We start from the raw sequence: 72,089 nt of genomic DNA on the forward strand, positions 1-72,089 counted from the left end.
TATAAACATTCAATGTAAAATGGACAGCCTCTTCAAAAAATGCTGTTGGTCCATCTGGCACTCAACATGCAGAACAATGAAAATAAACCCTTTCTTATCTCCTTGTACAAAGCTCAAGTGCAAGTGGAGCAAAGCTCTCCACATTAAACCAGGTACACTGAAACTATTAGATGAGAAAGTAGAGAAAACCTTAGAACACATAGGCACAGGTAAAAGTTTCCTAAACAGAACACCAATGGCTTGTGCTCTAAGGTCAAATATTGTCGAATGGGATTTAGATTGCAAAGTTTCTGTAAGGCCAAGGACACTGTCTAGAAAACAAAATGGCAGCCTACAGATTAGGGAAAGATTTTTACCATCCCCACATCTGATAGAGGCCTTATATCCAAGGTATACAAAGAACTCAAGAAGTTAGAAACCAGAGTATCAAACAACTCTATTAAAAATGGGGTACAGAGCTAAACAAAAAGTTCTCAATTGAGTAATATTGAATGTCAAGAAGCATCTAAGTAATTGTTCAACATCACTTGCCATCATGGAAATGCAAATCCAAACAACCCTGAGATTCCACCACACACCAAACAGAATGACTATGATCAAAAATTCAGATGACAGCAGATGCTGGAGAGGATGGGGAAAAAGAGGAACACTTCTCCACTTTTCGTGGGGTTGTAAACTGGGACAACCACTCTGAAAATCAGTCTGGTGATTCCCTTGAAAACTGGACATAGTACTACCTGAAGACCCAGTTATTCCACTTCTGGGCATTTACCCCAGAGATGCTCCAACATACAACAAAGACACATGCACCACAATGTCTATAGCAGCCCTATTTATAGTAGCCAGAAGTTGAAAAGAACTCAGATGTCCTTCACTAGATAAATGGATACAAAAAGTGTGGTATATTTATACAATGGAATACTACTCAGCTATCAGAACCAATGACTTTATGAAATTCTTAAGAAAATGGGTGCATCTAGATAATATCATCATGAGTGAGGTTACCCTATCACAAAAGATCATTTATAATATGCTGTCACTGATAATTGGATACTAAGCACAGAAAGCTCTGAACACCCTCATAAACAACTCACAGACTATATGAAGTCCAAAAGAAAAAAAAAGAAAATGATAAACCATTATGTTTAATCTTTACACACCAAGAAATCTGTGACTATTTTCAGGTTACATCTTGTTTTACATATAATTTATGCTCATTGTAACTAATAAGATTTTAATATATACTATCAAACCTTTAAAAAAATCAAGTACTGACAAATATGTATTCAAATACTTTTAAGCAAAAATGCTTAAAATCTGTACATTTATCTTTGTTTTTTTAAATAAGCTTGTACAATTTATATTAAAAAGGAAACTGTAATAATAATAATAATAATAATAATAATAATAAAATGATAAATCAATTTTATTATAGGTCTGTATATTTTTCAGAGTTCCAAAGATAATTTTCCAATACTACATTAAGACTATCAGGCCACTAGTGTCTTTAATAACTTTTAGGGGCTCATCCATGTGCTTCAATATGTACAATCTGTTTAGATGCAAACTACAAAAATTCCAAAGTCCTACTTTGTATTTGCATGATCATATTTACATAGCAGAATAGATTAGCACTAGTGAAGTAAAGACCTGACAAGATGTCCAGGATTTGATGAAGATTTCAGTAAGAAGGCATCACTATTCCAAGATGGGCTATATACGTTTTGTAAAGTAGAAGAAGCAGCATCAGGAAGTAATTATAAAGCGTATAAGAAATACAATGTGTTATGAATATTTCAGTAAATGCTTGGTTCCTGATAAATAAGTAGAACAGTAAATACAAAGAGAATGAGTCTCCATGAAATCTGAAACGGTTTTGCATGAGCTTGTCTCATGTTTCTGTCACAGATATCAAGCAATGCAGATTGGTGAAAAGTGATGTTAACAGACTGTACTACATGGCTTAGCCTGTTTGTTCTACCTCTGTGTAGACATATTTAAGCATTTGATTGCATTGCTTGTGGAGTGCCTATTGTATGCCAGGAAGATCTGGGCCCTAGTTCCTTTCTTGATGTCTCTATAGTTTCTCAGACACACTTTTATATTCCCAATTTGGTGATTATGTACTATGATCTCAAAATGTTTAGTTTAACCACGATGTTGTAGCTGGTCTTTGGTGACAGTTTCATAATCCTAATTTAAAAATATTGCCACAAATTAACTGACTCCACAGTGACCATTCACCTGAGATCAATAGACATAAAATTCACAAGAGTAAATCTCACATATATCTAAAATTGAAGTAACCTTGCCAAATTCCTCCTTCTTCATTTAAATACCACGGGGGAAAGCCCCATTAATATTTGTAATTGCTATAGTCTTTCCTATAATATTTTTTACAACTCAAGGAATTACCTTTATGACAAGTACGAAGGTTTCATTTTCCAAAATGAAGTGTGAAATCAATATCAATCACAAACCACTGTTAATGTTATAAAAGCAAGAACAAGGAACTTTTTCACAGTACTTCAGAAACAGGCATTTTATTCTAACAGTTGGTGAACTGTTGCATACTCAAACAATCTACAGTTTAAAAAATCTATTTTTTGCTTGAAATATGTGAGAAATGCAAGCCTGAAAAGGTGCTTGTCATGAAGTTATGTACAAATGAAAATATGAGCTAAGAATAACAGCACCATCTGAACCATAATTATAGAGCAGTGTTATAATCTAAATCTTCAGGAACTTTCTAGAAATAATTATTTTTTAAAAGCTGTAAAAAACTTAATATTTCAAAGTATTAAAACTTGTTCTAAGGTGCTCTTTTAAAGTAGCTTTTTATAGACTTATTTAACATTAGGTTTATGAACAAGTGGGGTACAGATTAAGACTATCTGAGTTACAAATATGAATTTCAAATATTTTTACTGTTATGCTGAATGGTAATTGCAATAATATATGTATTAAAGCTTCAAATTACAGTGATTTATAGTAACACAGATGCAAATTTATCAAATATTATGCATGAGCCATTTATCATAAACTCACAAACTAATACCATCAATATTAATCAATATGAAAATTAATCATCAAATTGAATTACTGAAGAATAGAGCAAGTATATTAAAATATGTACTAAAGACTCAATTAGTTATAAGAAGTGTAAGTTTCCTTCAAAAATATGCAGATATTAGCCCAAAAAATGTACAGAATACTCAAGTTACAGTCCACATTACTCAGAAAGATCAACAAGCTGAAGGGCCCAAATGAGGATACCGCATTCCCACTTGGGAGGAAGAGGAAAGCAACCACAATGGGGCGTGGGGAGGGACCTTGGAGGGAAACAGGACTGGGTGAGGAAAAGAAGAGAACATAATCTTGTATTAAGTAGGGGAAAACGATTGAAGCCCTTTGGGCCCACCAGAAATAATGGAAACAGGTGACCCCAGAAGGTAGGAGGTTGGGAAGACCCTCCACAATGCTCCAGAGACAAGGGAGGTGAGAGACCTCAGGGCTCAAAGAGAGGGACCCTAGATGTAATGTTCTGTAGTGGAGAAAGGGAACTCGTAAAGCCCACCTTCAAAAGAATGAAAGGGCATCAAGTGAGGAATGAGGTTGTTGCTCTCTCATAGTCAACAGTCTGAGTCATAATTGTTCCCTTCTGAAAGAACTACAGCGATGGAAATGCAGAAGAGCCTAAGGAATAGAAGGTCCAGCAACAGGCCCAAAGGGATCCATCTCAAAGGTAGGTTCCAAGGCCTGGCACCATTATTGAGGCTATAGAGCTTTCACAAAAAGGAACCTGAGAGACGCAACAAGCATCTATAAGACTCAGATGCAAATACTTGTACCCAACCAATGAACAGAAGCTGCTGACTTCTGTGGTTAAATCAGTGAAAAGCTGGAGGAAACTGAAGACAAAGGCGACCCTGGAAGAGGAACAAATAACTTGGACCCCTGAGATTTCTCAGACACTGGATCATCCATCAGGTAGCATACACAAGCTGATATGAGGCCCCCAACACATATACAGCAGAGAATTCTCAGGTCTGTTTAGAGGGATGGGTATGGTAGGGGGACATCCTTGTGATGATGGAGGGGGCATGAAATGTGGAGCTGTCAGAGGGTAGACCAAAAAAAGAATTAAACTTTGAGTGTAAAAATAACAATAAAAATAAAGCATAAGATTAAAAGGAAGTTGTGGACCTGAAAGTTTTTGACAATAACCAATTTTGACTTTAAAATGCTATTTTTGAAAATTTACAGTTTTTTAAAAAATTTAAGAATATATATATATATATATATATATATATATATATATATATATATATGAAATGTCTAAAATAGAAAAGAATAGATGGGTTGCTATCTGAAAATGCCACAAAAAGAAAAAAAAAAAAAAACATGCAAGAAATGGCAGGGAAGCTCCACCCACATTATGTCAACACTGGCTTTCTAAGGCTGACCCAGAGACTGGCAGTTAAGGACTACTGAGGAAAGAATTAGTCTTTATCAGGAATAACTATCGCATTTATTTATACAGTACTAAGTGGTCAAGTGGTTGGTCCTGACATCATAGCTTACAAGTTATTACTAAATAAACTCAGCAGCCTATATTTATTTATTTGTGAATATTGTTTTTTTCTTATACATGTATGTATATATGATATATATATGCACACACACATGAATAGGATAAAAATGTATAAAAGTGTGAGACACACACACACACACACACACACATATATATATATGTATATATATATATATATACACACACATATATATATATATAATTTTATCAACACCTATAAATTTGAGAAGAGTTGAGTTAGGAGTGTTTGTAAAAGGGGAAATGGAAGGTGTGAATTGTGTAATAATATTATAATTAAATATTTTTTTAATTTTTTTAACAAAAAGGAAAAGATCATGATGCATTTTTTCAGACAAACAAATTAGAATTAATCTAAAACAGTAAATCTTTCTATATACAACCTAGTTCTTGCTGTCTTATCATTTAAATTGAAATCTCTAGCCATGTCACTAGTTTCTGAACCTTGAATAGACCAGCAGAAACTATCCATAAATTTTGTGTAAAAGGACAACTTATGATTGCCCCAACAATAGATTTAGAACATTTCATAGTTGTAAATAGACATGTATAAATTTATAATATTCACAGTTAATGTTAAAATATTTAGAGTTTTAAATAATGAGAAGGCTCATAAATTGTATTAATTTGAATAAACTGCCAGATTATCCTTACAATTATTTTTTATCCAAAAGTCATTTTTGTTCCTTACACTTTCTAAACCACATCTGAAGAGCGCATTTCAGCTGTATGTGTTGACAGCATTGTCAAGCATTTGTGGAGAACATATGAAATCTCTTTTTTATCTAAATAATTTGGTAAACTATAAGTGGGAGTTTTGTATTTTAATAAATACTAACTATGATGAAATTAATTTTAAACTAAATTTTATATTTTGTTGTGATAACAACTAATACTACAAAAATAAATTCATAATCAAAAATTAGATTCATCCTTTGTACATTTATAAAATTTACCATGTATTGCATTTGTGCATAATAACACTAATTAGTAGCACAACACATTTTAAGTTATTCAAAATGCTGCAATCTTATGTATGTATGTCTTGTCTATGTTGTACTATAACAATATATACATACATAAATTTTTATATGTAATTTTTACTAATATAATAGTATATATATGTGTGTGTGCATATATATATATATATACACTTTCCATAAAAGTGCATTAAAGTAGTTTTGTTTTTACATTGCTATGTGAATATTTAAATCTCAGCTCAAATTTTCAGCATCCATATGAATTTAACATAGCATTTTGTAGATAACTGATTGTATAGACATGGGGTTGCTGAGTAAAGATTCAGGAAAAAAAGTAATAGCAACTCTATTTTGACTAGGTAGGAATCATTAAAAAAAGAGATGAGATGTCTTTTATTAAAAATTTATAAGAAAACATATATATATTATAGCCCTTTGTGTCATTGTCCTTTAATTTAACTGCTGAACTGTAAAAGGTTTAGTGAAAAAAATGAGGAGATCCAGGGAGGTAGGCCTGGTGAGACTGCGCTGAATGTAGCGGGGTCACAGAGACTCTGGGCCAACCCACTGAAAGCGCCCACACACCCTATTAGTTCAGAGGAGCAGAAACTCTGACATAGGGGCTGATTTCCACCCAGAAGGCCCGTAAATTCTCAGGCCTTCTGCCACCAGAAACAGCAGACATACAGAGACACAGTCAAGGTACACAGGAGAGACAGGAACCAATCACTGACAACAAGACCATGTATAATCACAGACAACATGATGGCAAGATGAAAGAGAAAGAACTTACATAATGGAAACCAAGACAACCTGGAAACACCAGAACCCAGCTCTCCCATCAAAGCCAACAATGGTATGATAAATAATCCAGAAAAAGATGACTCAGACCCGAAATCATACCTCAAGATGAAGACAAAGATCATTTAGAATGGGAGGAAAACAATAAAGAAATAGAAGCTTTTAAAGAGGAAACAAGAATAACACTCAAAGAAATCGAAGAACTAGAGGAAAGCAGAACAAAAGAGATGAAGGAATTGAAGAAGGAATTTAAACAGGAAATGGTAACAATAAAGAAAACACTTAAAGAGACAACACTGGAGGTAAAAAACCTAAAAAAGAAATCAGTAGTCATAGATGCAAGCATCTTCAACAGACTACAAGAGATGAAAGAGAGAATCTCAGGGGCCGAAGTCAACAAGCCAAAAACTCCTAACCCAAAATATCCAGGAGCTATAGGACACAATGAGAAGACCAAACCTAAGAATAATAGAAATAGAAGAGGGAGAAGAATATCAACTAAGAGGCACAGTAAATATCTTCAACAAAATCATAGAAGGAAACTTTCCTACACTTTAGAATGAGATGACCATGAGCATAAAAGAAGCTTACAGAACCCCAAATAGAGTGGACGAGAAAAGAAATTCCTCCCAACACATAATAATCAAACACAAGTTCCCAAAGCAAAGAAAGAATACTAAAAGCAGTAAGGGCAAAATGTCATGTAACATATAAAGGCAGAACAAACAGAATCACACCCAACTTCTCAACAGAGACTATGAAAGCTAGAAGATCCTGCACAGATATCCTGCAGACCCTAAGAGAACACACATGTCAGCCGAAGCTGCTATACCCAGCAAAACTCTCATTCACCATAAATAGAGAGACCAAGATATTCCAGGACAAAACTAAATTTACAAAATATCTGACCACAAAACCAGCACTAGAACGAAATATAGGTTGAAAACCCAATATAAGCAGGGAAACTACATCCTAGTAAAAACAAGAAAATGCCTAAGCAGGAAAAAAAAAACACACAGGCATAATTCTACCTCTAAAAGCAAAAATAGCAGGAAACAGCAACCACTACTCCTTAATATCTGTTAACATAAATGGAGTCAATCCCCCAATAAAAAGACAAAGGCTATCAGACATAAAATATAAACAGAAAGTAGCATTTTGATGAGTACAGGAAAATAATCTCAAAGACAAAGAAAGACACTATTTCAGAGAAAAAGTTTGGGACAAAACTTTCAAGCCAACAGCCCCAGGAAGCAAGCTAGAGTGGAAATTCTAATATCGAATATAGTAAATTTTCAACCAAAAATTATGAAAATAGAAAATGAAGCACACATTCTACTCATTACAAGGAAAATTTGTCAGGAGGAACTCTCAATCTTTACCATATATGCTCCAAATACAAGAGTACCCATATTCATAAGAAAAACTCTATTAAGCTCAAAAAATACATTCCACCTCACGCAATAATAGTGGGAGACCTCAACACATGACTCTCATCAAAGGACAGATCATGGAGCAGATACTGAACAAGGATACAGTGAAACTAGCAGAGGTTATGAACAAATTGGAATTAATAGACATCTACAGAATATTTCATCCTTAAAAAAAAATACAACTTCTCAGAACCTCAAGGCACCTTATCCAAAATTGACCATATAATCATTCACAGAAAATGCCTCAATAAATATAAGAAGATTGAAATACTCCCATGCATCCTATCAAATCACCATGGTCTAAGGTTGGTCTTTATTAACAAGGTCCAAAAAAAGCCCATATACACATGGAAACTAAACAATGCTCTATTAAACAATAGCATGGTAAAAGAAGAAATAAAGAAGAAATTAAGTATTTTATAGAATTTAATGAAAATGAAAGTAAAACATACCCAAACCTATGAGATTCAATGAAAGCAGTATTGAGATGAAAACCCATAGCTCCGAGTGTTTCAAAAAAACAAAAAAAAACAAACAAACAAAAAAAAAAAAAAAAAAAAAAAAAAAACCAAAACTGGAGAGGACATTACCAAACAACTTGATATCAAAGACGAAAGTGATAGAACTTAAGGAAGCAGATACACCCAAGAGAAGTAGATGGCAAGAAATAATCAAACTTAAGGCAGAAATAGACCAAATAGAAACAAAAAGAACCATTGAAAGAATCAATAAAACCAAGAGCTGGTTATTTCAGAAAATTAACAAGATTGATAAACCTTTAGCCAGACTAACTATAGGGCAAAGAGAGGGTATCCAAACGAACAAAGTCAGAAATGAAAGTGGAGACATTAACAACGTAAACTGAGGAAATTCAAGAAATCATCAGATCCTAATACAAAAGACTATATTCAAGAAAGCTGGAAAATCTGGAGGAAATGCATGAATTCCTAGACAGATACAAGATACTAAGGTTAAACCAGGAGAGGTAAACCATCTAAATAATCCCCTAACACCTAAAGAAATAGAAGCAGTCATCAAAAGCCTCCAAACCAAAAAAATTCAGGTCCAGATGGGATCAGTGCAAAACTTTATCAGATATTTATTAATGACATAATACCAATATTCTCCAAACTATAAAACAAAATAGAATCATATGGAACTCTACCTAACTCATTTTTTGATGCTACAATAACCCTCCTTCCTAAACCACTCAAAGACCCTACAAGGAAAGAAAACATATGAACATTGATGCAAAAATACTCAACAAAATTCTTACAAACCGAATCCAAGAACACATCAAAATGATCATTCACCATGATCAAGTAGATTTGATCCCTGGGAGGCAGGGAGGGTTTAATATACAGAAATCCATCGATGTAATCCACTGTATAAACAAACTCAAATAAAAAAAAAAAACTGCATGGTCATCTCACTAGATGCTCAGAAAGCAGTTCATAAAATTCAACACACCTTCATGTTAAAAGTCTTTGAAAGAACAGGAATCAAAGGCCCATACCTAAACATAATAAAAGCAATATATAGCAAACCAACAGCCAACATCAAATTTAAAGGTGGGAAACTTGAAGCAATCCCACTAAAGTCAGAAACTTGACAAGGCTGCCCACTCTTCCCCTACCAATTCAACATAGTACTGGAAGTCCTGGCCGGAGCAATTAGACAGCAAAAGGAAATCAAAGGGATACCAATTGGAAAGGAAGGAGTGAAAACATCACTATATGCAGATGACATGATAGTGTACTTAAGCGACCCCACAAATTACACCAGAGAACTCCTACTGCTGATAAACAAGTTCACCAAAGTGGCCGGATATAAAATTAACTCACTCAAATAAGTAGCCTTTCTCTGCTCAAAGGACAAACATGTGGAGAAAGAAATTAAGGAAAAGATACCCTTCACAATAGTCACAAACAATATTAAAAACCTTGGTGTGACTCTAAGAATGTGAAGGACCTGTATGACGAGAACTTCAGATCTCTAAAGAAGAAAGTCAAGGAATATCTCAAAAAATAGAAACATCTTCCATGCTCATGAATTGGAAGGATCAAAATTGCAAAAACAGCCAACTCTCCAAAAGCAATCTATACATTATTCAATGCAATCCCCATCAAAATTCCAACCCAATTCTTCATACTGTTGAAAAGAACAATGTGCAATTTCATCTGGAATAACATAACACCTAGAATAGCAAAATTTATCCTCAACAACAAGAAAACATCTGTGGGAATATATATCTCTGACCTCAAGCTATATTATAAGGCAATTGAGCTAAAAACTGCATGTTACTTAAACAGAGATAGGCATTTGGATCAATGGAATAGAATACAAGGTCCTAAATGAGCCCTCAAATATATAGTCACTTTTGGCAAAGGAGCTGTAAACATTCAGTGGAAAAAGGACAGCCTCTTCAACAAATGGTGCTGGTCCAACTGGCATTCAGCATCCCAAAGAATGAAAATAGACCCCTTCTCATGTCCTTGTACAAAGTTCAAGTGCAAGAGGATCAAAGATCTCCACATTAAACAAGGTACACTGAAATTATTACAAGAGAATGTAGGGAATACCTTAGAACACATAGGCACAGGATAAAAGTTCCTGAATAGAACACCAATGTCTTGTGCTCTAAGATCAAATATGGACAAATAGAACTTAATAAGATATCAAAGTTTCAGTAAGTCTAAGGACACTGTCCTGAACAGAAAACAGCAGCCAAGAGATTGAGAAATGGTCTTTACCAACCCTACATGTGATAGAGGCCTAATATCCAAGGTATACAAAGAACTCAAGAAATTAGACCCCAGAGGATCAAACAACCCTATTATAAATGGGGTACAGAGCTAAACAAAAAGTTCTCTATTGAGGAATGTAGAATGACAGGGAAGCATCCAAAAAAGTGCTCAACACCCTTAGCCATCAGGGAAATGCAAATCAAAACAACCCTCATATTCCACCTCACACCAAACAGAATGGCTAAGATCAAAAATTCAGATGACAGCAGATGCTGGTGAGGATGAAGAGAAAGTGGAACACTTCTCCACTGTTTGTGGGTTTGTAAACCATTCTGGAAATCAGTTTGGCATTTCCTCAGAAAATCATACATAGTACTACCTCAAGACCCAGTTATTCTTCTTCTTAGCATATACCCCAGGGAATCTCCAAAATACAACAAAGACACATGTGCCACAATGTTCATAGCAGCCCTTTTTATAATATTCAGAAGCTGTAAAGAACCCAGATGTCCTTCAGTAAATGAATGAATACAAAAATTGTGGTACATTTACACAATTCATGTAGCACAGCTATCAGAAACCATGACTTTACAAAATTCTTAAGTAAATGGATGCATTTAGAGAATATTATCCTGAGTGAGGTCACCCTGTCACAAAGAACAAACATAAAATGCAGCCACTGATAATTGGATACTAACCTCAGAATGCTCTAAACACCCCAGAAACAACTTACAGACTATAAGAAATTGAAGAAATACAAAGGCCAAAAAGAAAAATTATGCTTAATCTTTATACACCAAGAATACTTTGATTATTTCCAGGTTACATCTTGTTTTACATGTTCTTTATGCTAATTGTAATTAGTAAGATTTTAAGGCATACTATCCATCCTTCAAAAAAATCAAGTACTGACAAAATGTATTCATATACTGTCATGCAAAAAATGTTTTTAAATTCTGTACATTTATCTTTATTTTTTAAAATAAAGCTGTTCAATTAAAAAGAAGAAAAATTGTCAAAGAAATAATGTAAATAAATTTCAAATTTAAAAAATGGTTTTAAAAAAACCATAGTATGAATCATCCATCAGCTAAGTCGTTTTTTTCTCATAAATGTTGGTAATTACTTAAAATTGACAGGAATTAAAAACAGCAAGTTTAGAAGACAACCAATTGTTACATCATGGACTCCTCTGCACATTCTTAAATTTTTCTTTCAAGTTTCCTAGTAAATAAAATCAGAATCCTTATAACGGGGGCACTGCCACATCCATGTAAAATAAATTTAGTTGTTATTGAAAATAGACACAAAGAATGGGTGAGAAAGCTAACTCAAGCAGTCCTTGAAAAGAATATATGTTGCTATCTCCTTGAAAGCTAGTAAAATGTATGTTGGAGATGAAAACATAAATCAGAACTATTACTGATTTTAAGGTTATAACATAATTATGCCATTCATTTCTTCCTTTCCATTCCTTCAATCCTTTCCATATACCATTTCTCACTCTCTTTCAAATATGATTTTTTTTATTTTATTAATTATGACTTCATGCACAAATATTTCTAAATATAACCTGCTTGGTCTCTATAATGTAATTTATATGTATGTTATCAGAAATGACCATTTGGTACTTGATAATCAACTCTGTCCTCTTTTCTGAGGAATGCTAATCCCCACCCTCACATTCTTTAGTAGCTTATAGTTATTTTTCAGGTTTGAGGCCTCAAGTTCTTTCCTATGTCTGTTTCAGCAAGTCTTTTGCTTTTGTCTTTGTGTATGTTTAGGCAGTCCTGTTGGTTAGGATTCATAAGTATAGCTTTTAATATTATGAGGAGACACAATCTCACAGCAAATTCCCTTATGTTCTGGCTCTTACAATCATTTTCCTGTCTTATCAACAATGTTTCTATATTCCAAGGGACAATTGTTTTGGATATATGTTCATTCGGATTGGACTCCTTAACTCAGCAATTTGATTAAGTTTGGTCTCCACTTGTTCCAAAAACAAGTCCTCTTAATTATGGGAGGGAATTGGACTTACATGTGTGTGAAAAGGCAATTATTTAAAGTGTTAGGGATTATACTGGTTTTCTTGCAAGTACCATGATTTTACTAGCCCTGAGAAATTGGCTAGGTTTCCAGTACCAAGTATAATTTCTCCATGTTTTGAAAGTCTAAAGTACATTATAGAGTCACTAATTACAGCTAATGCATGCATGCAATTGGTGCACCATTAGCATTAGCATTATTGTGCCATACTGGTTTGTATATGACATAGCTGGCTAAGACTGCTGGTTCAGTCTATCTATTGTGGAGTACTACTCAGCAACTAAAAACAGCCAGTTCATTAAATGCCTAGGCAAATGGATGGAACTTGAAGCTATCATCCTGAGTGAAGTAACCCATTCACAACGGAATAGTCATGGTATGTTTTCACTTATAAGCAGATACTAGCTTCTTTACCCCAAAAAATAATCTCAGAATACCCAAGAAACCATCAATAGAACTTATGGAGCCCAAAAAGAAGACCAGAATGTGGATGCCTTAGTCCTTCTTAGAAGGAAGAACAAAACAGGGGAGGAAATACAACATCAAATAGAGGAGCAGGGATTGAAAAAAAGATCTACAAAGATTGCCTCAACTGGAGAACCACCCCATATGCAGCCACCAAACCCAAGCACTATTCCTGATGCCAAGAAATGTTTACTGGCAGGAACCAGATATGTATGTTGCCTCAGATGCTCTCCCAGAGTCATACAGATGTATATTCGGATACCTGCAGCTAAACATCAGACTGATTCTCAGTCTTTTTTTTAACCATGATATAATAACCTTTAATGAATGAATATTGCAAAGAAGAAACAAATAAATATAAATAAAATTATAAAAAATGAATCAAAAATACACATTTCTACATATGACCAAAATTTAAACATCAGACTGAACACAGGAACCCCAGTGAAAGAGCTAGAGAAAGGACTGAAATAGCTGAAAGGTTTTCAATTTCATGAGAAGAACAACAACATCATCAGCCAAGGCTCTGAGGTGGAGAGAGTGATTGGGAGAGAGAGCACCTTCATGGAAGCAAGTTGAGGGGGAGGAGGCAGGGAAAATGGTATAACATTTTAAATGTTAATACAGAGAATATCCAATAAAATTGAGAAAAGAAAAAAAAAAGCTTACCTGATTCCTTCTAGTAGCATGAGATCTCCTCAGTAAAGAAACACTCACATCAGACTCAGGAGCCTCTGGCCGTTGTATGTGAAATACATAGCAGTTCAGGAGAAGAAATATGCCTTCTACCTCAAGTTGGGCAACAAAGGAATATATCTAAAGTTTAAAATACTTTAGATGTCTTTTGGGAAACCATAGCCAAGAATTTTAAAGTAGGCTTCTGACACCTGCTTTTGGAATTTTTGTTAGGTGGTCCTGAACATCTAATAAGAGGACATGTGAAGTTGGTCTTTATGGGTCTTACATATTTACCTCAGTGTGATTTTTCCCTTAGTTCCATCTATTTATCTGCCAAGTACATGGTTTCATTTTTCTTTACAGCTTACTGTTATTCCAGGCTGTATATGTGCTACATTTCATTATACCAGAATGACTATTTTTTAAATATGTATTTGCAACTAATGAAACCCGACACAAAATTCACCAGCAATTGTACTATTGATAACGTGAAGTAACAGGTACTGAGAAGCATTGTGATTTAATTGTCCTGAAATAAATCTACAAAACAGCAGGAGACAAAATTTGAGTCAATCTGGAATATTGATTGTAAATACAGACCTAGAGTTATTTGTAAAAATATATTATTTCTAAGAATTCTATGAAGAGATTTAAAGAAAATATTCATCTTTCCAACAAAGTTTTTAAGCACAGCTATAGTATTTATAATGTTTTAAAGGAATGTTTGCTTGCAAATATCATTAAAACAAAATTAATATTTCACTATGAAACTTGGAGACTCAGACACATCATGTTATATAGGAGAGCATTTTATGTTGTGTAACAAGCTTTGACATTAATAACTTTGTGTAAAGATAAATACTGTATTGTGACTTTTATGTTGGTAACACAACCATTTCTTCCTAGACTTAGTCATAGTTCCTTTACAACTTATGTGTTAGGTCTCATTACTCATCCGATTATCCCAGTTTTGAATTTCTTCCTCCTCTATAACTGCACACCACATACCCTGGATTTAAAGTTCATTGCCAATCATAACATTCCGGTGATTATTTAATCACCATAAATATTTTTATGTAAGTCCCATCATAAAGACATTTATTTAAATGAATCTAATTAGTATAATGTTTCAGATTCATTAAGGTTAATTTATTCCATTACTCTTTTTGATACATCACCATTTAGAAAATTAACACAAACACTTCAACTCAGAAATAGTTTTGCCAATTGATTGTACTTAACTAAACTCATGAAAATCTGATACATATTGTCAAAGTTAATTTTACTTGATTTGACTTTTGGCTCCTTGCATAGATTAAGGTACCATATATGGCTTTAAAGCTAAAGTGCTATTATAGAATCTTTTATTTCAATCATTTATTTTGATGTATATTAAGATAATTCAAAGTTACCAATGTGTCTGATGTGAAAAACTGAATTGGACTTCAGACTTCAAAAGATGTTTGTAGTTTTTATATCCTTTGCCAGAAGAGTGTACTGTGTCAAAATATTAGGATAAAAAAGCTACCATTACTGACTTGGTTTTTGTTTGTTTGTTTGTGTTTGTTTGTTTGTTTCTTTCTTTCTTTAAGTATTTTTATTTTATTTTATTTTGTATAGTTTTATCTTATCTTTCATGATTATTAATACTTTTAATATGTAAAATTTTAAAACACTAAACCAACCAATTTCAGGATTATTTGAATGCATTCTGTATTATCATAGATAAATAGCTTTTCCATTCACATCAATATCTGTAAAAGCCTCACTTGTTATAGTACTTATTAAGGGTTTATTGCTCTATTTTTCTTAAACTTCTGGAAACATCATAGTTTATCATCTTCAGTGTTTTTGTTGTTATAAATTGGGCTGTATAAATAATTGTTGAAATAACAAGCTTACATTGTTGAAGGGAATTTTTATGATCAATATTCAAAGTTGAAAGAACTGTCTGAGGATACTAATGTGTGCTACTTTGTTACACATTCACTAATTGTTTTCTGATAGTTTATTACATATTATAACACCTCCATAGAGTAATACCTGCATGTTGCTGTTTCATAGAGACATATCCAAAGTACAGGTCACAAGTATCAGCATCTTAAATCTTGACCACATAGTTATACAATGTTATTGTGTTCAATTTCACTTCTTCCATTGTACATAGGTCACAACCCTCATCCTGACATATATATTGAAAGTTCACTTGAGCAACTAATTCTCTTTCTAACATCTTACCTTGAACTTATCCATGATTCCAAAAGATTTACTGGTGTTTATCATAACACCTTAAGAATTTTTGTACACATCTTCATTGAAACTGGGGTCCACATTTATGCATTTTGGTTAGGTTTTTTTTGTTTGTTTGTTTGTTTGTTTTCTGTAACATTCACTAGGTAAGGACCAAGGAGCATTGCAGAAGAGGTGACAGAATGATCAATGGAAAACATGGGTTTTCTGTGAAACAGAGTCTTTTGAGAATGTCAGAAGCACACTCATAATGTCTATTCAACATGACTTCCTAAGTATGAGTTGAATAAGAAAAAATGAATATGGTCCAATTGACAGTGGGAGACTGGAAAATCTTAGCTCCAAACAAAAATGTATGAGCAACCAAGACATAATGAGAGTAGAAGAAGTATACTTCTCTAGGGACAAACATTCAAATTGTTACTAAATACTAAATGACCATCCTGAAAACATATATAAAAGTAAAATCATATAGTCTTTCTAAGATAAATTTAGCATTAAACATGTTTGCACACATAAACCATATATGTACATATACATACACATAAACACATTTACAATACATATGAGTATATAATAACAATTATGATAAAAATAAGACCATGACTTTCAAAGAGTGCACAAAAAAGTATATAAAAATACTTATGGGAGGAAGGGAAAGGAGAAATGATGTAATTATATTATCATAAGAAATATAAAAACTAACTTATTTAAAGATGAGAACTATAATAGGTATATTAAATAAAATTAAATAGATTTATTTCTTAATTAAAAGCATTTTAGTATAATTGTATAGTTTTTTTATTCCATTTATTCCTTATAAATATCCTTCCAAACTCATTCCATGTTCAGAGTCTTCTTTGTCATTGCTACTATGTATTTTAAGTGCACAAATGTATAAACAGAAGTGGCTTTTTCTTACATACATGGAGTTTTAGAGTTGATTACATAGATTTAGATAACAAAATCATAGGCTCATCTTGGAGAAGATAAACCCAGATTAGACACATTCACCCTTTAATATTCTGTGACAAATCTGATAATTTCCAATAGTCTGCAGGATATTACATTCATTGTGGCATATAACTAACTTATGTATAATTTATTTAATTTTTATTACATAAAATAATAGTAAAAACACACTGCTTAAGTATTGAATATTCTTTTTGTTTCTATTTATATTTTTTTATTCAATGAGTTATCTCATTTAGCCCTGGGCTTCACTGAACCTGGATTCTCAAATCAAGGTCTACACATACTTTGAGTGTATTTATCCTTCTGTATCTAAACACATGACTGACTTCTGACTGGTATCTTCTCTCTGCATTCATGTGTGGAAATTTTAACTTTACTTTGATCTTTAAGAATGAGAGATTGGGCAGAACAATAATAAATGTTGAAATTTAAACTCTGTGAGTATTTTGTTTTGGTTTAGTATTGGCTGTATAAATTTTCTCATTGCTTCTCTGACTTTTGAAAAATTGTGGATTTTCTAGAAGATTATGAATTACTCTACTATCCCATTTTTATTCATTTCAAAAACTTAGGTATTTTTAATCTCTCACAGACTGACCTACCTATAATAGCTAGTTAATATGATTTTTTATAAACAGTAATAGGTTAAGGGATAATACTAATTCCTTTCATTCCATTTTCTATAATATTAAGTATGCTATAATAAAATAATTTTACTATTATATTTTGAACATCTATGAGCTCCACCCTGCAGACTGTCTCATTTAAACATCCATGTACCAGTAGCTGTCCTGCAAGCTGTCGTACACTTGCCACAGTTTCCTTGACACAACAGGCAGAGAGAAGACCAATAATGCAGATCAGTGTTAGAGCACTGGGCCAGAATGTGTGCAAGTCTGGGTTCTGTGCACAGCATTCAAAAAAATGGAAAAAAAAAATAACAATGAAAAGAAAACTTGGGACTCTTATCTTTTCTCCAAAAAAGTTGTTTAAACAGTTAGAGTTTTGGCTTTACACTGATAGTCTCTATTTTTTCCACAGTCATATTTCTAAATTACCAGAGCAATAAAGCTCAACCTCCATGGACAGAAATCACACATGGATCTCAGGCATGCATGGTAAGAAGAAAAGGAAAATATGAAGTAGAATCAAAGTTTATTAAAATATAATTTTATGCCTGGTTTGGTTAGAATTGGCCTGATTTCATTTGCAGTTCACATCACCAGCTGCCAATTTACTACAATTTGGAACCTAAATTATTGATGACAAAAAATCTAATTAAATTTCTTATCAAGTTTGAGAAGCTTTGTAGTTCTTGTGCTGCTATAAATAGCAACAGAAACCGTGTGATAGTCAAGGTTATCACATATTTTCTACATTGCTTTGAAAATATTTTTGTTTATAAACTATTTCTTGCAAAATAGAAAATTTTACACAGATGAACTAAGCCTTTACTCTTTGTAAGAATTTTATAAAAGTTCATTTTCATAGCATTCTTATTTTTCGTTTTGTTGTTTTATTATTCTGCAAGGTTATACTTTGCTTGACTCTTCTTCTGATCTAAGATACCAAAAAATTATTAACAGCTTCAAAAGACCTTGATTGAAAGAAGAATTTTATATGAATGAATCAAGTTTCCTACAAAATAATGATTTTTCTTGGTTTCTTTGAACTACAGAAATGCTGTATTTCAACAGGACTAAGGAAATAGGAGAAATGTCTGGCTCAAATTAATTAAGAAAATGTGACATGGACAAAGACTCTTGAAAAAAAAAAAAGACAAGCAAAGTGAAATCAAATTCAATTCATTTTACCTGTTAAATATAACCCCTGAGAGTTAAATAGTATTATTATATTATATCGTACATCTTACAAGGTGATCAATAATACGTGAATATTCAGTGAAGTACTATAATTTTCACTTAATTAAATGAATGTAAATAAAATTATGACAGACACCAAAGTCATTTTTTTTTCTGGGACGTAGCATTCAAGAAACAATGTTAGACTAGTTAAGTCAATGTTATACTAATTAGTATTTTTCAAGTCATAAGAAATCATTGTGTTTAGGGGCTGCATGTGGGATGGATCCCCAGGTGGGGCAGTCTCTGGATGGGCTTACCTTCAGTCTCTGTTCCACATTTTGTCTCCATATTTCCATTAGACAGCTGCAATTCTGGGTCAAAAATTAAGAGATGAATTGGTGGCTCCATTCTCCAACCAGGGGCCATGCCTAAACTCTCTAGAGGTTCTTCCTCCTCTTTGTTGGTCATTTCAGCTAATCTCATTCCTGTTGGGTTGTGGAAGCCTCTAGATTTCCTTATCTTGGACTTGCTGGTAGCTACCCCAGTTCCACATCGCCTATTCCTACACACCTCTGTTCAAATTTCTGACACTCTGTATATCATCCTGGTCTCCATTAAATACCTAATCCTTCCCTACCTTTCTTCCTCCTGCTTCTCCCTTTCTCCCAAATCTCTCCTTCTTCTACCTTCTGTAAGTATTTTGTTTCCCCTTCTAAGGATGGAAGCATCCACACTTTTGTCTTTCTTCTTCTTGGGCTTCACATGGTCTGTGGATGGTACCTTGTATATTCTGAATTTTTGGGCTAATATCCACTTATAAGTGCGACACCAAACCCAGACACTATTGTGAATGCCAACAAATGCTTGCTGACAAGAACCTGATATAGCTGTCTCCTAAAAGTCTCTTCCAGAGTCTGACAAATATAGAGGCAGATGCTCACAGTCAACCATTGGATTTAGTACAGGGTTTCCAATGGAAGAGTTAGAGAAAGGAATGGGCTGAAAAGGTTTGCACCCCAATAATAAGAACAACAATATCAACCAACTAGACTGCTCCCAGAGCTCCCAGGGACTAAACAATCAACCAAAGAGTATACATGGAAGACCAGTTGCATATGTAGCAGAGGATGGCCCTGTCTGGCATTAATGAGATGCCTTTGGTCCTATAAAGGCTCACTGCCTCAATGTAGGGGGATGTCTGGGCAGTGAGGCACGAGTGGGGGATTAGGTGGAAGAATGGAGGAGCACCCTCATAGAAGTAGGGGGAGAGAGATGCGATGAGGGGTATGAGGAAAGGGAAACTGAGAAATGGGATAACATTTGAAGTGCAAATCAAAAAAAAGATCCAATTAAAAATAAATAAATAAATAAATAAATAAATAAATAAATGCTATTTTAAATAACCTTTTTAAAAGAAAAGATAATATTTTAAAATGGCAGTATTTTGCTTGAGTTCTTTAGATCCATATTTTGTAAAGTTCCTTTAATGCTGGATCCTTCAGGAAGATCAGTGTCAGGCAAAAATAAGCTATTTTGACAATCCAATTTTGTATTTATAATAAAACTGAAATAACAGCATTTCCATAGGAACAAATACTAGAACAAATCAATGAAATATGCCAGAAGCATGGTATAAAAATTTAAAATTTCAGCTCCAAAATAAATGTCCATGTGATTTATATTTTCATAGGTATTAACTTTATGTATACTTTAAAGAAATCAATATTTGAAACTGTAAAAATAAACCCACTGGCTAGTTTGATAGCCAGTATGTAAAGTGCCTGTTGATAATAGTGCAAATTAGGAGACTAAGACTGGTGACAGAACCAGTGTGCAGTATCTCATTGTGGTTGCATTCACGGATTCATTTATGATCTCAGTACCGGGAAATAAATGAACCCTGCAGCTTCCTGCCCACCTACTGGGTGAGTTCCAAAAAAACTGAAAGACCTTTTCTCAAAAAACAATCTTAATGGATCAGGAGTCATTAAAGGTTTTCCTCTGGCCTTCACATGCATGAGAACATAGATAGACATAGTCTTGCACACACACGTGGAAAAATGTATACAAAGTTGATGTAGAAATCATTTCAATCGGAGCCTGGGTTTCTACCCAGCCTTAGAGTAAAGTTCCAAGATGAAATGCACACTCACAGTCTTCATATTTAAAATAAACCTTAATCAGCAGGAGAGTTGCATAGATAACCTATGGATAGCCTCCATGCCATTAGAATCTTGTTTTGTTCTAAGCTCCACTTGGCCAGCCCACAGAACCTTATTTTTATGACTCACCTAACTCATGGCATCTTCTCTTTCTTTCCTCTACATGCTGTCCTTCTCCTTTTCCTTCATTCCGAAGCCCCGGAAAACTAAACCCTAACTATATTTCTTTTACCCAGCTATTGGCCATTGGTATCTTTATTCACCAATCAGTAATAACTTGTGTCATGGTCACAGGGGCTTTGTGGAAACTCTAGGGTTTTGGAGGTCACACATAGCATTACAATACGAACAATATTAGGTCAATAATTACTCATATTGATATATAATAAGTTAAAAATATAAGATGAAAAAAACATGGACATAAACAATACAGTTGACTCAGTTATACAAGCATATTATAAATACCATTGGATATGCCTTCTTAGTCAGGGGAAACTTCATATGGACCAACAGACGTAAGACTACAGGTAGTCCATGAAAGTTGAGCTAGACAATTAGTTTCATCTAAGAAGGACCTTAACACGAGATGTTTAATGTAATACCTAGGCACGTTTTTGTGAATAATGTTAATTGGACTCAGAAAATTACACACACACACACACACACACACACACACACACACACACACACACACACACGTTTACGTAAGTAACTATGACGTGAGGCTGTACATTGGTAGTGTTTTCATAGAGATGGCTATCCAAGGAAAAATGGAGGTAACATATAAAATTATCTACCTACAAATAGTATGTAAAAATAAGAAAAGCCAAGTAACTGAGCCATGAATAAATAATGGTAAGAAGAAAATGAAGAGGAAACAGACATTTGGGTTTTTGTTTGTTTGTTTTGGTTTTTGTGTTTTGTTTTGCTTTGTTTGATTTTGATTTCTTTTGTTTGCACTGATTTTATTTGAGGCAGAGTGTTATTGAGAGGCCCAATAAGATTTAAAACATACTGTGTCGTACAAGCCACCAAACTAGACATATTATCACAGATTTCAAAACTACTGAATTTCTAAGTATATGCTGCAGCCCCACAGAGAGTTAAAGACACATTAAAAAAAAAGTTAAACTTTTAAACTTTTAGTGAATATAGCAGCACACAGAAGTACTGCACTCTTTTCCCCAAGTCAAAATTTCATCATGGAGGGATGAGGCAGCCATAAAGTACCACCATTAGCTGATGTGTTATTGATATTTGATAGCTTCTGGGAGAAGTTTTCTTTAATGGTGAGAACCTAATAACATTGTTCAAAATCCAAGGGCATCTCTACTCGTGAGTAGTTAGCAAACACAAATTGGAATTGATAGTGGAAGAAAGGAAACTCATAAAAATAATGTATTAAAATCAATTCTTAAAGAATTTAACACAATATATTTAACCATATATACCACCTCCTCAGATTCTTCTGAGATACCTTCCTACCACTCTACTGTTCTGACATTTTTCAGGATCTGTCTTGCAATCTGCTTAAAGATAGAAGGAGAGGACCAATTCAAACAGATTTCTCTAACATGAAATGGCACATGCACATAAACACATGCACAAACCACACAGGGATATATTAAGTTCTAAATTCCTGTAACACTTTTGTAATTTAAAAAAGATCCCTATACACCAAACTTTCTTATATTCTTTTCAATAAACACAAAATGAAAGCTTAGATAATTACATTAGAAAGAACATCTAGCTGAAATAGTGTTCAGAGATAAATATTAAATCTATTATGTATCAGTGATTATGACATGAAAAGATTTAATTTTCTTTTAATGTTAATAGTCTAGATTCTACTGTAAATCAATACGTACTTCAAAAACAGGGCTTTTGAAGAAATATAATTACTCATGAAGGATTACTAATTAGCCCTGTATTTCTTTTATGAGACTGATATGAAGCAGTTAAATAAAATATGAAAAGTTTATAACATTTTGGTTAGAGAGAGACAGATAGAGACAGAGTCAGAAAGAGAGAGGGAGAGAGAGAGAGTCATAGAGAGACAGAAAAGGTGATAGAGATAATAGACATAAATCAAGTTATGTGTATAAAGAAAATAAATGAGAAAAGTAAATTTTGATTGGCTGGTGATATTTTCTTTAATGTAAATGGTATATTATAAAAGAAAAAAATAGCAAATTTTAATGCTAAATACCTGTAACCTTAACACCTGGAAGAAAGAAGAATGAAGATTAAGATTTTAGGGTCAACTTGCACAGACAGAAAGCAACTAGACAGGTATTCATGCACCCTTGCTCCAAACAAAAACAAGGATAAATTTATTCAACTTCAGTTCATTATAAAATGAATACGATTTGCTTTTACATGCTATGTTACAATGTTATGCATATTCTAATTTGATTAATGTGTTTAGAGACACTGTTGCTTACCATTGGATTTTTCATGGAATAAAGCCTTTATGAACTACATGCTTGTAATGTTTTAAAATTGAAATTAGATTTATATACATTACCAAAATAACTATAAATTAAATGATAAGTGCACAATTTACCTTAAAATTGATACTAAGGTCTATTAACATTAGTTACTTAAGCACAATGTTTGGTAATGTCTATTTTATCATTATATATACTTAGTACCATTTAAATCCAAAATTGTAAAATTAAAACTTACATAGCACATTAGCAACAATAAGTACAAAGTTAAGAACAGACATGATATGCAGTCACTGAAAATTGGATACTAACCCCAGAAAGCTCTGAACTCCCCAGAAACAACTCACAGACTATATGAAGTTCAAAAAAAAAAGAAAAAGAAAAAGACATTTTGCTTAATCTTTACACAGCAAAAAAACTTTGACTAATTCCAGGTTATATCTTGTTTTACATGTACTTTATGCTCATTGTAACTAGTAAGATATTAATGTACATCATCAAACCTTTAAAAAGTACAAGTACTGACAAAAGTGTATTCGTATACATTTATGCAAAAATGCTTAAAATCTGTACATTTATCTTTGTTTTTTAAAATAAAGTTGTTCAATTAAAAAAAAAAAAAAAACATCAGACAAGGCTGGAGAGATGGCTCAGTGGTTAAGAGCACTAACTGCTCTTCCAGAGGTTCTGAGTTCAAATCCCAGCAACCACATGGTTTATCACAACCATCTGTAATGAGATTTGATACCCTTTTCTGGTGTGTCTGATGATGGCTACAGTGTATTTATATGTAAAAAAAAAGTTAAAAATAAATAAATAACCAGGAATTAATGGTAATTTCTTTTTTAAAATTGGTTATGTTGTTTATATTGTTTATGTACCTTTTAAATGTTATTCCCCCTTCTGGTTTCTCCATGAAAACCTTTTTTCCCTGCTTCTATTATGGTGCTCCCACATCCACACACTCACTCTGGCCCTACCACCCTATTATTCCCCTACTCTGGGGCATTAAGCCTCTAAAGGACCCAGGGCTTCCCTTCCAGAAATGACCATCTTCTTCAACATTTACAGCAGCAGCCATGGGTCCCTCTATGTGTATTCTTTGGTTGGTCATCTAGTTCATGGTAAGTCTTGGTGGTCTGGTCAGGTGATAGAGCTATTCCTCCCACAGAGTTGTAAACCGTTTTAGCTTTTTCATTTCTTCTCTCAACTTCTCCATTGGGGTTCCCATGCTCAGTATGATGTTTGACTGTGAACAGCCACATCAATATTGGTCAAGCTCTGACAGAGCCTCTCAGAAGACATCAACATCAGGTTCCTGTCAGCAAGTGCTTCCTGGCATCAGTAAGTGCCTGTCTGGGTTTAGTGGCTGCACATGGGATGAACCACCAGGTATGGCATCCTTGCATGGTCCCTTCCTCAGTCTCTGCTTCACTCCTTGTCCCTGCATTTCATTTAGACAGAAGCAATTCTGGGTTAAAATTTCGTAATGAGTGGGTGGCCCTAACCCTCAACTGAGGGCTGTGTCTAACCTCTGGATGGTCTCCAGTAGCTCTCTTTCCCCTTCGTTGGGTATTTCTGCTAATGCTATCCCCACTGGGTCCTGAGAGTTTCTTGCTTTCTTGTCCTCTTAGACTTTCTGGTGGTTACCTACCTTTTCTATCCTGTTTATACAAACATGTGTCCAATATCCTGACCCTCTGTATATCATCTCAGTCTCCCCTCGTACCTGATCCTTCCCCCTTTTATACTCTCCTCCTCTTCTCTTTCTCCAAAGTTCTTTCCACCCTCAACCTCCCATGATTGTTTTGTTCCCCCCTCCAAGTTTAACTAAGGCACTACACTATATATTTATTGACCTTCATATGGTCTGTAAGTTGTACCATGGGTATTCCAAGCTTTTGTCCCAATATCCACTTATCAGTGAACACATACCATGTGTCTTCTTTTGTGTCTGTGTTACCTCACTCAGGATGGTATTTTCTCATTCCATTTATTTGCTTCAGAATTTCATGAGGTTGTTATTTTAATGGCTTAGTAGTACTACATTGTGTAAATGTACATTTTCTGTATCCATTCCTTTGTTAAGAGACATCTGGATTGTTTACAGCTTCTGACTATTAAAAATAAAACTACTATGAACATAGTAGAGCATGTGTCCTTGTTATATATTGGAGCATATTTTGGGTATATTCTCAGAAGTAGTATAGTTGGGTCCTCAGAGCACTATGCCTAAATTTCTGAGGAACTTCCAGACAGATTTCCAGAGTAGTTGTGCCAGTTTGCAATCCTTATTAGTAAGTAACCAATTCATTTTAATATTTTATGTTGATCACAAACCAATCTAAAAATGTTTTTCTTTTTTATTGGATAGTTCATGTATTTGCATTTCAAATGTTATTCTCTTTCCCTGTTTCTACGTCTTCCATAGACCCTCCCATAATTCTATGAAGATGTTTCCCCTCCCACCTACCCATTTCCACTTCAACAACCTGGCATTCCCCTACATTATAAAATGACTCTTCCTAGAATCAAGGGATTCTCCCCCTATTGATGCCAGTCAACAAGATCCTCTGCTACAAATGGGGCTGGAGTCATTGATCCCCCCTTTCAATGTGTACCCTTTGGTTGGTGGTTTAGTCCCTGGGAGGGAAAAAATTACATGAACAGAATGCCAACTGTGTATACTCTAAGATCAATAATCAAAAAATGGGAGCTCATAAAATTGCAACACTTCTGTAAGGCAAAGAAAACTGTCAATAGGACAAACCTGCAACCAACAGATTGAAAAACGATCTTTACCAATACTATATCTGATAGAGTGTTAATATCTAATACATACAAAAAATTTAGACTCAAGAGAATCAAATAACCCTATTAAAATGGGGTACAGAACTAAACAAAGAATTCTTAACTGAGGAATATAGAATGGGTAAGTAAAACCTAAAGATATGTTCAACATTCTAGTAATCAGGGATATCAAATCAAAACAACTCTGATATCCTACCTCACACCCATCAGAATAGTTAAGATAAAAATTCAGGTGACAATAGATGCTGGTGAGGATGTCCAGAAAGGGGAACACTCCTCTATTGTTGGTGGGATTTATTTCAAGCTGGTACAACCACCTTAGGAATCAGTCTAGTAGTTCCTCAGAAAATTAGACATACATAGTGCTACCTGAGGACCCAGCTATAACACTGCTGGGCATATGCCGAAAGGATGCTTCAATATATAACAAAAACACATGTTCCATATGTTTATAGAAGCCTTTTGTTTTAGTAGCCAAAATCTGACAAAAATCCAGATGTCCTTTCACAGAGGAATGGATACAGAAAAAGTGGTATATTTACACAGTAGAGTATTAGTTACTAAAAATGGTTTTCAAGCAAGAAATTTAAGGGTAATTTTTTTAGCTTTCTCTGATTTGAATATAATTGTAAACAATGATTTTTTTTATTATTTCAATTACTTTTCATGATGCTAATAAATTGTGTTATTTTCTTCTACTTGATCACAGGCTTAATTATATTTCATATATGTTAATATAAATAAAGATTTAAAAGAACAGTGTCTTGAGTTTATGAAAAAAATATCACAGTCATATTTAAGAGCAGATGTGCTGGTGGATATGTGTACACATTTTATACATGTACATGTACATTCAAAAAGTATTATTTTAAAAGATTTTTAAAAACCTTTTTGAAGGTACACTAAATTACATGTAGCAACAAAATAAATTAATGTTTTGAAATAGTTATCTCTCAAGAACCTCCATATTTACCCAGCTAATGTGTAATAAGGAAGTTCACATATATAGGGTATAAATATTTCTATTATTTAAAGAAATTAAATTTGACAACAATGAAAATAGAAAATAAAAATATTGCCTAGATACACTTTTAGATATCAGTGCAATATTTATGTAAAATAATGGCTAATGAAAAGTTTTACTTGAAGTGTACACAGTCTAAAAACACATAGTCCACATTAATATTTGTGCATACATGCATGTATCTATTATGTATGTATATATGTGTGTGCATATTAGAGATTTCTTTACTTTTACTTCTTATTGAATTACTTGACAGATGAAAATTATTACCTGAAGTTCTAAACTTCAACGGTCTTGAAAAATTAAGTCAATTTGAAAAGCAGCCCAGAATTTTTGTGTATATGTTGCACGTTTAGATAGAACCAAAAAATATAAGCCCTAAAATAATTCTTCATTTTATTCTGTAGATTTAAAATGGTAAGTATATATTTAGAGGGCTCTCCCTAAAAAATGTTAGGGAAAGTAAGCAGTATTTTTGTCATTTAGGCAAACAACTGGTTCTTTAGAATAAGTAGAAAGTTTAATGTTTTTGTGCATAGCTACCTAGGAAAGGATTAGACATCATCTAAATAAATACATAAAATATTTTCTTATAGTTTTCTATTTTATAAGATATTACAAAAGTTTTGAATAGAAAGTCTTAATTATAGTTTCTATAGTGAAAAGACTAACAGAAAATGATCACAGGCGTGCACTACTTCTACATTTTGCTCTGTGTTGTACCTCATATATATGTGATATTCTTGATTATACAACACTGTCTTATACAAAGCAGTTGTGACTGTAAACTCTGATTTAGTGTGTAAGGACTTTTAACAATAGTGATAATCTAGGAGACATAGCTCAGAAGTTATAAAGAGTGTTCTCTGCAGAAGACTCCTCTTTGAGTCCCAGCACCCACCTGCAAGTCTCAACTTTCTGTCACTGTATCCCATGGGAAGTGATGCCTTCTTGTAACCTCTACAGGCACCATACACACAGTTGATGTACAAACATACAAGCAAGCAAAGTCTCTAAAACTTAGTAAACAAAATTAGATGTGGCTGGGCATAGAATAATTTGACTTTGTATCTCAAATTTAGACCAAAATAAAGCTTGTGAGTTGTATCATAGGCCTGTGAACACATCATTTTGGAGGATAACATAGAAAAGCTCTAAGAGTTTTCAGTCAGTATAGATTTCATAGTGTGACACTGTTTAAAACAAAAGTAAAAAAATTATTAACCAAATGCATTGAAACCTGAATGCATATAATTCTGAACACCTATTTTTTTTTTTTTTTTTTTTTTTAAGTAACATACTCTAACTATTAGCACAAACCCTCACTGGACATCAAAGGATATTTCAGAACATTTAATCTACTTTTCTGGGCTCACGTAAAGTTTTCAAAGGAGAACAGAGTTACACAATTATGCATAAATTGTAGATCAAAAGATCCTAAATTATAGTTTTGCTCTTCATTATGAGCTATTATTCTCAGATTAAAACAAATTTTTGAAAGCAGAGTCTTAGCATTATATTGGAGTTCATGATTAAGTTCCGAGAGTCGGTCACATCCATCAAGTTTTACCAAAAGAATCATGAGAAGCAATGTCTCCTTGTTAGAAATAGATTTTGAACATTTTGCTATATTAAGGAAAATAATGAGTGTAAATTAAAGAATAAAGAGCAAGAAATAAATCACTGAGGCATATTTGTAATTTGCTTTGGATGAAGAATTGATTAGAGTTTGGAAGTGCGATGAAGAAAGTATAGAAGTAGAGGGATGAGATACAAAGAAATGAAGCAAGAAGGAAAGGTAAAAGGAAACAGATTTGGAGATCAATAAACTTCTCCATGCTTGCCAAAGAACAATGCAAATAAATCCATTGTCTTCTACTTTGCTGAGCTAAAAGTAAACACAGTAAGAGGATTCAGAGGTGATTTTCTCCCACTGACATATTGACAGATTTCAAATCACATTAGACATGGCAATGTCTTTCCTGTTGACAAGCTTTGTTGTGCTTTTGTTTTGTTGAGGGTTACTCTCTTCCGTTACATCTTATCTCTACAGACAGAAAGTTGCTTGCCTCCCAGAGTCTCTGGGTCTTAATAAGCAACGCTATCTTTCACCTTCTGCTGTGATTGAAACCAGGCTGTTTTCATTAAGTTAAAACTTGGCAAATCAATTTCTCAATTCTTTGCAGTTTGCTATCTTATTAGACAGATGATCTTGTAGAGCAGAATGTGTCACCATCTCACACTGGACATTAAGCTTTTAATCTCTCAGAAATTTCCTATCAGCAAAGAATTGAAAAATGCTGGTTCTTAGAGAAATAAAAATACTATCAATTAATAGCCATTTTCATTGGCTTAGTTGAATGTTTTAGTGTGATTTGTGATATGCGGTAAAGTGCCTGCCACATGAATATGTGTATATATTCAAAATAATCAACACAGAAAATACAGATCTTTTTTTTAAAGATATTCTCTGTATTTACATTTTAGAAGTTATCCCCTTCCTCAAACCAATCTATCCTTCCCCTCCCATTGCCTCCATGAAGGTGCTCCCTCTCCCAACCACCCTCCTCCACCTCAGCACCTTGGCATTCCCATACACTGGGAAAAGTAGCCTTCCATGAACCAAAGTCCTCTCCTCCTTTTGATGCCAGAGAATGCAATCCTCTTGTGCATATGCACCTGGAGCCATGGGTCTCTATACTGGTATTCATTGGTTGGTGAAAAGGTAGATCTTAATAAATTCACGGCCTCCCCAAAATTATCTCTGCATGTATGTTTTTGAACATTTATAGTTAGTTTCTCACTATGTTATAATAATAGTAGAAAGTTTGAGTGTCTACAAATAAATCTGCATTCTCTTATTTCCTAAATAAACATGCATTTTTATGAAATGACATTTTGAATGTCTTCTCATTTTATTGAGAGAAAAAAGAATAATGTTATGACATTAATTCTTAGGCTATGAGATTCAAATTATGTCCAACAAGTTTAAGGAGAAATGAAGCACGTGGAAAAATATTTTGGATATATCCTTGGGGAATGAACTACCTTGGGTCTGCATCACAGGTGTAATTCATGACTATGTCTGTAAACCTAATCAAACGTCCATAGTTGTGAAGGTTAAGTAAGTTTTCATAATTCTCCACAGTGTGTCAGTCAAGGCCTGCCTGCTGTTCTGAATGTTCCCCAAAATTACAGAGCAATTATTCTGCATGTCTGAGTCAGGTAGAAAAGTATCTGGGTTTATGGCAGATGGTGGGTTATATCTTATGCAGGGGAGACTCAAATTAGAGGCTGAAAGTACAGCACTCTGTTGTAAAACAGCCACCACCTTAGTGGATTCTTGATGGTCCTCTCACTAGTGATGAAAAGTTCCTTCTCCATGGTTATTAGGTCAGCATTCAATGAATGAGCAGGGCAGTGACAGTTATGATCTGGAGGCAAACTGACCATCTTTCATTATGGGGTCTATCTTCTTAGATAAATAACCTACAGGATTTTCCATCATCCCAACATTTGGGTGAATACCCCTTTTGCTACCCCCTTTCTCTCATCTACATACAGGTGGAAAGGTTTGTAAATGTCGGGGAGGACCAAGGCTAACATCTCTAATAAGGGTCTAATAAGGGTCTCGTTAGAGTCTTAGAAGCCATTTCCATCTCATGGGTCCATTCTATTTTGTCTTCTTGGTCCCTGGTGGTCTCATAAAATGGTTTGGCTATCTCTCTGCTCCCTGGTACCCAAAGTTTACAAAAGCTAGTATATCCCAGAAATTCATCTACTTGCCTTCAGGTTAATGGAATTGGGATGCTAAGGCTGGTTTGCTTACTGGCGTCCAACAGTATGAGTTAACTGGTCCCTCTTGAATATTTACCCCAGATAGTTGAAAAATCTGGGCCTTCTTAGCAGAGAGTTGGTAGCCAAGTTGACTCAGCTGCTGTAGCAGGTATCACATGGCCCTCAATCAATATGTAATTTCTATATTAGAGCATAGTTATTTTGCGGGCCTGCTGATAACCATCCAAGTTCTCAAGCAATGGTGGGAACAAGGCAGGGGGCCAAAGCTGACACCATCTTTGGAGAAAGAAGGGTGGGAAGGGATGAGACCTGTTTTAAAAAAAAAGTCTTATCCAAAGACAGGACATCTCAAGCAGTCATTGCCATGTGTTATTACATGACACTTAGTCTGGGTGGCCCCAGGCCTCATAAACTAAACTTTCACACTGTAAATGATGAGGAGATAAACAGCTCCCTGACTTATAGGTGTTCCATCTATTCCTACAAAAGATGGCTAGTTTGTGAATATGAACAATCACACCCTAGTCTTCTGCAACTTGGCACATGTCCTTAAAGTGGTTAAGGACCAAGCCCAGTCAGGTAGTTTGTGCCTGTCCATCCTAGAAATCAAAGAAGATGTTGTATGAGAGGACAAAGGGCTCAAACAAAATACACAGACAGACACAGAAGGAATTCCTGAGAAAATCAAAACCAAACAAAAATGTTGTCTCCCAGGGTCATCCTCTCTGTGCATGGGAGAACCCATAGTCCCACAGCCAGTTCAGAATTCAGATGAGAACTAACATGTTACCCTACTTTTAGTATGTCCTCTGGCCAGGTGACAAAATATGTGTCTTTTTTGTCCTTCTCAGCCACCATATTGAACCCAAAATAGAAACAGAGATTAAACCCAAAACAGAAACAGAGATAAACAAGACAAAAGACAACTGTCACCTATTTGAAATACACTGCACTATTTGGGTCAGGGAGTCTCCAGTAAATCCTGGATGATACCCAAAATGTAAGTGTCCATGATTCAGAAAAGAATGATAACATTTACTCAAATATTTTGTAAATCTGAAGAATGTTTTATTCTACAGAATACAGCGTTCTGTGGTCTCCTATTCCAAGACAGAAACTACCAAGAGAGTCCGTAGGCTTGACTTAAAGCACATTAAGGAAATTTCATCCAGGCTGGGTGACCTTTATTGGTTCCATATCTAAGAACATTCCAAAACCATTATTAGGGCCTGGCAGTTGGAAACTGTTGCTGAGAAAACCTGGAAAATGCTGCTGACTCATCTTTGCATTAAGCCAGGTGACAAGGCAAGGTTTGATGGCGGAGCAGTTCTGAATACATGCCTGCCCAAAGGCTAAATTTGTTTCTCTTGTAACTGAATTGCTTGACTTGCCCATTTCTTAGGCCTGGTTTTCTGAACTGCCACTTCAAAGCATTTCATAGGAACAGGATAGATTTCTCAGTCATGGGCCCTAGCAGGAAAGCTACTGCCAATGCTTTTGATAAATGGACATGATGTGCCTGCCCAATTCCCACCTAAATATTTGTACCCAGTGATAAGTGCTACCGTGACAAATGATAAGAGGACTTCCATGTTAAGGGGGAAGCAAGAGTGACAGAGACTGACTGCTGTGCAAAGTGCAAATGTCAAATATAGAAAATTGTTTAATACTTAGTAAAAAATGGGATACCTGTGTTGTCCCTTCCACTGCTCCATAAGTACTGTCTAAGGCAGGTAGCTTGAATATGAGAACAGGGGAAAGAAGTGCAGAGAAGAAGAGTGTTCTCTTCAGTCCATGCATTTTCATTGCACCATGGATCTCACAGCATTTGTAATCACAAGCAAAACACCTGCATAAGATAGAGCATGTTAATTTTCTTGAGAAGCGGGCCCTGTTGTTATGGAGACACACACAGTTATTGATCTCTTCTGCAGTTAGTGGTTACAGAGGAAAGGACAATATTTTCTACCGGGTATATCACTAGCAAGAAACCTAGGTTTTATTAAGAATGCAAAATCAATAGTAGAGTCCTAATTTTACTCTAGATTCAACTTCAAGCTGTTCTGTGTGATCTCCCTGTTATAGTAAATATGTGATTAGTGTTTCAAGGAAATAGCCTTACACTTTAAGCAATATATTTAGAAATCAAAATATTTTGCAATCATTTTTGTACAGTACTTGTAGCAATGTTCACATATACTCCAAAGGCATATTTTTTCAATAATAATCATAGAATAACTCATAAAATATGCAGGGTTTCAATTCTTTATTGTCCATGTGCTTTGTGTTCTCTCATTCATTATTTAAACTGCTACATGTCTAACATAATTTTTTGTTTTTATAGGCTGTCATAACAATTTAAAACAATGTGGCATTAATAGTTTCTCATGAAATATCATTTTTATTTTAAGTTTCATGTTTACAAAGAACATTGTTAGTAAAGTCATAGTTATTATGTCTATTTCCAGATACCTTTAATTTTTCATTTTGCATAAAACAATAGTTTAACATTTTTATACTTTTTCTACCTCAAAAATGTTTGCTAGCAGTAGTAAAATATGAATTATTTCTACATTGGTTTATACAGCTTTCTAAGTGTTAGCTAATACAATTCATTTTATTATATTTCCATAACATCAATAAATTGTGCATATTATGATGTAATTTTCTGGCTATGTCATTAACAATTGAGTTTGAATTTCCAACTTTAATTTGGAATTATTATAATATTATAGGAAAGATATTACTCAGTAGTAAAAAAACAATGTCTGTCTGTCCTTATATAAGACTTTGGTTCAATGGCCTGAACCCACACGATGTCTAAAAACCATCAATAATTCCAAGTTCAGATGATTTTTTGCCATTTTCCTCCTCAAAGCAAGGCATACATCTGACACCAAGATACATATTTATTCAAACGCCATAGAGGTATAAATGCAATATCACTGAAAAACATTTATTAGAGATTAAATTTTAATCAGGAAAAAAATATGCATAGGAAATTATGAGAAATAAGCAAAGAAAATTAAATACATCACAATGGTCCAGATATTTCTGTTTCAGATGTGTGTGTGTGTGTGTGTGTGTGTGTGTGTGTGTGTGTGTGTGTTTGTATGTGTGTACATTCATCTATAAAGGTGCATTATTATACACCATATCAATGCCACCAAATGAGAAAGAAACAATGAGAAAAGGAAAAAAAGGAGAAAGAAAAACTGAATATTTGGGTACCATTTCTAAGACTGGAAGTGAGAAATTGCACATTATCATACTATGCACACACACAGTAAGAGGTATTTTATAATAAAGATGGTAGTGGATGTCATAGGCTATTGGAAGAACATAACCCTTAAGAACCTCTCATTTGAGTAGCTAAGTGGAAAATAATATTATCATATAATTTAATTAATAAATGAATATTCTTTTTATATTTATTCAAATGCATAATATGTTTAAAAAATAAAATGAAAAGAAAATTACAAGTCTCCATTATATAAGAACTTTACTTAATCAATGTAAAAGCATGTAAATATTAATGACTGAAGGCTAAGTAACACATGTGGAATATGTATATAATTTCAGTCTGTCTTCTTAGGAATCACTTAATAATTACAGATAAAAATCAAAGCTTAAAATAGAAAATATATTGATAAATTCCATATTATTAAAGACAATCTAGCAAGTGATATACCTGAAGTGGTTGCACCATTGACTGTTAAAGTTAATGATGGGATTGCTTCTTTAGGCAAGGTCGAAGAGATCTTATTTTAGGAAATATTCCTGCTATTAATATGACTTTCCTGATATTATTAAATATATAAGCCAATCACTAGGTTTTAGCCAATTATTTGACCAAATCTCTACTAAACAATGAAGATGCACTCTCTTGTAATGATGATATATAGACAAATAAATGATTTTGTAACTCTTAAAGTTGACCCCATGAGAATTTCAAAAATTATATTAGTAGTTATTGAGTTCTTTTATAATAGGACTGCTATCATATCCTTCCTGATGTCAAAACTGCAATTAGAACTCTGCCCATCTTCAAATATCAACAGTAAATTAATTCTGAGATAGCAAGCAGGTACCTCCACATAAATCCCATTTTAAGAGGTTGTAAAACCTTTAACCAACAGCCACAAAAAGGGAACTATGGATTACTATAGGTGCAAGATCAGAAATAAAATATTGACTGGGTTTATCCATAGGAAACTTAGTCACAAAATTTATAGTTTTCAATTTTTTTGAGGTTGTGGCAGATAATGAATATTTAGCTACACAATTTCTCTTAATGCATATGCATGTAAACATTCTCTGTAAATTTATTTGACTTATGATTTAGATTTAAGTGTAAACGTATGGTGAACTTTTTACCATGTGATCATATACTCAGAAAGCTGTAAAAGTGATGAGGACAAAGAAAGGAAAGAGAACTAATCTCAAGAAGAACTTAGAAGTAAAGGCATTGGGAGATAAGGCATTGAGGGTAAGGGATTCAGGGAAAGGGACTTGTTACATAGAAGGAGAAGGAAAGAGCAAGATTAAGAGAAAAAAGCAGTGACATTTTTTGAGAGAACTTTGTTAATAACGGAAGAACCTAGAAATAAAGGATTAAATCACCTTTCAAACTGCCTCTTCTTCTGTCTGAAACTTTATCTAGCTAACTGGTAGTTAATACCATGCACTTCTTGTGGAAATAGAGCAAAGGCTACTTAATCTCCACCATCTTAAGATAAGGTGCTTAACCCAGAGACTGAAGTTTTTTGACCATAGAGGAACTCAAACAAGCAGGTCAGCTTAGACTTAAGATAGGTTTTGTTATTAAAGAGTAATCTTAAATATCTCATCCTGATGATGTTTTTTTTTCCCATTGGCTTACCTTCAAGAGAGAACCAAGAAAGAACACCTGGGACTGAGGCCCATACCAATGCCTTTATCTAATAATATGTCAATTATCAACATTATGATACAGGTGGTACTCTGAAAAAATACAATTCTGAGAATACTTAGTACATGATGAAATAGTAATAAATATAATGAATATTGGTATAAAATTTCAAAAGGCATTCATAGGCTAAATAACAAATGTATCCTACAATATATTTTGATCATATTCTTTACCCTCTAACAATTTCTTCCAGACCCTTCCAGTTATCTGTCAAAAATAAAACAAAAACAAGCAAACAAAAAACAGCCTAAATATATTAAATGGGAACAATCAAAAAAATTTTAAAAATTAACTTTAAATTAAGCAAACAAAACACACATACACACACACCCACATAATCACATAGAGAGAGAGAGAGAGAGAGAGAGAGAGAGAGAGAGAGAGAGAGAGAGAGAGAGAGAGAGAGAGAGAAGGAGAGAAGGAGGGACAGAAGTACACATGTACACATATTATTTTTTAAAAAGAGAGGGGAAATAAATTTTAGAATGTATAAAATGAGGTGTCCAAAAACTTGAGAGGAATATTTGTATAAATATATTTGAGATATATTCTGGCATGTGTGAGATTCTAAGAGAATAAGTAAAGATTTAAAAAACAACTTAGCTATCTGAATGACATAAAGATGGCTACAGTGTGAATTCAACTTGTAAGATTTATTTGGTAATTTGATGCACTGTGTCAACATCAATGTCAACAATTTAAGTGTCAGAGTTAAAAAGTAAAAAGTGGTATAAAAAATTAATAATCCCAACTGTATTTTCATCAAGAATTCTCAAATTTTAATTAACACTGCTCAAATCAAAAGACACAAAGATATCATTTGCTGGCATAAACTGGCTTCTTATTTTAAACTATTTCTAACTATGTTTTTAATGTAATGTTCTAATTCCCATTTTATAATGCATTTAGACTTGCCAATTGAGGCATGTCCTGGCTTCTTCACACTTCACTCACTTGTAGCTTTCTTTCATTTTGTCTCAGAAATATAATAACCTAAAATGGGTAAATGATTCACAGTTTGCTCAGTCTTCTTACTTAATTACTTAAATACAATGAAAAAGCCAAAGTGTTAAAATGTACCATATACTAATTTGCCACATAACATTTGCATAAAATTATTCTCTGTGAACTGATGTCTTCAGTTAATAAAAAAGACACAAATAATATATATTATTATATTTTGGCAAGGACATAGATGATAAAATGCATCATCTAGGAAGACTGAAGTGATTACAATACTTGATTATCTATAATATCGTGGAAAGCCAGAACATAGTGGAAATATAGACATACTAAGACTATAAAATAAAATTATTATGAATTTATCTAATAAACTTAAGTTTTTTACAATATCATTGCAGAATGATAAGTGTAGATCTTTTGAATATGAAATATTTTCTTTTATCAGAACTCTTACTCTTATAAAGAGATATTGGAACAATCACACACACATATACACATACATTGACATACGACCACCCATTCATGAACACATATATACATGCAAATTAAAATCCACATAAACACAAAATCAGAAACCTTAATGTATCATCATATAATAAGTAAGAGCAAAATTTCCACTCAAAAGCATTATTAGACAATATTCTGCAAATATAACCGAGTTCCTTTGAATTGGTCACCTCTTGCTGGTGCTTAGCTAAGAAGCTACAGTCTATTGATGTCTTCTCACAAAGGAAAATTTAGATTTCTCCAGTGCAGTCTCACCATATATACAAGCCAATTATATGGTGATCCCATAGATTTCTATTTATCTATTACCTCAATTTTTAATAGGGTAATTTGGTTCTTTGTAATGTAACTTCTTGAGTTCTTTGAATATTTTGGATAGCAGCCCTCCATCTCTCATAGAAAAAAAATAGGTAAAGATCATTTTCTAATCTTTTTTTTTTTGCTGCGTTTCGGTTGACACAGACCAAGGTATGTGTGTTCATTTCCAGGTCCACAATTCTGTTTCAGTAACCTACCTGAAGTGTGTTCATTGTTAAGAATAGATCTCACTACTCTAGGTATTTTATTATTATTATTATTATTATTATTATTATTATTATTATTATTATTCCAGACAAATTTTCAAATTGTATTTTTCAACTCTATGAAAAATTGAGTTGGAATTTTGATAAGGTTAGCATTTAATCTGTAGATTGCTTTTGGCAAGATGGCCATTTTTACATGTTTGATCATGTCAATTCATGAGCATGAGAGATCTTTCAATCTTTTGAGATCTTCAATTTCCTTCTTCAGAGTCTTGAAGTTCTTGTCATACAGGTCCTTCACTTGCTTGGTTTGGGATACCCCAGGGCATTCTCTAGCCTTTGTGACTATTGTGAAAGGTGTTGATTCCCTAATTTCTTTCTCAGCATGTTTATCCATTGCATGGAGGGAGTCAGTTGATTTGTTTGAGTTAATTTTATAGCAAGCTACATTGTTGAAGTTCTTTATTAGTTGTTAAAATTTCTCTGGTGGGATTTTTGGGGTCCCTTAAGTATAATAACATATTATCTGCAAATAGTAATAATTTGACTTATTTTTCAATGTGAATCTCACTGATTTCTTTTTGTTGGCTAATTGCTCTGTCCAGGATTTTAAGTACTTTGTAGAATAGATAGAGGGACAGTTGGCAGCATAGTTTAGTCCCTAATGTAATGGAATTGCTTGAAGTTTCTCTCCATTTAGTTTGACTTTGGCTACTGGTGTGCTGTATATTGCTTTTACTATGTTAAGGTATAGGCCTTGGATTCCTGATCTTTCCAAGTTTTTATCATTAAAGGTTTTATAATTTTGTTGAATGCTTTCTCTGCATCTAGTGAGAAGATCATGAGGATTTTTATTTTTTGTACATTGAGTTTGCTTATATGGTAGATTATGTTGATAGTTTTCTGTATGGTGAACTATACTTGCATCCCTAGGATAAAGCTTACTCGATCTTGGTGGATGATTGATTGCTTTGGTGTGTTCTTGGATTCAGTTTGCAAGAATTTTTTGAGTATTTTTGCATCGATGTTTATGAGAGAAATTGGTCTGAAATTGTCTTTCTTTGTAGGGTCTTTGTGTGGTTTAGGCATGAGAGTAATTGTGGCTTCAAAGAAAGAGTTGGGTAGTTTTTCTATTGTTTCTATTTTGTGCAATAGTTTGGAGAGTATTGGTATTAGGTCTTCTATAAAATTCTGAAAGAATTTTCCATTAACTCCAATGGTCCTGGCCTTTTTTTGGTTGAAAGGCTTTTGATGACTGCTTCTATTTCTTTAGGTGTTATGGGACTGTTTAAATGGTTTATCTGATCCTCATTTAACTTTGATATCTGCTATCTGTTTAGAAATCTATCCATTTCCTCCAGATTTTCCAGTTTGGTTGAGTATACACTTTTATAGTAGATTCTGATTATTTCTTAAATTCCCTCAGTTTATGTTATGTCTCCACTTTCATTTCTGATTTTGTTAATTTGAAAACTCTGTCTTTGTGGTGTACTTTGTCTGGCTAATGGTCTGTTGATCCTGTTGATCTTCTCAAAAAAAAAAAAAGAACACATTTCTTTTTGACAATGTCATCATTCAGTAGAGCATTGTTCATCTTACATGTGTATGGGGCCTTTTTTTGGTTATTAAAGACAAGCCTTATTCTATGGTGATTCAATAGGATGCATGGGAGTATTTCTATCTACTTGTATCTGTTGAGGGCTGTTTTGTAACCAACTATATGGTGAATTTTGAAGTAGGTATTGTGAGATGCTGAGAAGAAAATATATTGTTTTGTTTTTGGGTGAAATATCCTGTTGATGCCTGTCAATTCCACTTGGTTCATCACCTCTGCTAGTTTTTCTGTTTCTGTATTCAGTTACTGTCTCCAGGATCTATCCATAGATGAGAGTGGGGTTCTTAAGTCTCCCACTATTTTTGTGTGTGGTGTATTATATGCTTTGAACTTTTGTAGGCTTTCTTTTATTAATGTGGTGTCCTTCTATTTGGAGGATAGATGTTCAAGATAGAGAATTCATCATGATAGACTTTTCTTAATAGATGAGTAAAAAGTGTCCTTCCTTATTTTTTTTGATAACTTTTTGTTGAAAGTCCATTACATTTGATATTAGAATAGCTACTCAAGCTTGTTTCCTTGGCACATTGACTTGGAAGAATTTTTATTATTATTATTAAAGAACTTTATTTTAAAAAAACAAAGATAAATGTACAAATTTTAAGCATTTCTGCATAAAAGTATGTGAATACATTTTTTCCATTGCTTTGCTTTTGTTTTAAGGTTTGATAGTGTGTATTAAGACCTTACTAGTTACAATGAGCAAAAAGTATGTGTAAAACAGGATGTAACCTGGAATTAGTCAAAATTTTCTTGGTGTGTAAGAATTAAACTTGACTTAGAAGATTTTTCTACCAGCCTTTTATTCTGAGATAGTATCTGTCTTTGTCTGAGATGAGTTTCCTCTATGAAACAAAATGGTGGATCTCATTTATGTATCCATTCTGATAGTCTATGTATTTTTAATTGGGAAATTGAGTCCATTGATTTTTAAAAGAATTTATGGAATAGTGATTTTTGTTTCCTGTTATTTTTGTTGTTAGAGGTAGACTTGTGTTTGTGTGCTTTTCTTCTTTTGGTTTCCTTTGTTGATTTTTTTTTTTTTTTTTTTTTTTTTTTTTTTTTTTTTTTTTTTTTTTGCATTGCCTTGGGTGTAGTTTCCTTCCTTGTGTTAGATATTTCCATTTATCATTTTTATGTAGGGCTGGATTTGTGGACAGATATTGTGTAAATTTGGTTATGTCCTGAAATATCTTGGTTTCTCCATCTATGGTGATTGAGAGTTTTGCTGGATATAGTAACTGGGTGGAATTTGTATTCTCTTAGGATCTGTATGGCCTATGTCCAGGATCTTCTAGCCTTCATAGTCTCTGTTGTGAAGTCAGGCATAATTCTGATTGGTCTGCATTTACATGTTACTTGTCTTTTTTTCCCTTACAGCTTTTAGAAATCTTTCTTTGTTTTTAATATGCAGGGTTTTGACTATTATGTTTCATAAGGAATTTCTTTTCTGATCTCTTTTATTTGGAGTTTTGTAGGTTACCTGTATAGTCATGGTCATCTCATTCTTAAGGAAAGGGAAGTTTTCTTCTATGATTTTGTTAAAGATATTTACTGTGGTTTTTAGTTGATATTCTTCACCCTCTTATAGACCTATTATTATACTTAGGTTTAGTCTTCTCATTCTATCCTAGATCTCATGGACATTTTGGGGTATGAGATTATTGGTTTTTGCATCTTCTTTGTTTTGCCTATGTTTTCTATGTTGTCTTGGCCCCTGAGATTTTCTCTTCCATCCCTTGTACTCTGTTGTTAATGCTTGCATCTGTGAATCCTGATTTCATTTTTGGTTTTTCATTTCCATGGTTGTCTCTTTTTGTGTTTTTTTTATTGTTTCTATTTCTGTTTTCAATTATTTTATCAGTTTGGTTGTGTTTTCCTGTATTTTTCTGAGTGATTTGTCCTGGTTCTCCTGTAATTGTTTAAGGGATTTACTTATGTACTTCTTTAAGATCTCCATCATGAAGTATGATTTGAAGTCTAAGTGTTGTTGTTTGGTGTGTGTGTGTGTGTGAGTGTGTGTGTGTGTGTGTGTGTGTGTGTGTGTGTGTGTGTGTGTGTTTGGCAATCCACTACTTGCTGTGGTGGGAGAGCTGGGTTCTGATGTTGCCAGGTTGTCTTGGTTTTTATTGCTTAAGTTCTTTCCCTTCCCTCTTGCCATTTTGTTATTTGTGATTATAGGTGATCTTATTGTCTCTGACTTTCTCTCCTATGGATCTGAGGGTCCATGGACTCAGGAAGGAAAATGCTTCTGGGTTTTTGGCTCTTTGTATGTAGGCAGTGAGTTCTCATTGCAGTGAATCCTTTCTGTCTCTGTGAGCTTAGGCAGGAGAGTGCTTGCAAGGCTTCACTGTGGGCTCAGTCCTTAGCAGGCAGTACTGAATCTTTTGTATCAGGTTGTAAAATATACAAAATCCTTCCACTTAAGATAGAAAGTGTCCCTGTAGCTATTTGAAGCACCCAGGGACCTGTGTACAGGTGTGCTGCCTGTCCTGAACTGGGCTGTGTCTGACCTTGCACTGGATGTGTGCATCCTCAGGCACTTGTGCTGCTTGAACCATGAGAGTTCTGTGCAGTCTCTTCCAGGGTAGAATGGGGTCAGAAGTAGTTGAATCACCCTTCTGCTTAGGCTGGAAAGCATTCCTGCAGCTCTCCTGAGCACCCAGAGACTTGTGCACAGGCAGGCTGCCTATTGTAATGCAACTTGATAATTTTTATTTTATGTAAAGCATATCATTGTATTCCAGAGGTTCTTAAATTAGTAACCATTGTGTTTTTTTTGATATCTTTGATTTATTTGAAGCCACATATTATTTTGTCAGTAAAGTCACATTTATATATTCCCATAGTGAGACAAAGTTACACTTTGTGCAGGATCTATTACCATGTGACAGTAACTTTGGATCATAAGCTTATCAAAATTTCTAATTTATATGGTATAGATTTGTATTATTATAACTTAACATGCTTCTCTTGTTCACTTGCTTGTTACTGGCAATTATTAATATTTACTTACATATTCTAAAAAGTATTTCTTAAAAGCATTTTTACTTCTTTGCTAATACTAAATAAAAATTAACCTAGACTCATTCAAAAATATATAAATTTCATTCATGATATTTTTCAGTTAATTTAAGATATTATTTTATAAGTTGAAAATTAAACTTGTGTCACTAATCAGCTTTGAAGTACTTGGGATAATACTAGGATATTATTATGTTGTTTTTGCATTGTAAATATATATGTATTATGAGTATGTATTCTGTGTAAGCAAGTCAAACACACAAAGGAAAAGCAAGTTGGTATTATTGTTCTGCTATAAATCATCTGGACACCAGTATAATGATGTAGAATTTTTATAATTTCCTGTTTTTTAACAACTTTCTAGAATGTAATATGGTATGTATTATATAATATTATTTAATAATTTACTTAAAATGTAAATGTTGACTTGTACCCTTAGGGATTCTTATGTGATAAAATGCAGTTATGGTGATTTTTTTATTATTCCCCACCCCCTCATTTTTTTCATTATATGAATATTTTTTCTTTGTTTTTTTTATTTCATGTACTTTTTTTTACAACTTTATTTAAAAAAAGATAAATGTACAAATTTTAAGGATTTTTGCATAAAAGTATACAAATACATTTTTATCAATGTTTGGCTTTTTTTTCTAAAGGTTTGATAGTGTGCATTAAGGTCTTACTAGTTACAATGAGCATAAAGTACATGTAAAACAGGATGTAACTCGGAATTAGTCAACGTTTTCTTGGTGTGTAAGAATTGAGCATAATGATTTTTTTCTTTACTTTCTTTTCTTTCTTTCTTTCTTTTTTTTTTTCTTGAGCTTCACACATTCTGTGAGTTGTTTCTGGAGTGTTCAGTGCTTTCTGGGGTTAGTATCCCATTATCAGTGACTGCATATTATGTCTGTTTTTTGTGACTGGTTTATCTCACTCAGGATGATATTCTCTAGATGCATCCATTTTCTTAAGAATTTGGTTAAGTCATTGTTTCTGATAGCTAAGTAGTACTTCATTGTGTAAATGTACCACAATTTTTGTATCCATTTACCTTCTGAAGGACATCTGGGTCCTTTCCAACTTCTGGCTAATATAAATAGAGCTGCTATGAACATTGTGGTGCATGTATCTTTGTTGTATATTAAAGTGTCTCTGGGGTATATGCCCAGAAGTGGAATAACTGGGTCTTCAGGTAGTATTATGTCCAATTTTCTGAGGTATCGCCAGACTGATTTCCAGAGTGCTTGTATCAATTTGCAACCCCACCAACAGTGGAGAAGTGTTCCTCTTTCTCTGCAACCTCACCAGCATCTGCTGTCATCTGAGTTTTGGATCTTGGCCAATCTGACTGGTGTGAGGTGGAATCTCAGTGTTGTTTTGATTTGCATTTCCCTGATGGCTAAGGATGTCGAGCACTTCCTCAGATATTTCTAGGCTATTCGATATTCCTCAGCTTTTTACTCCAGATTTTATTTCCCTAATCATCCATTGTCCAACTCTTCCACATTCCATATCTCCTTTTTCTGTCTCCATGAAGACGTTCTAACCCCACCAAATTCCTAAGTACCAGACCTTTAAACTCCCTGGGGCAACCAGTCTCTTCAGGGTTAGGTACATATTTTCTGACTGAACCCAGACCTTTGCTGTATATGTTTTGGAGACCTCAGATCAGTTTGTGTACGTTGCCTGGTTGGTGGTCCAGTGTCAGAGATCTCAGGGGTCCAGGTTAAATTGAGACTACTGCTCCTCCTACAGGGTCACCGTCCTCTTCAGCTTCTTCCAACTTTTCCCTAGTTCAACCACAGGTGTCAGCAGCTTCTGTTCATGGGTTGGGTGCCAATATCTGCATCTGTCTCTTTCAGGCTTTTTGTCCCAACGTGGGATAAAGTTCAAGGTATTTTGTATTCTTAGGACAAAATATGTTTTAAAGATTTGCTTGTTTGTTTGTTTGTTTATGTAAGTCTACTTTGACTATCTTCAGACACACCAGAAGAGGGCACCAGATGCTGTTACAGATCACCATGTAGTTTCTGGCAATTGAACCTCTGGAAGAGCAGTCAGTGGATTTAGCTGCTGAACCATCTCTCTGACCTCTTAGAAAAAAAAAGATATTATATATATGATACATATATCTGATGGTGAAGAAACACACCTAATAGGTATTTGATTTAGAGAAAATGTAAATTGGTTTTTTTAAATGTGAATTATTTTTCCTATTGAAGGTAAAATAACTGGTCATCTAAAAATATATTGCAAAGTAAGGTTTTATCAGAAACATTTTATTCTTAAATTTTATAACTTTAACTTAAATATTGTCTCAATTACAGCTTAGAAATTGTACTCCCCTAAAACCATTACATTTACATTATCTCTTAATAAAATTTTCTCACTAAGTCTTCAAATAGATTCTACCATTAATTTTAAAGGCTATTTCCTAGATGTTAATATTGCAATTAACAGAGCACATGTCTCAGTGATAATGAGCTTACAATGCATTGTGTGAAGTGGACACTGAAAAAGAATTTCAATGGTTTGGGGTGATTTAAAAGTCATTTTCCTACACTGAAGTTTTAGGTTGAAAATTCTTTACTTTATTTCACATCACCAGTGCTTATTCTCTTAATGGTAATTGTGAGTAATTACCACAATCAATCAGAAAAAGACATTGTTACAGAAAATAAAGTAGTCATGATAGTTATTGTCATTCATATGCCTTGTATTATATTATTATATCACAATTTTTAAGACTCTTTGCAATTGTTTCCTATATAGTTGTTACTTTTTTTTAAAAGTGGTGTTGGTTGTCACAGCACTCTTCTATGTTTCACTTTCTTACCTCTGAATCTGCAGTGATAATACCTCCAAAGTTGAAACTCCTTTGTCACTTACAATCATGGACTTCCACTTAGTGGCTTTAGACAGCTCAGGACACAGACATAGACCTGGCCTTCAGCATCAACATATTTCATAGATCTCAAGATAGCCCCATTAGCAGTATGGGTCACAAAAACCAAACATATATCCAGATGGCATGGTTATCCACATGGTCTCAAGTAGAGGCACAAACCACACTTTCTTTTTCTCAGCACAGGGGAAGGTGCTTTTCTTCTTTTCTTTCCTTTTTTTTTTTTTTTTGATAATTTTTTAACTTACATTCCAAATATTAACTCCCTTTCCCAGTTTCCCATCTGAAATCCCCCTATCCCATCCCCACTATCTCTACCTCTATGAAAGTGTACCCCTACCAACCACCCATGCATACCCTCCCAATCTCTCCACCTTGGAATTCCACTACACTAGGGCATTGAGCCTTCATAAGGCCAAGAGCTTCTCCTCTCATTGATGCCTGGTAAGGCCATCCTCTGCTACATGTGCAGCTGGAGCCAGGGGATTCTTTGGTTGGTGGTTTGGTCTTTGGGAACATTGGGGGTTCTGTTTGGTTGATATTGTTGTTATTTCTATTGGGTTGCAAGCCCCATCAGCTTCTTCTGTCATTTTTCTAACTCCTCCATTGGGGACCCTGTTCTAAGCCCAATGGTTAGTTGAGAGCATTTGATTTTATTTTCAGGCTCTGGCAGAGCCTCTCAGGAGACAACTATATCAGCCTCCTGTCAGTATGCATTTCTTGGCATCCACAATACTGTCTCGGTTTGATGACTGTATATGGGATGAATCCCCAGGAACGGCAGTCTCCAGATGATATTCCCTATATTCACTGCCCCCATACTAATGAAAGACCCCAGAACTGGGGAGATCTTCACTCAAGTCCCATGATGACACTACCCCCCATGTACTCACAAAAGACCATTCTTGTTGCAATTACACAAGTTTTATTGATGAGCCACTGGGTTAGAGACTCATATCCCACACAGGGTTAGAGGAGTCTGACCCGGAGTAGCTGGGAGGAGGGGCTTTTAGAGGGAAAACAAACAAACAAACAAACAAAAAACAACAACCCCCCCAAAAAAAACCCCACAACCCAAGGCTGGAGGAGGGAGTACACCATTGGAAAATGCCAGAAATACCAGTGAAGAATCTCGCAAGGGAAACAGTCAGTTTCTCAAGATTGTTATAAGGTGTTATTATAACTTTTATGATTTTATGGTCAGTCAGTTCCTGAAACAGTCACTGAACCAGCTATCCTACATTTTTGGCTCTACTCTACCTGCTAGGGGTCTTCTACATTGCCTGTTAGGGGGTCAGGATTTATCCTGGTCTTTAACTTTGTCTCTGTATTTCCTAATGTGAATATTTTATTCACCCTTCTAAAAAAGACTGGAGTATCCACTCTTTGGTCTTCAAAATTCTTGAGCGTCATCATGTGTTCTGTGGATTGTACCATAGGTAATCTGAGTTTTTGGGATAATATCCACTTACTAGTGAGTGCATACCATATGTGATTTTTTGTGATTGGGTTACTTAACTCAGAATGACATGTTCAGTTCCATCCATTTGTCTAAGAATTTTATAAAGTCATTGTTTTTAATGACTGAGTAGTAAGTAATCTATTGTGTAAATGTGCCACATTTTCTGTAGCCATTCCTTTGTTGAAGGGCATCTGGATTTATTTCAGCTTCTACCTATTTATAATAAAGCTGGTATAAACATAATGGAGCATATGTCCCTGGTATATGTTGGGGCATCTTTTGGGTCTATGCTCAGCAGTGGTATAGCTGTGTCCTTGGGTAGTATTATGTCTAATTTTCTGAGGAAGTGCCAAACTGATTTCCAGAGTGGTTGTACCAGCTTAAAGTCCCACCAAAAGTGGAGGAGTGTTCCTTCTTCACATCCTCATCAGTGTCTTCGGTCACCTGAGTTTTTGATATTAGTCATTCTGACAGGTGTGAGGTAGAATCTCAGAGATGTTTTGATTTGAATTTCCTGATGTCTAAGGATGTTTAACCTTCCTTTAGGTGTTTTTCGGCCATTTAAAATTCTTCAGTTGGGAATTCTAGTTTACCTCAGTCCCCCATTTTTAAATAGTAATTTAATTCTCTGTAGTCTAACTTTTTATATTCTTGTATATATTGGATATTAGCCTTCTAACAGATGTAAAATTGATAAAGATTTTTTTCTATCTTCAATGGGTTGTGCTGCCTCCATGATCCAGGACTGTGTCCATGGTCCTTTGCAGTAAGTGGCCCATGTGACCCATGCTACTATGAAAATCAATGTGATTATCTATTATTCGTGCTTTCTCATTTATGGGACATAAAAATTCCATTTTATATTCTAGCAACTAAAGAATTTTTGTTCAAAACATTTTATTTTCACTTTAATGCATTATGAAGTACAACTTTAACATTTATTCGGTTATTTACATCAGTCTGGGCTAAACCCAACCTTTATTTTTATTCATTAATTAATTCATTAATTAATTCATTTTACATCCAGATTTCAGCCCTCTTTCCTTCCTTTCCTCCCAGTCCCATGCTCCCTTGTTCTGCCCCCACTACTCCCGCAGACAAGGGGACCCTTGCCCTCCCCTGGGTACCAGTCTGCTTTGGCAAGTTTTATCAGGACTAAGTGCATCTTCTCCCACTGTGGCTAGACAAGTTATCACAGCTATGGAATAAATATCCAAAATTGTCTATATAGTTGGTCACAAAACAGGCCTCAACAGATATAAGAATATCGAAATACTCCCAGTTAATCATGGACTAATGATGGTCTTTGATAGCAATAAAAACAACAAAAGGCCCACATATACATGGAAGATGACCAATACTCTACTCAATGGTAACATGGTCAAGGAAGAAATAAGAAAAAAATTAAGGATTTTTTTAAAATAAAAAGAAAATAAAAACACAATATAACCTTTATAGTTGCACTTTCTTAAAGGTACTTTGTTAATATTTCTATTATGTAAAATTTTGTTTCATTACCTAGAGGGGAAGAACATTTTTTTTAACTTAGCAAAGAAAAGTGTATGACAAGTAAATTAGACATTGAATTCATCATTTTTTCAGATTAGTACAGATTTTCATTTTTAAAAAGTAAGTGGTCCCTTGGAAATCAGGAAATCAATTTGTTCATGAATGATTTACTACTGAATAAATACATAAGGTGTTAAGAAAGTCAGTTATGACTAGATAAGTATAATATTGAATATTATTACTGTTGTAAAACAGCATTAATTTAATTATAGGCAATATGTAGAATTTATAAATAAGATTATCAAATCCCTTAATAACTTGTAAACTCTGACATTTTGAATTTGATCCATTTAATCTAAATAGTAGAAGGGGAGAATAGTCCTATATGTTGTGTTCTAATTTTCATGTATATACATGTATGTGCATAGAGTACACTCAGAAAGAAATGTGTAAAAAAGTATGTTATGCCTCTTAGAAAAGTAAAGATTTCATAATGTGAATTGTAGATGATATTTTCCATAACAATTTGGCTATCAAATACAAAATGTTTAATTATGTAAGCAGGCAGATTATGTTGTTAATTTCTGTGTCAAGATTTTCCTGAAATTCTACCTTTGAATTCTTTCCATAGTTGTGAACCTGTTTAAAGAAACACATATATGTAAAAAAGAAATAATGAAAAAAGGGATAGTAGAGTGAGAAAAAAAGGTATAATAATATACTTTTTGTATAAACATATATATGTGTGTATGTTTGTGTGAATTTATATTCATATATATTTAAGCATGTATATATAAATATATATTTATATATAACAAGGCATTTAAGGTGTTTTATTGGAGTTATGCAATGCAGCATATGATGTTGCTCTGGAAATGTATTAGATAAAACATCCAATTCCCAACTGAAGACTATTTGCTCTGAAGTTAGTGGTCAAAGGTGTCTAGAAGATCCACAAACAATACAGACTATAGTTGTTAATCATGATTTTCTCAAGAATGGGAATTTTTCTGAAGCCACCACAAAATTTGATGATAGAACATGTAGTCATCACAGTGATATGAACCAGGAATCTTTCTCCCTGATGCTAGCTCTAATAGAACTAAATGGTGCTACACAGTTTTCTGAGATTCATCATAAATTTTATACAGTTTCAAACTATAATAACTGAAATAAATACAGAGAACATATATGAGAACATATACTCAAGTGGAACGGTGACATACGCATTACTCCGATCACCAGCCCCGCAGAACCAATCTGTCAGTCTGGTCATTAGTGTGGTAACAAATCAGCAGCTGGAGCCTCCCTTCTCCCCTGCTCACATTTACCATGGATCCACAGACCATTCCCTCCTTACTTCCCTCTAAGTACTTGTCACATTTATCATAATGATGTCAATTTACTTCAACTTTCAATTAAGTGTAAAATTAATTGAAGAGAAAATTTAAAAAATTCCACTGAAATTTGGGAAAAGCAAATATTGTCTACTCTCTTCCTAGTTATTCAATATTGTATTAAAGTTTGAGCAAGATCAATAAGACAAATAAAGGAGATCATGTGATACATACTGGAAAAATGAAGTGAAAATATTGATATTAGGAGATGATAGGAAATTATACTATAAGTATATATTATAATGGATTGAGAAATTTCTTCTAGGGAAATCTGCTGATAAAATGAAGTAGGTGGATACAAGATTAACTCAATAACACAAAACAAAACCACAACAAAACAGTAATCCTCCTATCTACAAATCACAAAGAGTTTGATGAAAAAAATCAGAGAAATAACTTTCATAATTGCCTCAAATAATAATAAATATCAACTTCCAGGTTACATCCTGTTTTACATGTACTTTATGCTCATTGTAACTAGTAAGATCTTAATGCACACTATCAAACCTTTTCAAAAAAAAAAACAAGCAGTGACAAAAATGTATTCATATACTTTTATGCAAAAATGCTTAAAGTTTGTACACTGTCCTTGCCAGGACTGTAAAGAATTGTGGTGAAATTGAATAAACATGAAGAGAGTGAATAGAAAAATTAAAATAAAATAATAAATATCTTACTGTAATTCAAACACAAAAGGAAAAACTTGTATGGTGAAATTTTAAGACTTTGAACAAATAAATTGAAGAAGATATAAGAAGATGGAAATACCTCATGTTCTCATATGTTCATGAATTAACACAGTAAAAAGAGGCCTTGCCATCAAAAGCAATCTACAGATTCAATACATACCCAATCATTTTTTTTAAATCAACAAGTCTTTAGTGACCTTGTGAGGAAAAATCACAACTTTATATGTAAAACAAACAAACAAACAAAATATCTTAAATAATACTTAGTAATAAATGAAAGGCTGTATGTAACACCATTTGTAATTTCAAGTTTTAATGTAGAGCAATAATAATATAAAAATTGCATTTAAGCATAAAAACAAACAAGTTGATCAATGGAATCGATTTGAAGACCCAGAAATAATACCACATGCATTCCAGAAAATAGCCAGCAATATACACTTGGAACAAGTCAGTATTTACACAAATGATGCTCATCATTATGGGTGTCTACCTGTAAAAATGCAAATGAAACCATGTTTATCATACTTCACAAATCTCAAATACAAGTGGATCAAAAACCTCAACAACAGCAAAGAGCTGGATACATGATAGAAGAGAATGTAAAAAAGTCTAGTCAGCTCATTATATTTGACAATAATATTATATCTATTGAATCTAAATATAAAGCTATGGAAGGAAACTACACCCAAAGTAAAGCAAAAAATAATCACCCAAGGAAATCAAAAGGAGAAAATAACACAAACATAAATATACCTTGAACAAAAAAATAGGATAGTAAACAAAAATTACTATTCCATAATTTCTCTTAACATCAATAAACTCAATTCCACAATAAAAAGACATAGACTATCAGACTGGATATGTAAACAGAATCCAGTATTTTGCTACATATAGGAATCTCATCTCAGAAACACTATCTCTGAGTAAAAAAAGCTGGGATAAAGCCTTCCAAGCCAAGGGGCCCAGGAAACAAGCTGTAATAGCTATTCTAATATCAAGTAAAATAGATTTTCAACCAAAAGTTATCAAAAAAGATAAGGAAGGACACTTTTTACTTATCTATTAGGAAAAAAAATCTATAAATATGAACTCTCAATCTTGAACATTTATGCTCCAAATACAATTGCATATTTATAAAAGAAATCCTACAAAAGCTCAAAGCATATATTACACCACACACCAAAATAGAGGGAGATTTCATCACCCCACTCTCATCAATGCAAAGATCATGAAGACAGAATCTGAACAGAGATACAGCAAAATCAGCAGAGGTTATGAACCAACTAGAATTGACAGACATCTACACGACATTTCATCCAAAAACAAAAGAATATATTTTCTTTGAAGCACCTCATAGTACCTTCTTAAAAATTGACCATGTAGTTGGTCACAAAATAGGCCTCAAGAGATACAAGATGATCAAAATGCGCCCATGTATCCTATCAGATCACCATAAAATAAGGATTGTCATTAATAACAAAAATAAATAAATAAATAAATAAATAAATAAATAAATAAATAAATAAAAAGCCCACATACACATGGAAGCTAAACAATGAACTGCTCAATAATAACATAGTCAGGGAATAAATATAAAAGAAATCAAGGATTTTTTATAATTTAATGAAAATGACACCATTACATGCCCAAATTTATGGGATGCAAGGAAAGTAGTATTGAGAGGAAAACTCATAGCTCTGAGTAACTCCAAAAAGGAACTGGAGAGATCATACACTAGCATCTTACATAGCACAGCTATGAAACTTAGAACAAAAATAAGCAGAAACACTTAAGAGGAGTAGATGGTAGGGAATAATCAAACTCTGAGCAGAAAACAACCAGATAGAGACAAAAAGAACCGTACAAAGAATCAACAAAACCAAGAGCTGTTTTTGTTATTCTTATTTTCTTTTTCTTTTTTAAAGAAAATCAACAAGATCCATAAATCCTTAGCCAGACTAAATAGAGGACAAAGAGAGACTATCCAAATTAACAAAGTCAAAAATAAAAGGGGAGACATAACAACAGAAAGGGAGGAAATTTAAGAAATCATCAGATCCTACTACAAAAGTCTATACTCAAGAACCCTAGAAAATCTGGAAGAAATGGATAAATTTCTAGAGAGATAGCAGATACCAAAGTTAAATGTGGACCAGATAAACCATCTAAACAGTCACATTAACTGTAAAGAAATGGAAGCAGTCATCAAAAGCTTTTCACCCAAAAAAAAAGCCCAGAACCAGATGGGTTTAGTGAAGAATTCTATCAGACTTTCATAGAAAACTTAATACCAATACTCTCCAAACTATTGCACAAAATAGAAACAGAAGGAACCTTAGCCAACTCGTTCTTTGAAGGCACAATTGCACTCATACCTAAATCACACAAAGACACTACATAGAAAGAGAACTTCAGACCAATTTTTCTCATGAACATCAATGCAATAATACTCAATAAAATTCTTGCAAACTGAATCCAAGAACACATCAAAACAATCATATACCTTTTCCGAGTATGCTTTATCCCAGGGAAGCAGGGATAGTATAACGTATGAAAATCCATCAACATAATCCACCATATAAAGTAACTCAAAGAAAAAACTACCTGATCCTCTCAGTAGATGCTGAGAAACATTCAACAAAATTCAACACCCCTCCATGATAGAAGTCTTGGGAAGATCAGGAATCCAAGGCACATACCTTAAAATAGTAAAAGCAATATACAGAAAACCAGTAGCCAACATAAGATAAATGGACAGAAACTTGAAGCAATCCCATTAAAATCAGGAACTAGATTCCCCCTACCAATTCAATATAGAACTGGAAATTCTGGTCCGAGCAATTAGACAACAAAAAGGAACCAAAGAGATTCACATTGGAAAGGAAGAAGTCAAAATATCACTATTTGCAGATGACATGATGGTATACTTAAATAACCCAAGAATTCTACCAGAGAACTTTTACAAATAATAAAAAAAACTTCATCAAAATGGCTGGCTATAAAATTAATTCAAACTATCAACCACTCTTATGTACGCAGTAAATAAACAGGCTGAGAAAAAATTAGGGAATCGACACCCTTCACAATAGTCACAAAGATTATGAAATACCTTGAGGTGACTCTTACTAAGAGAGGAAAAGATCTGTATGACCAGAACTTCAGACTCTGAAGAAGGAAATTGAAGAAGTATTCAGGAGATGGGAAGATCTCCCATGGTCATGGATTGGCAGAATCAACATTGTAAAAATGACCACTGTGCCAACAGTAATCTACAGATTAAATGAAATCCCCATCAAAATTGCAACACAATTCTTCATTGAGTTGGAAAAGGCAATTTGAAATTTCTTCTGGAACAACAAAGAAACTAGAATAGAATAAACTGGATTAAAAAAGAAATCTATTCTCATGAATAAAAATACTTCTGGGGGAATCACCATCCCTAACCTCAAGCTATATTACCAAACAATTATGATAAAAACTGCATGGTATTGGTACAGAGATAAGCAGGCTGATCAATGGAACAGAACTTAGACCCAGAAATGAACACTCACGCCTATGGTCACTTGATCTTTGATAAAGGAGTTAAAAACATTCAATGGAATATGGACAGCATCTTCAACAAATGGTTTTGGTTCAACTGGCAGTCAGCATGCAGAAGAATGCAAATGGATCTTTCTTATCTCCTTGTTCAAAGTTCAAGTCCATGTAGATCAAAAATCTCCACATAAAACTAGCTACACTGAAACTATTAGAAGAGAAAGTGGAGAAGAGCTTAGAACCTGTAGGCACAGGGAAAAAATTGTTGAACAGAACACCAATGGCTTATGCTCTAAGATCAAGATTCAACAAATGGGACCTCATGAAATTGCAAAGCTTCTGTAAGGCTAAGGACACAGTTAAGAAAAGAAAACAGGAGCCTACAGATTAGGAAAGGATCTTTACCAGTTCTACATCTGATAGAGGGCTACCATCCAATACATAAAAAGAACTCAGAAAGCTCTAGACTACAGAGAATCAAATAATCCTATTAAAATAGGGTACAAAGCTAAATAAAGAATTCTGAGCTGAGGAATGAATGGCTGAGAAACACTATAGAAATGTTCAACATCCTCAGTCATAAGGCAAATCCAAATCAAAGCATCGCTGAGATTTCACTCAGTGATGAGTTTGAATGGCTAAGATAAAAGACTCAAGTGACAGCAGATGCTGGTGACTATATGGAGAAAGAGGAACACTCCTCCACTGTTGTTGGGGTTGTAAACTGGTACAACCACTCTGGAAATTAGTCTTGCATTTCCTCAGGAAAGTAGACCTGCAAACCCTGCTATTCTACTGCTGGGCATGAACCACAAAGATGCTCCAACATATATAATGGACACATGCTCCACCAAGTTTATAGCAGCCATATTTTTAATAGCTAGTCCTTGAAAGATCCCAGATGTTCATCAACAGATGAATGGATACAGAAAATATGGTACATTTACAAAATGGAGTACTACTCAGCTATTAGAAACAGTGACTTCATGAAATTTGTAGGCAAATGGATGGTACTGGAGACTGACATTCTGAGTGAAGTAACCCAGTCACAAAAGAACACAATCACTGATAAGCAAGTACTAGCTCCAGAAAACTCTGAATACCCAATACCCAGGAAACAATTCAAAGATATTATGAAGAACAAAAAGAAGGAAGGCCAAAGTGGGGATGCTTCAGTACTTCTTAGAAATGAGAGCAAAACTCTAATGGGAGAAATGTACAGTCAAATAGAGGAAAAGGGATTGAAGAAAAGATCACCCAGAAACCGCCTCACCTGAGGATCCACTGCATATGCAATCACCAAATCCAAGCACTATAGCTGATCCCAAAAAGTACTTATTGACAGGTACCAGACAAAGATGCCCCCACAGGGACTATGCTAGAATCATATAGATACAGCTGAGCATGCTTGCAGCTAACAATTGATCTGAACTTGGGGATCCCAGTGAGGTTGCTAAAGAAAGGATCTAAAGAAGTGAAAGGGGTTGCAACCTCATGAAAAAATAACAACATTATCAACTAACCAAACCTTCCACACTCCCATGGAGTAAAACACCGACCTTTGTGTGCACTTTGAAGGAACTATTGATCCAGTTGCATATGTAGTTGAACTTAGCAGTGTATGGCATCAATGTGAGAAGAGGCTTTTGTTCCAGAGAGGGCATGTTTTCCCAGTGTAGGGGAATGACAAGGCAATGGGGTGAAGTGGGGGATAAGAAGGGAGTGCACCTTTTTGAAGGCAAATGAAGAGGGAGGGATGATTGGGGCAGGGTGGGGTAAGGGATAACATCTCACATTTAAATACAGAGTATTTAATCAAAAAGTAATTAAAAATAAAGAAATAAATATGAAGCTATTTTAAATGATGTATTTTCAGAGTAATGTGTAAGATAAAATGAATTTCACAATAAATTGAAATTCAAATGAAAATATCATTAACAATAGACCAGACAAATGAAATATTCCAAAATTTTATGTGTGAAATTTATAATTTAAGAGAAAATAACAGTGTAAATACATAAAAGGAAATATAACACATACATAAGCTAATGATACTTTGAAAATATAAGAGTTTATGCTTAGTTAATTAATATGAAATTTTTAATTTTGAAAGCTTAGACATGCTACAGACCTGAATAAAATTTTGCATTTTATTTATTTTTATAGCAGTCTTTTAAGTTTTTTTATTTAATTATTTTATTAGATATTTTCTCTATTTATGTTACAAATGTTATCTGCATTCCCCCCCATTCTCATACCCCTTCCTCCTCAACTTACTTCCATGAAGGTGTTCTTTCTCCCAACCACCCTCTCCACCTTAGTGCCTTGACATTCCTCTACACCGGGAAAATGCTCCTTCACTACAAAATATCTCTCCATACATTCATGTCAGACAATGCCATCTTCTGCTACGCATGCAACTGGAGCCATGTGTGCTCATTGGTTGGAGTTTTAGTCTCTAGGAACTCTGAAGAGTATTTGGTTGGTTGATATTGTTGTTCTTCCCATGGGGTTCCAAATACTTTCAGCTTTCAGTCCTTTCTCTAGCTCTTTCACTGGAGATCCAGTGTTCAGTCTGTAACCATCCTCAATTGCATCAGTATGACACTGGCAGAGCCACTGTGGAGGCATTCATATGTGGCTCCTGACAGTAAGCACTTCTTGGCATCAGCAATAGTACTTGGATTTGGTGGCTGCATATGCAATAGATCCCCATGTAAGGCAGTCTCTGGATGATCTTTTGTCTAATACCTCCTCCTTTATTTATCCCTTTATTTCCTCCCACAAATGATTTGTTCTCCCTTCAAAAAAGAACTAAGGCAATCACCTTCTGGCCTTCCTTCATTTCATACAGATCTTTTAGTGCTTGGTTAGGGTAATACCAAGGTATTTCATATTTTTGTGACTATTGTGAAGAGTGTGGTCTCCCTAATTTCTTTCTCAGCCCGTTTATTCTTTGAGTAGATGAAATCTTCTGATGTGTTCAAGTTAATTTTATATCCAGCCTCTTTGCTGTAGTTGTTTATGAGCTGTAGGAGTTATCTGATGTAAGTTTTGGGGTCACTCAAGTATACAATATCATCTAAAAATAGTGATATTTTTACTTCTTCCTTTTTGATTTTTATCCCTTCCACTTGCATTTACTGTTTAATTGCTCTGGCTAGGACTTCCAACACTATATTGAATAAAGGTGGGGAGAGTGGGCAGCCTTGTCTAGTCCCTGATTTTAGTGGGATTGCTTTAAGTTTCTCACCATTTAGTTTGATGTTTGCTACTGATTTGCTCTATTTTGTTTATGCTTAGGTATGGGCCATGAATTCCAGATCTTTGTAAGACTTTTAACACTGTCAAATGTTTCTAAGCATTTAATGAGATGACCATGTGTTTTTTTTTCCTTTGAGTTTTTTTTTTATCTAGTGGATTATATTAATGGATTTCCATCTATTCAACCTTCCCTTCATTCCTGAATTGAAGCTTACTTGATTATTGTGAATAATCCTTTTGATGTGAACTTGGATTCAGTTTGCAATTATTTTATTGAATATTTTTTTATCAATGTTCATGAGAGAAATTTGTGTTAAGTTCTCCTTGTTTGTAGGGTTATTGTGTGCTTTAGATATGAGCATTATTGTGGCTTTGAAGAATGAGCTGTGTAGTGTTCCTTCTGTTTCTCTCTTGTGGAATAGTTTGGAGAGTATTGTCTTTAGGACTTCTATTAATTTCTGAGAATTCTGCACTGAACCCATCTAGTCATGAGCTTTTTTGGTTTGGTTGATTTTTGTTGACTGCTTCTATTTCTTTAGGGGTTATGGGACAGTTTATATGGGTTAACTGATCCTCATTCAATGTTGGTACCAAGTATCTGTCTAGGAAATTGTCTATTATACATTTTGCAGTTCATTGGGTATGGTCTTTTTAGTCGGATATTATGGTCTCTTGAATTTTTTCGGTTTCTATAGTTATGTCTCTCTTTTATTTCTGATTTTGTTAATTTGGATACTCTCTGTGTGCCCTCTAGTTTGTCTGGCTAAAGGTTTATCAATATTGTTGATTTTCCCAAAAAATAAATTCCTTGTTTTAAAAATACTTTTTATAGTTTTTTGTTGTTGTTGTTTCTCCTTGGTTAATTTAAACTTTGCTTTTGATTATTATTTCCTGCTTCTCTTGTTTATATCTGCTTCTTTTTTTCTAGAGCTTTCAAGTATGTTGTCAATCATCTAGTGAATGTTCTCTTCCAATTCCTTTTGGAGGCATTCAGATCTATGTGTTTTTTTCTTAGTACTGCTTTCATTGAATCCCATAAGTTTGGGTATGCTGTGTTTTCATTTTCATTAAATTCTAAAAAAAAAAAAAAAAAAAAAAAAAAAAAAAAAAAAAAAAAAACTTAATTTCTTTTATTATTCATTCCTTGTCCAAGCTATCATTAAGTAAAGCATTATTCAGCTTCCATGTATATGTGGACTTTTTGTTGATTTTATTGTTACTGAAAACTTGCCTTCATCCATGGTGATCTGATAGGATGTATGGTATTATTTTGATCTTCTTGTATATGAGGAGACCTATTTTTGACCGACTATTTGGTCAGTTTTAGAGAAGTTACCATGAGCTGCTGAGAAGATTTATTCTTTTGTTTTAGGATGAAATGCTCTACAGATACTTGTTAAATCTAGTTGACTCATAACTTCTGTTACTTTCACTGTGTCTCTGTTCATTTTCTGCTTCCATGATGTCTCCACTAATGAGAGTGGGATATTGAAGTCTCTCCTCACGGTTATTGTGTGTGGTTCAATATATACTTTAAGCTTTTGTAGAGTTTTTTGTTTTTTTATGAATATGGTACCCTTGTATTTGGAGCATAGATGTTCAGGATTAAAATTTACCTTGATAGATGTTTGTTGTGATGAAATTATAATTTATTTGATATTAGGATGACTAATCCAGCTTGTTTCTTTTGACCAGTAGCTTGGAAATATTTCCCCATCTTTTCACTCTGAGGTGGTGCTTGTTCTTTTTCTGTATTCAGCAAAATACTGGATGCTGTTTATAAACCCAGTCTGATAGACTTTGTCTTTTTATGAGGAACTGAGTCCATTGATGTTAGGTGCTATTACACAACAGTAATTTTTGTTTCCTGATTTTGTTGTTAGTGGTAGAACTATGTTTGTGTGCTTTTCTTCTTTTGGTCTTCTTACATGATTATCTTCTTGCTTTTTGTAGGGTGTAGTTTCTCTTGTTTTGTTGGACTTTTCCATCTATTACCCCTGTAGTGCTGGGTTGGTGGAGAGTTATTGTGTAAATTTGGATTTGTCTTGAAATTTCCTGTTTTCTCTATCTGTGGTCGTTGATACTTTTGTTGGATATATTAACGTGGGCTGACACTTATGTTCTCTTAGGGTTTGTATGATGTCTGTCTAGGATTTTCTAGCTTTCATAATCTCTTTTGTGTAGTCTGGATAATTTTCATTGAATTGCCTTTATATGTTACTTGTACTTTTTCTTTTACTGCTTTTAGAATTCTATCTTTATTTTGTTTGAACATTTGTTGTTTTGACTATTATGTGTTGGGAGGAATTTTTGTTCTGGCTCAATTTATTTTGAGTTCTGTAGGCTTAGTGTATGTTCATGGTCATCTCATTCTTTAGGTTGGGGAAGTTTTCTTCTATAATTTTGCTGAAGATATTTAGGCGCCATTTTAGTGGGGAGTCTCTTCTCTTTTCTATACCTATTTTCCTTAGGTTTGGTCTCCTTATTGTGTCCTGAATTACCTGGGAGTTTAGGGTTAGAATCTTTTTTTATTTTTGAATTTTCTCTGACAGTTGTGTCAAAGGTTTGTATGGTATCCTCTGCCCCAGAGATCATCTATACCTTCTCTTTTATTCTGTTGGTAATGCTTGCACCTATGACTCCTGAAATCTTTCCTAAGTTTTCTATCTTTATGGTTGACTCTTTTTGTGATTTGTTTGTTGTTTCTATTTCTGTTTCAAATCCTTCACCTGCTTGGAATGTTTACCTGTAGTTCTTTAAGTATTTTTTGGTGTTTTCTCTTTAAGGACTTCTACTCATTTACATGTGTTCTCTTGGTTCTCCTGTAATTCTTTAAGGTAGTTAGTTATGCAGTTCTCAATGACTCCTATCATTGCCATGAAGTATAATTTTGAGTCTATATATGTTTTTGATGAGTTACAATATCAACTACTTGCTGTGGTGGGAGAACTAGGTTTTGATGTTGCCAGGTTTTTTTGGTTTTCATTTCTTACATTCTTGAGTTTGACACTTGTCATCTTATTATTGGTGATCTCTAAAATATTCTACTATCTTTATAGATATATGTGGTAAATTTAATTTTGCTAAAACTAGCCAAAGTGTAGCATCTAGGATAGTTCATATTATAAAATAATCAAGGCTTGCCTTTCCTGCCCCCACCCACTTTGGCTGATGTTTGTTGTGGTAGTTGACTAGGTCATCTTCCTGTCTCTGAATGGAGCTTGTCTGCCCTGTGGGCCTGTGGGTTTAGAAGGGAGATTGCTCCTTGGTGATCAGCTCTCTGTATATAGGCTTTGACGTGTTCTTTTTCTTTATTTTTTAACTTTATTTTAAAAAACAAAGATAAAAAATTTTAAACACTTTTGCATAACAAATACATTTTTGTCAGTGCTTGGCATTTTTTTTCTTTTTTTTTAAGGTTTGATACTCTGCATTTAGGTCTTACTAGTTACAATGAGAAAAAGTACATGTAAAACAGTATGTAACTCGGAATTAGTCAAAGTTTTCTTGGTATGTATGGATTGATCGTAATGTGTTTTTTTTTTTTTTTTTTTTTGAACGTCACACAGTCTGTGATTGTTTCTGGTACAGTCTTAGCCCTCTGGGGTAGCATCCCACTATCAGGGATTGTATATTACGTCTGTTCTTTTTTTTTTTTTTTAATGACTTTATTTTACAAAACAAAGATAAATGTACAGATTTTAAACAGTTTTTGCTTAAAATTATACATTTTTGTCAGTGCTGTTTTTTCAGATATTAAAATAATTTTTACATAAAACTATGTGAATATATATTTTTAGTCAGTACTTGATTTTTTCAAGGGCTTGACAGTATGCATTGAAAACCTAATAGTTACCATGAGCGTAAAGTACATGCAAAACAAAACGCAACATGGAAATAGTCAAAGTCTTCTTGTTTTGTGAATATATGTATAGTTTTTGTTTTCTTTATTTCTTGGACTTCATAGAGTCTGTGAGTTGTTTCTGGGGGAGTGCAAGCCTCTGGGGTTAGCATCCCACTATCAGTGACTGCATGTTTTGTCTGTTCTTTTGTGACTGGGTTATCTCACTCAGGATGATATTCTCTAGATGCAGCCATTTTCTTAAGAATTTGATTAAGTCATTGTTTCTGGTGGCTGAGTAGTATTCCATTGTGTAAATGTACCACAATATTTGTATCCATTCATTTTCTGAAGGACATCTGGGTTCTTTCCAGCTTCTGGCTATTATAAATAGAGCCGCTACAAACATTGTGGTACATATATCTTTGTTGTGTATTAAAGTGTCTGTGGGGTATATGCCCAGAAGTGAAATAGCTGGGTCTTCAGGTAGTACTATATCCAATTTTCTGAGGTATTGCCAGACTGATTTCCAGAGTGGTTGTATTAGTTTGCAACCCCACCAACAGTGGAGAAGTGTTCCTCTTTCTCTGCAGCCTCTCCAGCATCTGCTGTCATCTGAATTTTTGATCTTGGTCAATCTGACTGGTGTAAGGTGGAATCTCAGCGTTGTTTTGATTTGCATTTCCCTGATTGCTAATGATGTTGAGTACTTATTTAGATGCTTCTCAGCTATTCAATATTCCTCAATTGAGAACGTTTTGTTTAGCTCTGTACCCCATTTTTAATAGGGTTATTTGATTCTCTGGTGTCTAGCTTTTTGAGTTCCTTGTATACCTTGGATATTAGGCCTCTATCTGATGTGGTGTTGGTAAAGATCTTTTCTAATTCTGTTTGTTGCCATTTTGTTTTCTTGACCATGTCCTTAGCCTTACAGAAACTTTGCAATCTCATTAAGTCCCATTTATTAATCTTTGACCTTAGAGCTTGACCCATTGGTGTTTTGTTCAGAAAATTTTCTCCTGTGCCTATGTGTTCTAAGGTTTTCCCTACTTTCTCATCTAATAGTTTCAGTGCATCTGTTCTTTTGTGACTGGGTTATCTCACTCAGGATGATATTCTCTAGATGCAACCATTTTAAAGCTAGACAACAGAGAATCAAACAACCCTATCAAAAAATGGGGTGCAGAGATAAACAAAACATTCTCAATTGTGAAATATTGAATGGCTGTGAAACATCTAAGGAAGTGCTCAACATCCTTAGCCATCATGGAAATGCAAATCAAAACAACCCTGAGATTCCACCTCACACAAGTCAGATTGGCCAAGATCCAAAACTCAAATGACAGCAGATACTGGTGAGATTGTGGAGAAAGAGGAACACTTCTCCACTGTTGGTGGGGTTGTAAACTGATACAACCTCTCTGAAAATCAATCTTTCAATTCCTCAAAAAATTGGACATAGTACTACCTGAAGATCCAACTATTCCACTTCTGGGCATATACCCCAGAGACACTCCAACATACAAGAAAGACGCATGTACCACAGTGTTCATAGCAGTTCTATTTATAATAGCCAGAAGTTGGAAAAAACCCAGATGTCCTTCAGTAGATGAAAGGATAAAAAAATTGTGGTATATTTACACAATGGAGTACTATTCAGCTATCAGAAACAATGACTTAACCAAATTCTTAAAGCTTTGCGTTTTGATGCTTGGGGATAGGTTCTGGCTCCGGGCACAGATGATTGCCAGAATAGTCATTACCATACTACCAGTGCTCAGAGTTTCCAGACAGGCAGACTCTCCCTGGATAGTTAGTTGGGAGGAAGTAGGGACTCACCTGTCAGCTCAGGTAGAGGAGCCTCTTGAGGCTTTTCTGGATGCTCAGCTATCTGCGAGGAGACTGTGAGTCTTGATGGCAGTGGACCAGCTTGGTCTCTGGGCAAAAACATCAAATTTATTTTATAATTTAAATTTTGAAAGATATCCTTAAATTTCGAAAGTTACTTTTAATTTCAATCATGAACGAACTAGATTAAAGAAATTATATATATGATATACTAAGCAGAAATTACTGTGAACACATACATTTATTTTGAGGAAATTGACCAAAATTAACAGGGAATTCAACTGAAACTAGTTCAACAATCTTTGAAACTACAAAATTCAAAATTAGAAACTTCTTTGGCATATCAGCTTTTTCAAAATCAATGCTATTAAATTTAAAATGGCTCCCAATATAAAAAACTCATTGAAAAAATCTTGAAGAAACTGTAAGTGGATATATTACCATGATTTTTGAAATACAAGTATTATCCAAGATTTTTTTCTGTCAACATCAGTTACTTAAAAAATTATTCAGTCAAGAAAACAAAATATTTGGCATAATATTCTACTGGTAATTTGATTTTTGAATGTCTTAAACCATGAATAATGACATAATTACAGCCAAAATCTCCAAAATTTATTTTATAATTATTTTAGTCTAGTATACTTTATATAATAAAACTATAAGCATGTATATATAAACTATGTTTGACTAAAATACTTTTTATTTTAAAAATATAATATATAAAGTAAAATATATAATAGTACCAGCCCATTGTCATAGCTAACAATTCATAGGAAAAGCAGAGATCCAGAGACACAGGCCTGGTAGAAGGAGTTCCCAGTAGCCAGGTAGCAGAGAAATCTCTGCAGAGCTCCCAAAAAGTTCAACACCCCCCACCTTCTTAATGCAGGGAACCAGGAAAACTGCATTGGGCTGTCTGTTTTCAGCCAGTGGCCCTTGCATACAAAATAGATGCTCTGGACATAGGCAACCAGGAACACATGGAGATGCAGGAAAACAGGCCAGTTACAAGGGATAGGCAAAAAGTAATCACTGACAACAACTCCACATATAAACACAGACAACTAGATGGAAAGAGGAAAGCAAAAGAATGTACCCCAGGAAAAAAAGGACAACCTGGCAACACTAGAACCCAGCTCCCCAATCACAGAAAACAGCAGAATGCCAAACACTCCAGAAAAAAAAGACTCAGACCTGGAATCACACCTCAAGGGGATGATAGAGAACCTTAAACAAGAAAAGGAGGAAAAGCATAAAGAATTAAAAGATTTTAAAGAAGAAACAAGAAAAACACTCAAAGAACTCAAAGAACTGGAGGAAAACAGAACCAAAGAGATGAAGTAATGGAAGAAGGAATTTAAAATGGAAATAGACACATAAAGAAATCACTAAAAGAGACAACCATAGAGGTAGAAAACCTAAAAACGAAATTAGGAGTCACAGATGTAAGCATTTCCAACAGACTACAAGAGATGGAAGGGAGAATTTCCGGGGCTGAAGACAACATTGAAAACATAGACAAAACAGTCAGAGAAGATGCAAAAACAAAAAACTCCTAACCCAAAGTATCCAGAAGATCCAAGACATAATGAGAAGACCAAACCCAAGGAAAATAGAAATGGAAGAGGGCAAAAAATATCAAATAAGAGGCACAGTAAATATCTTCAAAAAATCATAGAAGAAAACTTCCCTACCCTTAAGAATGAGATGACCATGAGCAATAAACAATCCTACAGAACTCCACAAAGGTTGAACCAGAAAAGGAATTTCTCCAGACACATAATAGTCAAAGTAAAGAAAGAACACTAAAAGCAGTAAGGGAAAAAGATCATGTAACATACAAAGGAAGACTAATCAGAATAACACCTTATTTCTCAAAAGAGAGTATGAAAGCAAGAAGATCCTAGACAGACATCATGCAGACACTAAGAGAGCACAAGTGTCAGCCCAAGATGCTATACTCAGCAAAACTCTCAATCACCATAGATGGAGAGACTAAGATATTCCAAACCAAAACAAAATTTGCATAATATCTGACAAAAAAAAAAAAAAAAAAAAAAAAAAAAACACTACAAGGAATTATAGGTGAAAAACCCAATACATGGAGGGGAACTACATCCTAGAAAAAAACAAGAAAACTCCTAAGCAAGAAAACCAAAAGAAGAAAGACACACAGGCAGAATTTTACCTCTAAAAGCAAAAATAGCAGGAAACAGCAACCACTATTCCTTAATATTTGTTAAAATAAATGGACTCAATTCCCCAATAAAAAGATATAGGCTAAAAGACTGGATACATAAACAAAACCCAGCATTTTGCTGCTTACAGGAAATTCATCTCAGATACAAAGACAGAAACTATCTCAGAGTAAAAGGATGGGAAATAACCTTCTAATCAAATGGCCCCAAGAAGCAAGCTGGAGTAGCCATTCTAATATCTAATAAAATAGATTTTCAACCAAAAGTTATCAAAAAAGATAAGGAAGAAAAATTTTTACTCATTAAAGGGGAAATTTGTAAGGAGGAACTCTCAATCCTTAACATATGTGCTCCAAATACAAAAACACACATATTCATAAAAAATACTCTATTAAAGCTCAAAAAATACATTGCACCCCACAAAATAATAGTGGGAGACGGAAATACCCCACTCTCACCAATGGACAGATCATGGAAACAGAAAATGTACAAGGACACAGTAAAATGAACAGAGGTTATGAAACAACTGGAATTAATAAATATCTACAGAACATATCATCCTAAAACAAAAGAGTACATCTTTTTCTCAGCATCTCATGGAAACGTCTCAAAAATGGACCACAAAATTGGTCATGAAACGATCCTCAATAGATATAAGAAGATAGAAATATTCCCATGCATCCTTTCAGATGACCATGGTCTAAGGCTGGTCTTCAATAACAACAAAGACAGCAGAAAGCCCATATGCACATGGAAACTAAACAAAGCTCTATTCAACAATAGCAGGGTAAAAGAACAAATAAAGAAAGAAATCATGGATTTTCTAGAATTCAATGAAAACAAAAACATAACATACCCAAACATATGGATTGCAATGAAAGCAGTACTGAAAGAAAATCTCATAGCTCTGAGTGCTTCCAAAAAGAAACTGGAGAGAACATACACTATCAATTTGTCTGTACAGTTCAAAGCTCTAGAACAAAAGGAAACAGATACACTCAAGAAGAGTACACAGCAAGAAATAATCAAACTTAGGGCAGAAATAGACCAAATAGAAACAAAAAGAACCATTCAAAGAATCAACAAAACCAAGCTCTGGTACTTTGAGAAAATTAACAAGATTGATAAACTGTTACCCAGGCTAACTAGAAGTCAAAGAGAGAGTATCCAAATTAACAAAATCAGAAACGAAAGTGGAGACATAATAACGGAAACTGAGGAAATTCAAGAAATCATCATATCCTACTATAAAAGCCTATACTCAACAAAGCAGGAAAATCTAAAAGAAATGGATGAATTCCTAGACAGACAACAGATACTAAAGTTAAACCAGAACCAGGCAAACCATCTATATAATCCCATAACACCTAAAGAAATAGAAGCACTCATCAAAAGCCTCCCAACCAAAAAAGCCCAGGTCCGGAAGGATTCAATGCAGAATTTTATCAGACATTTATTGACAACCTAATACCTATACTCTCCAAACTATTCCACAAAATAGAATCAGATGGAACACTACTGAACTCATTTTTTGAGGCTACAATAACCCTCATTCCTAAATCACACTAAGACCCTACAAGGAAAGAGAACTTCAGAACAATCTCACTTATGAATATTGATACAAAAATACACAACAAAATTCTCGCAAACACATCAAAACGATCATTCACCATGGTCAAGTAGGCTTCATCCCTGGAATGCAGGGTTGGATTATTATACAGAAATCTATCAATGTAATCTACCATATAAACAAGCTCAGAGAAAAAAAACCACATTGCCATCTCACTAGATGCTGAGAAAGAACTTGACAAAATTCAACACCCCTTCATGTTAAAAGTCTTGGATAAAACAGAAATCCAAGGTCCATACCTACACATAATAAAAGCCATATACAGCAAAGGAACAGCCAATGTCAAACTTATCAGTGGAAAACTTGAAGCAATCCCAATAAATCAGGGACTTGACAAGGCTGACCACTCTCCCTCTACCTGTTCGACATAGTTTTAGAAGTCCTGGCCAGAGCAATTAGCAAAAGGAAATCAAAGGAATACAAATTTGAAAGGAAGGTATAAAAACATGACTATTTGCAGATGACATGATAGTGTACTTAAGAGACCCCACAAATTCCACCAGAGAGCTACTACAGCTGATAAACAAGTTCAGCAATGTGTCTGGATATAAAATTAACTCGGACAAATCAGTAGCCTTCCTCTACACAAAGTACAAACTTGTGGAGAAAGAAATTAGGGAAAATATACCATTCACAATAGTTACAAAAAATATGAAATACATTGTTGTGATTCTAACTAAGCAAGTGAAGGACCTGTATGACAAGAACTTCAAACTTCTAAAGAAGGAAATTGAGGAAGATCTCAGAAAATGGAAAGATCTCCCATGCTCATGAATTAGAAGGATTAACACTGTAAAAATGGCCATCTTACCAAAAGCAATCTACAGATTCAATGCAATCCCCATCAAAATACCAACCCAATTCTTCATTGGGTTGGAAAGAGCAATGTGTACTTTCAAAAAAAAAAAAAGAAAGAAAGAAAAGAAAAATCCATTATGCTTAATCATTATACACCAAGAAAACTTTGACTAATTCCAGGTTACATCCTGTTTTACATGTTCTTTATGCTCATTGTATTGAGTAAGATCTTAATGCACACTATCAAACCTTTAAAAAGATAAACAAGCACTGCCAAAAATATACTCGTATACTTTTATGCAAAAATGCTTAAATTTTGTACATTTACCTTTGTTTTTTTAAGTAAAATGGTAAAATAATAGTCCTACACGCTTGCAAAATGCCCAATGACTAAATAAAAACTATTATTTCAATATTAAAAAAAATAAACATTTCCCAATGTTTGTTTATTTGATATGTTTACTGTTATTATGGTTGAAATAATAATAAAGGCACAATGTTTGTCGATAAGCATTAAAATATATGAACTCTCTAAAATATTCTACTAGCCTCATAGATAAATTTGGTAAATTTAATTTAGCTCAAACGAGACAATGTGTAACATCTAGGATAGTTCATATTATAAATTAATCAAGACTGGACTTTCTTACTCCCACCCACTTTGGCTGATATTTGTTGTGGTAGTTGGGTAATTGTTTGTGTTTGTCTGTATATGTGTTTGTGTGTGTGTGTGTAATTTGTATATTTTGGAATATTTCTTGTAATGTAATTCCCACTGGCTTTTAACTCACTATGTAGGAAAACTAGCTTCTAAATCATAATAGTTCTTCTCATGCTCCATCTCGAATACATAAAGGAAGAGTGTGTCACTACACTAGCCTTCATTACATATTCCATTTGCATTTTCTACATTAGCATTCATTTATACTCATGTCTTTTACTAAAAGAATATACATGTTATTCTGAAGTTATTTCATATAATTTAAGTCATAATTTAATATTGTGTTGAAAAACATCTGTAAATGTATAAGGGGAATGTTAGAAAGATAAGTTTTATATACATGTCAGACATAAATATGTAAACTCATTTCCGTATTTATTTCAAAAACATTATAGATTATTAAATATCTTTGTTATATATAAATTTTTTTTCCTAGTTATTATGGTTGGTTTCTAGTTATTATGATCCTGGGGCAACTGATTGTGTACTTGCTCCATCAACATCAAGAATTTAGCCAGGACTGAAGTTCTTGTCTGGGATCCAGTTTCTCTTGCAAATATTCTAGCTGTTGGCTTTAGTTAATCAACCTGTTGTCTTAGTGCTTGAGTACAAAACTCTTGGGATTGTCAGATGGCATCATAGCTGCCAGTGTCTGCTTTTCTTCTATAGTTAGTCACGTTTTCTTTATTCCAGGCCAGTTGCAGTGGGTCTGTCTGGCTTTCTCATCTAACTTCCTTGAGAAAAATGCTTCCAAAGGGAACCTATGATTAACTTAGGACTCTTTAGACTGACTACCTCTGTTAAAGTGAACTGTGTCATAAGACAGTATAATAAGGGCATTCCTAATGTGATTTGCTCTTCTGGGAATTATGCAAGCACATATACTACAGAAAGACCTTTTCTTTTAAGCAAAGATGAGTTTTATTGTCTGCAGGAGAACACAGAGTGAGGCACAGTGTCCAAGAATGGCATACTCTCAAAGAAAGAAAGATGAAAAATTGGTGTGGAATATTTACTCTTATTAATGTGGGAAAGCAAATGGACAATGGTCACATACTTGAGCATGCTTACTATACATGTGAAATCATCGTTCAAGATTAAAATATCACAGAATGCCTCTAAATCTTTAGAACTGTGTAAAAGTAGAAGGAAGGGGAATCAGAAAAATGAGTTAAAAAATTAAAATGCTGCCTATTACTCATTTTCATAAAAGAGATCTTATGGATATATTACAATGGAAAGGAAGCCAAAATCAAATAATATTTAAATGCTATGTATATACATAGTTGAAAGAAAGTTAGATAGATAGGTAGATAGATAGATAGATAGATAGATAGATAGATAGATAGATAGATAAAAAGATATATATATATATATATATATAGATAGATAGAGAGAGAGAGAGAGAGAGAGAGAGAGAGAGAGAGAGACTGCTGAAGAGAGGGGAATATTGCTGATATTTTTGTTTCTACTTGAAACATAAGAGATAGAAGGTGATCAATTTGTAAATAAACTGACAGAGGACAAATTAGTTATAAAACTTTTATTTGCAAATATTTTATTGGATATTTTTTGTATTTACATTTCAAATGTCATCACATACCCCACGTCTGCAACCTCCTTGCTTTTTCACGTGCTTCCATGAAGATGCTCTCACTCCCAACTACCAACTCCCAACTTAGCCCCTTGACATTAACCTACACTGGGAAAAAGAGCCTTCACTGAACCAAAGGCTCCCATTGATGTCAGACAATTTCATCCTAGGATAAGTAAAAAACTAGAGCCATGGGTCTTTCCATCCATACTCATTGGTTGGGGTTTTAGGCCCTGAGATCTTTGGAGGATTTGTTTGTTTGATAATGTTATTTTTTTCCATAGGATTGCAAACTTTTGCAGCTTCTTCATGTCTTCAGCTAATGCCTTTACTGAGATCCTTGTGTTCAGTCCAATGTTTAGCTGCAAGCATTCTCTTCTGTATCAGTATGGCTTTGACAGAACCTCTGAGAAGGCATCCATATCAGGCTTCTGCCAGTAAACACTTCTTGGCATTAGCAATAGAATCTGTGTTTGGTAGCTGCATATGGAATGTGTACTCAGATAAGATAGTCTCTGGATGATATTATTCCTGGCTCCTTTTTCTGTCCCTCTATTCTTTATTTCCTTCGATTGTTTTTTTCTCCCTTCTAAGAAGAACTGAAGCATCTGCATTCTCACCTTCCTTCCCCCCCCCAAAAAAAGGTCTGTAAATTGTTTCTCAGATATCCTCAGATTTTGGGGTTAGTATATAATTATCAGTGAGTGCATATCATGTGTGTTCTTTGTAACTTAGTAACCTTACTCAGGATGATATGTTCTGGTTCCATTCATTTGCCTAATAATTTCATGAAGTCTTTGTAATAAATACCTGAGTAGTACTCCATTGTGTAAAAATACCACACTTTCTGTATCCATTCCTCTCTTGAAGAAAACCTTGGTTCTTTACAGCTTACACCTATTATAAATAAGGCTGCAATTAACATGGTAGAGCATGTGTACTTGTTCTTTGTGGAGCAACTTTTGGGTATATGCTAAGGAGTGGTAAAGCTTGGTCCTCAGGAAGTACTAGGTCCAATTTTCTAAGGAACTGAAAGACTGATGTCAAAAATGGTTGGACCATCTTACAATCCCACCAACCATGGAGGAATGTTCCTTTTTCTGCACATTTTTGCCAGCATTTGCTGTCACCTGAGGTTTTGATCAAAGCCATTCTGACTGGTGTGAGGTGAAATTTCAGGGTTGCTTCGATTTGCATTTTGCTAATGACTAGGGATATTGAATAGTTCTTTGTGTGCTTGTCAGCCACTCTGTATTCTTTAGGTGGGGATTCTATTTTTTAATATAAATTGAACAACTGTATTTTAAAAAACAAAGGAAAATGTACGGATTTTAAGCATTTTTGCACAAAAGAATTTTATGGTGTTGGTCCAACTGGCACTCAGCATGCAGAAGAATGAAAATAGACCCTTTCTTATCTTCTTGTACAAAGCTCAAGTGCAAGTGGCTCAAAGATCTCCATATTAAACCAGGTACACTGAAACTATTAGATGACAAAGTAGGGAAAACCTTAGAACACATAGGAATAGGAGAAAATTTTCTGAACCGAACACCAATGGATCTTACTCAAAGATCAAAGACTGACAAATGGAACTTAATGAGATTGTAAAGTTTCTGTAGGGCTAAGAACACTGTCAAGAAAACAAAATGGCAGCCAACAGAATGGGAAAAGTTTTTTACCAACCCCACATCAGATAGAGGCCTAATATCCAAGATAAACAAAGAACTCAAAAAGCTAGAAACCAGAGAATCAAACAATCCTATTAAAAATGGGATACAGAGCTAAACAAAAAGTTCTTAATTGAGGAATATTGAATAGCTGAGAAGCATCTAAAGAAGTATTCAACATCATTAGCCATCAGGGAAATGCAAATCAAAACAACCCTGAGATTCCACCTTACACCACTCAGATTGACCAAGATCAAAAATTCAGATGACAGCAGGTGCTGGCAAGGATGTGGAGAAAGAAGAAAACTTATCCACTGTTGGTGGGTTTGTAAATTGGTACAACCACTCTGGAAATCAGTCTGGCAATTCCTCAAAAAAATTAGACATAGTACTAACTGA

The sequence above is a fragment of the Micromys minutus genome (genome assembly GCF_963924665.1).
Source record: "Micromys minutus genome assembly, chromosome: 7".
In the NCBI taxonomy this organism is placed as follows: domain Eukaryota; kingdom Metazoa; phylum Chordata; class Mammalia; order Rodentia; family Muridae; genus Micromys; species Micromys minutus.